This window comes from Gekko japonicus, unplaced genomic scaffold (genome assembly GCF_001447785.1).
Source record: "Gekko japonicus isolate JY-2015 unplaced genomic scaffold, Gekko_japonicus_V1.1 scaffold17, whole genome shotgun sequence".
In the NCBI taxonomy this organism is placed as follows: Eukaryota; Metazoa; Chordata; class Lepidosauria; order Squamata; family Gekkonidae; genus Gekko; species Gekko japonicus.
Window position 1 is genome coordinate 551,101 of NW_015163604.1, and position 72,089 is coordinate 623,189.

Consider the following 72,089-nt stretch of genomic DNA (forward strand, 5'->3'; position numbering starts at 1 on the left):
ATTTTGGCTCCAAAACCTCTCAGGGGCTTCTGGGAGTTGTAGGCCCAGCGTCACCTACTGCTAGCCAGGCTCCCTGGGCCTAGTAGGCCTCTGGGGGCACAGCCCAGATCATGACATGCCCTAAGTGCATTTGTGAGAAAGGCAGACTATAAATATGAAGAAATTTTAAAAATAAAAGAACTTTCTGGGGTAATTTCAATAAACCTTGGGGTTCCACCATTTTATTAAAAACCTTTCTCCTTTCTGTACCTATGTCCACAGTGCAGATTTTTTAATCCTCACTCCAGGGCCCAATTTCATGTGACAAGGTTGTTTTATGGATTACTAACATAAATGTATAATGGGCTCTTTTTGTAGCAGGAACTCCTTTGCATATTAGGCGACACACCTCTAATGTAGCCAATCCTCCAAGAGCTTACAGTAGCCTCTGTAAGAAGAGCTCTGTAAGCTCTTGGAGGATTGGCTATATTAGGGGTGTGTCGCCTAATATGCAAAGGAGTTCCTGAAAGGTGTTTTCACCTTACTCCTGCTCCATGCTACAACTCCATGGCCTCCGTACAGTTCCATAGTCCTAGGAATAATCTTCCTGGTGTTCAAAAGGTATTGAAGAGGAAGGAGAGGAGCTTAGAGGGAAATCCCCATGCCTTCCCTGTGTGCTTCATAGGATACAAACCAATATTTCTGAAGCAATCTGAATACAGTGAGTGCAGTATTATATAAATGCTAGGTGCTATCACTTGCCACTATCCAGAGACACAACAGTGATCATTAGGAGAGCATGAGAACACCTGGCACCTTTAAGAACAACAAAGTTTAATTCTGGGTATAAGCTTTCGTGTGCATACACACTTCTTCGGATACATTGAGACAGACTTCACCAGAAAGAGGAGGGGGCATTAAGAGGGCATGCGAGGGATAGATTCTCTTCCAGCTTTTCCACAACTGCTTAGGGTTGCCAGACTTCCCAATATGTGTGGAGGTCTTCTTCCCCCCCATCACTCCCTCTTACCGGCAGGAACCCGGAAATCATCAGTATGTCCCTACAAAAACTGAAAGTGACTTTGGCACATTGGGGGTGTCAGGGGACAATGCTCTGGTTTGGGGGCAAAACTCTATAATTTGGATTCTATCATAGAGTTTTGCCCCCAAACCAGAGCATCACCCCCTCAATGCCTACATCACTTCCTGTTTACATATGCATGTTGCAATGCTCCTCCCCACTCCCAGAAAGTCTCTCTCCCTCCCCTGCCAGCACAACAATTGGACCTAGCAACCTTAGAATTGCTTAATGTTCCTTAAACCTGAACAGGACAGTTAGGACCTAGGTAATTAATTAGGCCAGCTACCACCCCTTAAGTCTGAAGTCTCTTTACTGTCAACCTTTCCATATTTCGGCTTGCTTTTGATATATGGCATGAACTTCTACTGGATTTAGGACTGCAGGATACAGCTGAAATCCACATCTTAAATAACAGTCCCAGTAGGCTCCCAGACAATACACCGTGACCAAATAAAATTCAAAGGCCCATTCAGCGGATAATTCATTGAATAAAAATGAAACCCTGAAAAATGGGAAATATGGATTTCTTACCCTTCTTAATACTGCTGCAATTTTCCCTTTTCGGTTGTACCAACGCGGAAAAATGTATCAAATGAACAATTCCTGTAAAAGCTGCTTGAGGTGAGGAGATCCTGTATAAAGGATAAACACTTTCACAGGGCTAGATTCCAGCACCCATTTTTAAATTTAATTTTTAAATAAGGCGAGCCTTGTTATAGTAATTAGCCTTACTGTGATAGCTTTGCTGCTGTTCATAAGGGTCCCAAGGTAATAAAACTCATCTTGAATAAAAAGGTAATTCTGGACCCAGCTATGTTTCTCAAGGGCCCTCTTTTTGGTACACGCTTATTGCCCAAATTCATAATTGTTGAGCTAATGCAATGTTTTAATTGCATTCGCTGCTCAGTATGCAGTGCAAGCCATAACACTGATGAGTTTTACCCTTTGATTAAGCTGTATGAAAATATACTCATTTTATATGATCGCATAGTCCTTGAGTCCAAAATACAATGGCTTGGATCCAGACTAGCATTCCCACAAGAGCAAGGCTTTTGATCCATGGAGTGCAATTCTGTTGCCTCCTCGTTTCCCAGGCAGCCCCAAATACCCCCCAATCCTTCTTGGAAGTCTCCTTTTCCTGGGGATTTTGGGGGGCATTTTGGGTTGCTGCAGGAAGGGGGAGGAGGGAAAGTGGTTCTCCGTGGGTAGAAATTCTTGTGCTTGTGGAAGAACTAGTCTTCATCCAAGACAGTATTAGGGGACTCAGTAAGACATTACCAATATGCAAGTACAAAGGAGCTGCGGTGGCTCAAGTGGTTAAGACGCTGAACTGCAGGCTGTGGAAGGTCGGTAGTTCAGCAGTTCAAGACCTGAGTGTGCCACATGACGGAGTGAGCTCCCTTCTCTAGTTCCAGTTCCTGCCAAACTAGCAGTTCAAAAGCAAGAAATTGCAAGTAGATAAATAGGTACCACTTCAGTGGGAAGGTAACAGCGTTCCATGCGCCTTGGTGTTTAGTCATGCCGGCCACATGACCACGGAAATGTCTTCGGACAGCGCTGACTCTTCGGCTTTGAAACGGAGATGAGCACCGCAACCCTAGAGTCGGATCCGACTGGCTTTCGAGCAAGGGAACCTTTACCTTTACCTTTTTAATGCAAGTACAAGAGGTTTTATGCCTATTCTTGTATGGTCTGGATCTTAAAGAATCCTTAGTGGAGTAGCATTCAGAGAACAGATTGTTGCCATCATCACACCCCTCCCCACCCAAAATGCCACTGCTGAGAATCAGTGGGGTTCTTGGGGACAGTATGGAAAGTGATATAGGGGATGACAGTGAGAGGGGGGAATTGGCACGAATCATCCACCCTGTCTGCGCAACTTGAAATGCCCTTCTTCTCACTCAATGGAGATTTGGATCTGTGCCTATGTGTTTTAATGCCTTGAAAACAGAAGCTTAATGACAATATGGACAAGTACAAAACACTGTGTATCCTCATCCTGTGCCTCAGAGGTTCCTGCTGGTTTTGGTGGAGATTACTCCCAAGTAAACTTGCATAGGACTGCATCCCTAGAGACAGAATATTCAGAGCATGATCCTGCAGCCTCTAACTCCTGTGCCAAGTGGTGCTGACTAACCCTAAGAGGGCATAGAAAAGCATCCGCAGTGGGGAACGGGCAGTCTAACGTCACATGGATCATTAAAATTACATATGCTCTACTAATAAATAATCCTCAAAGGAAATAAGAAGAGATTGCTAAGGTTCAACTGGTGTTCTAAATTAGATCTACATAAACAGATCAAGCAATTAACTTTGCCCACCACTTCAACTGTGTTGCTGTTTTCTTGCTTGCATCTTAAAATTTTGTTTAATTTTGTCTCATTATGTTAGAACCATGGGGGAAAGTAAACCAATTCCTGGCTTTTAGTGAGTAATTGTCTTGTTCAAAGGGCAATGACACTACCATTGAATCAGGACACAGGAAGCTGAAGACGATTTTGTGAAACTTTTTAAAGTATGATGTCCCGATATGTGTTAGAGACCACAGAAAAATTACCAAACTTCTTTCCTGAATCCATCCAAAGCTTTGTCCACTGAATGGTATTGTTTCCAGTATAGGCCATATCAGATGGTAGCTTTTCTTTTTCCTGTATTGTAAAGGTTGTACAAATACTTTTTCCATGCTGCTATAGTCTCATCAAACTGATCCTGCATATTTTCCTTCTAGTTCAGTCTATAGTGCGAAAAAGTTTTTTTAAAGGATCCTGTGCTTAGCATTGATGAGAAAGAATTATGTACTCTTTAATGTGACTTTTGCAGGTAGCTGTTAGGTAACTTCTGAACATGAATACCATGTTCTCAGTGCCCTTTTGGAAGTGTTTTTAATTTTTAAAAAAATTCTGTTATTTATTTTGTGTGTGTAAAATGCCTGTTTTGTAAACTTTAGAACAGAAAACAAAGTACAGGTTGGGGAGAAATTAACTAGACGACCAGATGTCTCTTATATGGTCTAGGCCACAAGATGCTCGCTATCTCATATTTTTAATTTTGTTTCCTTGCAAGCATTGAGATTCAGTATAAAATGATGCATCATGAGTCAAAATCCTATCTTGACACATCCATTTATAGGCTCTGAACTGGCTAGGATAACATTTGAATTGTTCCACCAAGAGATTTAAAAGTTTTTGAAATATTTGCATAAATTACTGTTATTTTCCAGAGAAGGGGGGGGGGGAGGGGGGGGGCTACAAATGATACCTGAGTCAACAAGTAATATCACTAGGATCCAAAGATACCCTTGCACATCCATGGGTAGGATGCTAATTGAGTTCTCTTCTGGTTGCAGCTCCTTATGTCACATGAAATGCCTTGCACAATATCACCCAACATTCAGGAGTGGATATTTGAGGCATACAAGGGGTTGCAATAGGAAAGGAGGCCTGGAATACAGCTCTTGGCGCTTTGATTCACATCCCAAGAGACCACATCCTGTGTTCATACAGATAATTCCCATGGACAACACTGTCATTCGAAATGTGGCGAGGAGAGTTTTATGGATACTGTGGACTACCAAAAAGACAAATCAGCGGGTTCTAGATCAAATCAGCCTGAACTCTGCTGCGAAGCTAAAATGACTACACTGAGGCTATCATATTTTGGTCACATTATGACTAGGGTTGCCAAGTGGCACTTACCTCCTCTGCGGGGGACTCCTGTGTGGCTCCCGGTGCGTGCACACGCACCGCATGCACGTCACTAGGAAGTGCCGTTATGATGCAGGGCATGCTGGGGGCAGGGCCACGACCATACAAGGGAAAACCATAGAGTTTTCCCTTGTATGGCCGTGGCCCCGCCCCCAGCGTGTCCGGCGTCATAACATCACTTCCTGGTGACGCGCACGCTGGGGTGGGGTTCCCCCTGGGGCCCAATTCCCCGGTGTCGGGGAATGAGCCTCTGGGGCAGGGGTTTCCCCGCCCCCCGAGGCGACTTGGCAGCTCTAATTATGACGCAAAGCGGTTGTACAATTATTAGAAATTATTTTTCTTCTGCACCATTTGCTTCTTCATTTTTATGTTGCCTTGGTATGGCCCCCTTTCTTCTTCACATTATGAGAAGACAAGACTCACTGGAGAAGACCATCATGCCAGGAAAAGCTGAAGGCAGCAGGAAAAGAGGAAGACCCAACAGGAGATGGGTTGACTCCATCAAGGAAGCCACGAGGGCTCTCGGTTTGCCAGACCTGAGCAAGGAAGTACTTCTTCACCCAAAGAGTGATTAACACTTGGAATTCACTGCCACAGGAAGTGGTGGCGGCTACAAGCATGGACGGCTTCAAAAGGGAATTAGATAAGCATATGGAGCAGAGGTCCATCAGTGGCTATTAGCCACAAGGTATAGATAGGGACTCTGGGGCAAGTGATGCTCTGTCATCTTGGTGCTTGGGGGGGTCAACAGTGGGATGGCTTCTAATGTCCTGGCCCCACTGGTGGACTGTCTGGTGGCACCTGGTATTTCTGGCCACTGTGTGACACAGAGTGTTGGACTGGATAGGCCTTGGCCTGATCCAACATTGGCATCTCTTATGTTCTTATGTAAGGCGGTTAATGATAAGATCTTTTGAAGTCATTAGTTTATAGAGTCACCACAAGTCGGAAGACACTTAACTGTGCTTAGCATGCACACATACAAAACACTGTAGCGTGCATTTATTTAAAATACACATATATGGACATTACAGTTTGTTACTGTCAATCTTACACAATGTTATCTGAAGTTAATGTGGCTGGAAAGACACAAATTGTGACGACAGCAGTTCAGATTAAATCCACCGATAGCCCGACATTAAACTTCCAAGCCAATTAGAAGTACAATTCTGTATGTGATCTTTCCAAGGAGCAGTTTATCGTTTGAGCCCAGGGGTAGAAGTTTCAAATGTGTTTGTTTCCTTTTTCCTCATAAAACTGTGGCATTTGGCTCGTATTGTTCATGTAAGGCCATTCTAGCAATTAAGATCACATCTGCTAAAAGCAGATAGTTCTCCTTATCTCAACTTTACCATAAATGAACTAGGGGGGGGGGATTCTATTTGAATTCCAAATCGTCTAGAGGCATTGACCCACAATGTCGGCTTCCACACAAAAGCTTCAGCAGACCTTGTGGGTGGGACTGTGTTTCTAGAAGGTGTGGAGGTGGTTGGTGTTTTAATATAGGGAAGTGGAAGACTTTTAACACACACAACATTCCCTGTGTTGTTCAGCAAAGGCAAATTGTATTTTCAAAAAGAGATGAAAGGATTTACTCATATAACGTTAGTCAACTTCAATGAAGTCACCCAGCTGGGTGCCTCTTAGAAATCAGTCTCTTTTCTTTTTCAAACTGTTCTTTTAAACCCACCTGTAAAAGTCCATAAAGAACCTTTCTCCTGCAGAGTTGTATGTTTGTTTGTGCAGCGGTTGCCAGACCTTGCTCGGTAGGGAGACACAACAATTCCTCATCTAAATAGCCTTTTGCAGTGTTGAAATCGTTTTTGATGTACTCATTAGAGATGCAAGCTTTATATAACTCGAGTTTGAGATTTGTTTCTTGTAATACATTCCCTCCCCTGTCCCTACCTATGGTCCTATTAATTCAGTTGATGCAGGAAAAATTCTAAGTGCATCTCAACGAGCACCAGTGTATCAGCAGGTTCCCCCATCAAATGTCATAACAATTAAGTGGACACTGTTAGCGGGCTCTTCGTAAGAAAAGATAGCCAAATACAATGGTGGAAATTCTTCTTGTGCTGGAATGCTGCTAACCAGAGGTCATTTCGTAGAAAAAGAGCTAAGGGAACTCATTAGCATAACTCATTAGCATATGCCACACCCCCTGACATCAGGGGCCCGGCGGTGGACCTGCAAGGCCAGCGGGAGTGCGAGGAAGCCCCGCCAAGGCCCTCCCTGGCCCCAGGCAGGCAGGGGTGGGGAGAGGCGGGGAGGAAGCAACTTACCCTCCCTCTTCTCCTGCCTCCTCCTGGCTGAATGAGGGCTGGAAGCGGGGCGGCCGGAAGCAGGGGGCGGGGCTTCGTCATGTGCCCCGCCCCCTGCACCTCACCCCCCCCCCGAAATGACCTCTGCTGCTAACAAACAAGGGACACGATAATGAGAAAGACATTTGGAGTAGATTGGGCAACCACTAGGGGTGCCAGCCTCCAGGTGGGACCTGGGGTCCCCTGGAATTACAGCATATCTCCAGACTGCAGAGATCAGTTTCCCTGGAGAAAATAGTAAAAAGCAAAGTAGCACCTTTAAGACTAACAACCTTTATTGTAGCATAAGCTTTTGAGAAACACAGCTGTCTTCATCATCAGATGCATCCAATGAAGACAGCTGTGTTTCCCAAAAGCTTATCCTACAATAAAGTTTGTTAGTCTTAAAGGTGTTACTGGGCTTTTTACTATTTTGCAGCAACCGACTAACACTGCTAACTCCTCTGGACCTGGAGAAAATGCATGTTTTGGAGGGTGGACTCTATGCCACTGAGGTCCCTGTCCTCCCCAGACTCCATCCCCAAATCTCCAGGAGTTTCCCAAATTGGATGTGGCAACCCTAGGCCCCCATCCCGCACTGGTAGCCAGGGGGACCTGGCAACCCTAGCAACCACCATTCCATAGGAGATGGATCCCCTTTAGCATGAGTGAAGCAGCATTCACAGGCTTAGATCCAACAGAGCATTCCAACGGGCAGAAGAATTTCTATCCAGAGAACAGGACTTTTGTGCTTACCCCTCCCACTGCAATTCAACCCCCCCCCCCAAAAAAAAATTCTGCTCCTGCCAGTCTCTGCTAGCCTTTAGGGCTGACCCTCCTTCTAGACTATTATCCTGTTTCCAGCAATGGCCAAGAGATGCCTCCAGGAAGCTAAGTATCAGGGATCAAAGGCTACAGTGCTGTTGTAGAATCTTAATATCTGGAAGGGGTTTTATAGGCCATCTGTCTAATTCCCTGCTCTTTGCCTCCTAACAACTGGTATTCAGAAGTATATCATTTCTGTCAGGGCTTTTTTTGTAGAAAAAGCCCAGCAGGAACTCATTAGCATAATAGGCCACACCCAACAGCAGAAACTCATTAGCATATTAGGCCACACCCCTGACAGCACAGCTCATTGGCACATTAGGCTGCACCCCCATGTTACCAGAAGTGTGGTTATCCAGCCACACCCACCTTTTGCTTGTTATTCTGTTTACCTTGTTTGTTGTCAAAACCCAGGGCTTTTTTGTAGCAGGAACTCATTTGCATGTTAGGCCACACACCCCTAATGTAGCCAATCCTAATGAGTTTCTGCTATTGGGTGTGGCCTATTATGCTAATGAGTTCCTGATGGGTGTGGCCAACTTGGGAGCCATCCAGTACCCCGTTCCTGTGCCTTCCTGCCCTGGTTTCTGTACCTGGGAATTCCATTTGCCTGTCATGGCCAGTAGCTGTGGCGGGACCGATCCCCTATGATGGACCTTTAGATCTCACAAGATTGCTACACAAATCAAAATCCAATGAAACTTGCCATTTGATCACTTCTATATCCTTCATTTTTCCTATCTCACAGCCTTGGCTACAATCTCATTTTATATTACCCTCAGTTATTTTAATCCAGACTTTAATCAAGTTTCAACTAAATTAGTGATGCAAAGCTGCTGAATGCCACGTAGGCCATATTAAGCACTCTACAGATCAGCTCCTTATTTATCTCCTAAGATTATTTTTGTAAATTGCAAATGACAGTCAGGCAGAGGCACCATTTGCATACTGTTTTTTTGTAGGCTCCACCAATGGCTGGCTCTGTGGCTTCATGCATCGTAAAATATTTGGCCTGTGTTCAGTCATATGTGCGTCTTCGTTCTCCGTTGTAGCGTTGGATTAGCGGGGCTGCCTACCCGTCCTAGCATCCCACCCTCGTCGCCATTTGTCAAGTATTGACTCAACGCCGTAGTAAGAAGTGATTTCAGCTTTATTAAACAACAGGAACCTCAGAAGAACACACAACAACAAACAGTGGAGCCTAGCTCCCTTTTAAACAATCCCGGGCTGGTGTAGCCACGCCCAGGAATAGTTAAGGACCAATAGTATTCTTACAATAAAGTCCAATCAGGTTTGTTCCCTCCAGCACAGTTCTTAAGCTTTTGATTGGTTACATTTTACCTTCAACCAATAGGATTGTTCCAGCTTAGAATCCTGGCTGAAACTCAAGCTTAACATTGCATTTAATACAGTGAATACATAACATGCATACAGAATGGCTGGGAGATCCTGATATTCTGCCCTTTGAGGCTGACAGGGTGTTTTCCTTCTCTACCATCATCTTCTGCATAACCATAGCAATTAAGCTTTTGTGTTGTCCTCTCAAGAAAATCTGATGCAGAGTCAAACCTATTATGACCATTTGGGAGAGAGGAAATTCTCAAACCTATTTTTACAACTTGAATTTGATTGTGGGGGATTGAGCTTTATATTATTCTAAGTACCGAATCATGAGGCTGAGACAGAGATGAATTTATTGAATGGCCTAAAAAAAAATGCCATTATAGCTTCTGCTCTCCATTAAAAGTAACGTGAGCTTAAAATAGTGTCCCTACCTAAAAGGGGCTGTTAGAACTCGGGTTCAGATCCTCACTGCCGTGGAAACCTGCTAGGTGACCTGGAGCCAGTTGCATGCTCTTGGCCTAACCTACCTAACTATAAATACACGTTGATGGGGTCTGAGCTGACAGAGACTGACCAAGAAAGAGATCTTGGAGTCGTAGTAGATAACTCACTGAAAATGTCGAGACAGTGTGTGACTGCAATAAAAAAGGCCAATGCTATGCTGGGGATTATTAGGAAGGGTATTGAAAACCGATCAGCCAGTATCATAATGCCCCTGTATAAATCAATGGTGCGACCTCATTTGGAGTACTGTGTACAGTTCTGGTCACCACACCTCAAAAAGGATATTATAGCATTGGGGAAAGTGCAGAAAAGGGCAAGTAGAATGATAAAAGGGTTGGAACATTTTCCCAATGAAAACAGGTTAAAGCACTTGGGGCTCTTTAGCTTAGAGACAGAATGGCTGAGGGGTGACATGATTGAGGTTTATAAGATTATGCATGGGATAGAGCAGGTAGAGAAAGAAGTACTTTTCTCCCTTTCTCACAATACAAGAACTCGTGGGCACTCAATGAAATTGCTGAGCAGTCAGGTTAGAACAGATAAAAGGAAGTACTTCTTCACCCAAAGAGTGATTAACACATGGAATTCACTGCCACAGGAGGTGGTGGCAGCTACAAGCATGGACGGCTTCAAGAGGGAATTTGATAAACATATGGAGCAGAAGTCCATCAGTGGCTATTAGCCACAATCTATAGATAGGAACTCTCAGTCTGGGGCAAGTGATGCTCTGTATTCTTGGTGCTTGGAGGGGCAACAGTGGGAGGGCTTCTAGTGTCCTGGCCCCACTGCTGGACCTCCTGATGGCACCTGGTATTTTTGGCCACTGTGTGACAGAGTGTTGGACTGGATCGGCCATTGGCCTGATCCAACATTGGCTTCTCTTATGTTCTTACCTCACAGGGTGGGTTATAAGCATAAAATGGAGGAGGAGAGAACAGAGTAAGCTGCTTTGGGTCCACATTGGAAAGAAAGGTGGGATATACATGAATAAATGAGGATATAGTGAACTTTGAGCACTTCTTAAAAAACCTTTATAACTAATATCAGAAAGCATTTTTCTTTGGTATCCTGGCACATATTGGCAGAATACAGGTTCCGAAAGATTCGGGGGCGGGAAGGGTGAGATTCCTTCCTATCACAGTCTCTCCTCCTCAGCAAGAAGGTCAGCAGCTGGAACTAATTACCTGCTTCCAAGACAGATGAGCATGGCTGGCTCTGTGTGACAGAGAAGTGGAAAAATGGCTTTTAGCCGGGCAAGCTAGGGCTTCGGTAGCCACTGGGGAGCAATCGGGTTTCCACTTGAGCTCTAATTTAAGTTTCTAAAGCAGTCAAGCGAGGGACAGAAGCAACAGCATTCTACTCTTGGTGTCCTTCTGTATGTTGCTTCAGTGGTTAGTGCAACAAGGGGGCATGGGTCTCTTGCCATGATAACCTGGCCTTGCTTTATCCCATTTGCAATAGCAGACAGAGCCAAAGGCAAACCAGCTACTATAGATCACCTTTTCAGGTCAAGCTATTGCCCTGTTCACATGATACTGTGAACATAAATACATCCTGTGCATAAGTGCATACATCTGCAAGAAAGAGCCAACGTCCATTCATTTTACAAATGAAACTGTGAACTGGTACTGGATAAAATGTGAGGTTTCAAGCACATGTTCAGCTATACATGAGCTGGCTGTAACATGAGAATTACTCAATGCACATATTTTAAAAAATCAAGCGTACACTGCACATAGCTTGTGTGTGTGTTCACTGTAACTTGCAAGCTTTAGTCATTCCTTCTTTTCTGCTATTGGATTCAGAATATACAACCCTATTTCTTTGCTATGGAATCTGGAAGGACCACATGGAAAGCCAAACCAACTAGAGCCAGGGCAGGATTGAGGACAGCTATACCAAAGTCTGGTCTCTGAGGGTGTGTCCCCTGAAGTCAGCAGATTGAACTGGAAGCAGCAGTGAGACAAGCGGAAAATACTGTGCTGCTGACCAAGCAAAGGCAGAAGGTCAGGAGTGGCTTTAGCGATTCTGGGGCCCCAGTAGAGTTGCCGGCTCTCGGTTGGGAAATACTTGAAGATTTGGGGGGGTGGAGGCTTGGAGCCCAGGGAGGGGAGGGACCTCAGGAGGGTATAGTACTATTGAGTCCATCCTTCAAAGTGGCCATTTTCTCCAGAGGAAGTGATCTCTGCAGTCTGGAGATCAATTGTAATAGCGAGACGTCACCTTGCCACATGAAGGCTGACAACCCTAGGCCGCTAGTTAGAACTCACAGAGTGCCCCCAGAATCACTGTGGAAGACCCCACACTTCTAAGACCCCATCACTTCAGCCAGCCATGCAAGGCTTGGCTGCATAGGGTGTTTCCTCCCTGCTTGTATACCAAGGGCCTTCCCTCAGACACACCGTTACTTCTTCGCTCCCTATGTAGTGAAGGGCTTCACTGGACACCTCCTTCCTGCAGAGCTGAAGCTGCTGGCTTGTGTTTCCCTTTATTGTACGGCTGATCATCTTACCCTCCCCCACATACCCCCCACACTCAGGCAGCCAGCTTCCAACTCACTGAAACCATTGCCCCTGAGATGCCACAACTGTGAAGGCTTCAGGGAAGAAGTAAGGTGGGGGCAGCTGGCTGTAGGGAAGTGGGGGTCCCATCTAGCGCAGGGTCTGGGGCAGTTGCCCCAAATGGCCCATGCCTAAGGCCACTCCTGCAGACATTAGAATCTTAATATTTATACCAGGCCTAGCCAATCCAGAGGCTTCACACTGTCTACCAATAGCAGCAGTTAATATTATTCCTTTGTGCCCTTGAAGAAGGTTTTGGGATCTGAATGCAAAAGACTGCAGTACATCACTTAGTTGGGTTCCAGGTTTGGAGACTGAAATTTTATTTATGTATATTTTATTTAGACATTCATGCCCTGCCATTTCTTTTGTTACTGTCCATGGCGTGATGTGGTCCATGAGGTCGCAAAGAGTCGGACTCTACTGTGCGACTGAACAACAACAACAACAAACCCTGCGTTTCTCCCAAATGGGGACCCATTACAACATTCTCCACTCCTCCATTTCAATCCTCACAGCAAGACTATGAGGTAGACAGTGTGCATGCACACGAAAGCTTACACTCAGAATTAAACTCTCTTGGTCTTAAAGGTGCCACTGGACTCAAACTTTGTTCTGTGACATCAGGCCAGGGGTCATTTCGTAGAAAAAGAGCTAGGGGAACTCATTAGCATAACTCATTAGCATATGCCACACCCCCTGACATCAGGGGCCCGGCGGTGGACCTGCAAGGCCAGCAGGAGTGCGAGGAAGCCCCGCCAAGGCCCTCCCTGGCCCCAGGCAGGCAGGGGTGGGGATAGGCGGGGAGGAAGCAACTTACCCTCCCTCTTCTCCTGCCTCCTCCTGGCTGAATGAGGGCTGGAAGCGGGGTGGCCGGAAGCAGGGGGTGGGGATTTGTCATGTGCCCCACCCCCCTGCACCTCACCCGGGGGAACTGTGTTCCCCCGCGTTCCCCCCCCGAAATGACCTCTGCTTCAGACCAACATGGCTACCCAACTGAATCTGACTGCCCCAAGGTCATCCAATGAGCTTCTATGGCAGAGTGGGAATTTGGATTTGGGCATTTAGTCTTGCCAGCTTCTGTTTGGGAAATACATTGAGATTTTGGTGGGGTGGAGCCTGAGGAGGGCAGGGTTTGGGGAGAGGAGGGACTTTAATGGAGTATAATGCCACAGAGTCCAAATGCCAAAGGGGCCATTTTCTCCAGGTGAACTGATCTCTGTTCACTTGGCTCTCAGTTCCTACAGGGAGGTTCTCACAGGGATGACTCCAAAACTGTTTTCCACGCTTCCTTCTGCTACCCTGCATATCTGAACCAGAAAATAGCATAGCCTCATGAATCATAGCAAATTCATTTTCAAAAGCCATCCATGTGTGAGTTTCAGGCACAAATTGGAAGAGCTTGCTGATGGTTTTTAACTAGTGCATGCCTCCCTTGCAGACTTCTCCAACCAACCAACCCAGCAAGCAGAAGTGAGTGCAGCGAACTAGGAGGGATAAGGATTTCCCGCTGTAGATATCCTACTGAGCTGCCATAGCTAGTTGGCTGGAAACAATAACTATCAGTCTCACCCCTTTGCTCCCCACAATGAATTATTCTGCAGCATTCCTCTTCAGCTTGTAGATCAGGACCTCAGAATGGGTCATAACCCAACCTAAAGTGTTTCGCAGCAACAGTAGCAGCATTTTTATAAAAAGAAAGACCAGCTGCAAAGGAGCTTTAAAAAAAGGTCTGTTAGCCAGATAAGGTTTTTTTTCCCACCTCTGCATGACAAGCACACTTGTCCAGATTCCCTGTTCTGCAATGCAGCTATTAAAAGTACAAGCCCTTCTCCTTGCAAACTTTGAGTGAAAGGCAGGGTATAAATCCAACTCTTCTTCTTCCTCCTCCTCCTCTTCCTTCTCTTCCTCTTCTTCTAGTGTGTGCTATCCTGGGCTAATCAAAACATGCAATTGTGAAGACTCTTGAGTGTGAAAGAGGGCTAGGGAGAGGGCAAAATGGTCCCAGAGCTTCCCTTTGGCTCCTGTTTGGGGCAATTCACAGCCCAAACTGGCTATTCATTCATCCAAGCTGCTCTCTTGATCTCCAGGATACAAGACTTTCATATATAGCCATTGAGATTTGCCTAGGTGATGATATCACGGTGGACTAGAAAGGCAACAGTATTAACAAGGCAAGGAAGTCCTACAGCCACCTGAGAGGCTATGGTTTCTGCTGCCATAAGTCAGATGGTACTGGGAGAACTGATGGTGAGAAGTGCAGCTGGATGAATGTTACTCTTCCCTGCATGAATGACTTTATGTACCAGTGTAGTGCAGGCAAGCGAGTGCCCACATCTTCTGAGTTTAGGCACGTAACTACCCAGAAGGGGGCCTTCTTGGTTATGGCACCAAAGCTCTGGAACTCTCCTCAGGGTGATTCGTCTGTCCCCTCCTGTTGTCATATTCTGCCAGTGGGTGAAGACTTTTTTTGTTTCATTCAGCATTCTCTCAGTGATCCCGCCTTCCTAACCAATATTTTTATTTTTTGTATGTACTATTTTTATGTACTCTGTTTTTTTAACTGTTAAACATTGTTTTAATGATTGGTTTTAATGGTATTATAATGCAGTTTTATCATGTGTGTTCTAAATGGTTGGCCACCTTGGCAGCCATGTAAGGTCAGAAAGGAAGGATACAAATTTTGTGAATAAATAAATAAAAGTGGAACAGGAGCCCAAGAAGTCGGAAGATTACTGTGCTAGAATCACACCCTGATTCTGGAAACCCCATAATTTCTGAGAAACTTCCCTTAACATCTGGATGGGGTACTTTATTAGTAGCAGCAAACATCACTAGCATTTTGAGTTGTACCAAATAGCTGAATAGGTAGGTCACATGCATGGGCATCACCGCTATGTGTGTATAATATCTGCATCCATAGAATCACAGAGTTGGGAGGGGCCATTCAGGCCATCTAGTCCAACCCCCTGCTCAAAGCAGGGTCAGCCTGGAGCATCCCTGACAAGTGTTTGTCCAGCCGCTGCCTAAAGACTGCCAATGAGGGGGAGCTCACCACCTCCCTAGGCAGCTTGGATCTATGTTATGATATCTCCAGTGGTGAAAGGCTTGTTTTGACAGTGGCTTCATGATCTTTGTAATCATCAAAGGCCTGATTGCGTTGGATACAATTAAGACATTAATTGTCAACTGTTATTACTCACAAAAGAAACGTAGTAGAGCTGCAGTCCTATGTGGGGTGGGGAGAGATGACTGTTTCTGAGCAAACATTTATAGGATTGGTCACTGGACGTTCTATTCAGCATATAAAATATAATTTCTGCTGATAATCCACAGTTGTCCTGACATGGAAATCTGTGTCAGAAAGTCTTCTGCATAGTACAACCCCCCTCCCCTGGCAATCCCACCTGTGGAGTTATTGATAACTCAATTGCTTGGAAATGGAAAAGAATTGTCATGCCTACAAACTGGTTTTCACCCAAATGGCTGGCATGTAGGATTCCCAGCCCCCTGGTCCAGCCAGGGGATACCCCAATTTGGGGGGTTTCTGCCTGCCGCCAGCCAGCTAGCTAGTAGGGAAAACCCCACCCTGGACATTGCACACTGATGTCCCCAACATGATGATGTCACACGGAAGTGACATCATCACATCAGTGATATCATGTGGTGATGCTCTGCTTTTGGGGCAAAACTCTATGGCTTGAGCCCACTTTTAACCATAGAGTTTGCCCAAAAAGCAGAGTGTCGCTTGACATCGCTGACTCAAAGATGTCACTTTTGTGTGATGTCATCGCATCAAGGATGTCACTGTCCACCCATATCCCCCTACCAGCGTGATAATCATGCCTGGCAACCCTTTGGGCAAGAAATGATACTTCATCTAGGGATGCCAGCATCCAGGTGAGGCCTGGGGACTCCAAGATTTACTGCTCATTTCCAGATTACAGAGATCTGTTCCCCTAGGAAAAATGGTTGCTTTGGAGGGTAGACTCTATGGCATTGTACCCCGCAGATGTTCCTGTCCTCCCCAAGCTCCACACTCAAATCTTCAGGAATGTCTCAGCCTGGAACTGACAACCCTACCCTGCCCCCTGCCGGTAGCCAGGGGGGACCTGGCAACCCTATCTTCAACACAGTTAAATCAACAGAAATGCTACTTCATCCAGATGGCTGTTTTTACAGGGCTGCTTCTCACAAAAGAATTTAAGAGTATATGAATCTGCCCTCAGTTGCAGTTTATGGTCTGTAAAATGGAATAATGATGTTCTGCATCATAAGGTTGCTTGGAAAAGGATCAAGAATTATAGTTAATTTCTGCATTGAAGCATGCTATGAAAAGCTTTCAGATCTTCCTTGTTGCTATTGTGGCTTTTTAAAAAATGTGATTCATTTTAAAGTGAGATTTCCTGAAACACTGGGTTTGGGAAAATCGCATCCCATAGTATAGGTGTGTTTGTCTCCATCTACAACAATTACCATCTAACATCACGTATGTTCTTCAGCTCATGATAGAAATGCCAGTTTTAATTTCTGGATGCTTTTGTTACATCAGACAGTACACTTTGCTTTGTAATTTAAACTGAATATAATGCGTCCCAATTTAACTTGCTTAGAATGCAAATGAAACTTAGAGCACTAAAGAGATCAGGTAGTGTCAAAGGTTAATTTAATGCTCACTGATTGCTTTTGCACATGACTGTGAATTTGTTTCTGGAATATCTGCATTTCTTAAGTATTGCTTGTTCTTAGAGACTTGTAGAAAATGCCTGTGTTTTTAATTGTGGCAGGAAGCTCTTTAAGGATCTTAGCGGTATCTGGAAATAAGTTTCAATACTTATATTTCCTGATATATTAACCATAAAATTAATATGCTCCATGAATTGCCAAAATCCAGAACATCCAAATGAATTCACTATCTATTGTCTCCTGTGGAAGAAGCTTGAATACAGATTGAAGGGATGCCAACGACAGTCTGTAGGCTTGTACCCCGATAAGGTTCCTAGGCAGGAATAAACCCATCGGGGGGGGGGGGGGATGTTCTGCTTAGGATTGCCAGGCTCCTCCTGGCAACTGAAAGGGGATGGGAGGGGACTTAGGGTTGCCAGATCCCCTGGTCCAGGCAGGGGTCTCTCACTTCTGAGTGCTCCCCCCCCCAATTACCCTCTCTTACCTCTGAGAAGCTGGAAATAACCATGACATGCATACATAATCCAGAAGTGACATAGGCATATCAGGGTTGTTGGGCGGTGACACTCTGGTTTTTGAGCAAAACTCTATGATTTGTAGCTAATTCTACCATAGAGTTTTGCTCAAAAACCAGACTGTTGCTGCCTGACATCCCCGACAAGCCCATGTCATTTTCTGGTGACATAGGCACATCACGGCACTTCTTCCCACTCCCAGAAAGTTCCCTTCCACCCCCCAATGGTGCATTGTTGGGATCTGACAATCCTCAGGGGACTTACCAGGAGAAAGAGAAAAGCCCAGGCCTTGCCACCAGGATCACACAGGAAATGACGTCGCTAGTGTGATGAAGTAACTTCCTGTGTGAGCAGGCAACGATGCCTGGGCCTTTCTCTTTCTCCAGGTAAGTCCCCCCACCAGCCAGCTGATCAGCAGCTGGCAGCAGGGCCTGTCAGTGGGGGACCCCCACTTCCACCAGTATGTCTGACAACCAGTGTTCCCTCTAAGCTGAGTTAGTGTGAGCTGGATCACAGTTTGTTAGCCTCCGGCTCACACATTTTTGTCTCAGCTCAGGAAGGAAGGTTCCAGAGCAAACTGACTTGTGCAGCAGCCAAATCGCTCACTCACAACTTTAATGCCAGCAGCTCACAAACCAGAATTTTTGCTCACAAGACTCCACAGCTTAGAGGGAACATTGCTGACAACCCTAGTTCTGCTCCGTTCACAGAGGCTTAATGATCTGTTATTTACCAGGTTCTAGTGATGTTATTTACCTCTGTGCCATGAAATGTTACAGCCGCCCATTTGCACACATTAAAGGGGCAAGACATTTTTTTCCTGCAGGTTGCTGGCAGCCCTCATACCTACAGGTGTCCCTGGGCTTAAGATCTTTCATAAGCCTGGGGGATGGTTATGCAGTTTGTTTTCCTACATTTCCCTCTTCTTCCTCTGTAGTAAATAATTCCTCAAGGACCATAAAATGTGAAGAATGTCTGGTAGATGCACGTTCTGTGCATGGATTCTTTCTTTTCTGTCATTTATTGGATGTGTATGGAATAGATACCATGTTTCCCTTTTTTGTGTAGATACCCTTGTCTTCTCACCCGTGTTTTGTTTCTTTTGTGGTGATATCATACAGAGTGTTCTTATGCATCACTTTCTCTCCATTTCCAATTTTTTCTTTTCATAGAAATGCCTTTTCTCAGATTTTAATTTCCCCTGTCCAATACAGCTGAAATAAAGGAGTGTCAAACAGACCACATTTTCATTACCAGTTCACAGTCTGACCCAAACTATAATACTGGTGAAAAGCAATGGAGTAAAGTTTTCTCTGTTCTCTGATAAAACAAAAACAACTCCTAGTATATTTAAAAAAACAAAAACAAAATAAGGTAGTGTCGATATGTATAAATATTACTCAAGTAAATATTAGGAAACTGCTGATTTGGGTGTTCTTTGCATTCGAATGGTAATTTTCTCACTGAAATTACAGGGGTGTGTCAGTCTTCTTATTCCAGCTCTATATTCTGGTTTAAAACTAAGAAGCAGGAGGCTGGGGGGGGGGGGGGGGGGGGGGTGCATGGGGATGCAGTTGGTGACAACAAGGTCTCACTTCTAGAGAAACTTATTCTAAGAATAGCTGGGAATTCTGTGGTAAAACCATGGTGATTGACATCACTTCTGCAAGGGTCGTTTCGTAGAAAAAGAGCTAAGGGCCCGGCAGTGGACCTGCAAGGCCGGCGGGAGTGCGAGGAAGCCCCGCGAAGGCCCTCCCTGGCCCCAGGCAGGCAGGGGTGGGGAGAGGCAGGGAGGAAGCAACTTACCCTCCCTCTTCTCCTGCCTCCTCCTGGCTGAATGAGGGCCGGAAGCAGGGTGGCCGGAAGCAGGGTGGCCGGAAGCAGGGGGCGGGGCTTCGTCATGTTCCCCGCCCCCCGTACCTCACCCGGGGGAACTGCGATCCCCCACGATCCCCTCCGAAATTACCTCTGCACTTCTGGCTTTTCCCCAGAAGTGACATCATACCATCAGCCCAATGGCCATTTTTTGTTTATTTCCCCCCCCCCAAGAGGTGGCAGGAAGTGAAAGCCAGGAGCAGGGTCCACAACTTGTTACTGTGGCCTGATCACAAGGTCTGCCTGCAGAGTACTCAGAGGGTACAGTTGCCAACTCCAGATTGGAAAATTTATCGAGGTTTGGGGAGTGGCTAGAGAGGGTGGGGTTTGAGGAGAGGAGGGACCTCAGTGGGCTATGATGCCATAGAAACCAAAGCAGCCATTTTCTTCAGGGGAACTGATCTTTGCCATCTAGAGTTCTGTTGTAATTCTGGGAGATCTTCAGGTCCTGCCTGGAGGTTGCCAACCCTACACCAGCATGACCTTTTTATACTCCAATTGCCTGATAAAGCTTTCCTCATATATGACGGAGGGAACTGGGGAAGGTGCAGTTATTGATTGTGTGTGTTAAGTGCTGTCAAGTCATTTCCAGTTTGTGGTGACTGAATGAATTCATTATCTCCAAAATGTCCTATCATTCAAAGCCTCATTCAGGGCTTGTAAACTGAGGGCCAGGGCTTCCTTTATGCGACCTTCAGCTTTTCCTATCATTATTATCTGTTGATTGTTTAGAGCCTTTTAATTCTTCCACCGACTTCTAGACTGCACCCATGGCCTGCCTGTAGAGAGTGATTAGATTTGTAGTTCCAGTTATTTCACTAAGGACCAGGGCCGGCTCGCTCACTAGGCAAACTAGGCATTCGCCTAGAGCGCGCAGGCCCTTAGGGGCGCCAAACAGCACCCGCCCCCCGCCAAAAGCCCCCCTACCCAGCGCGGCCCATTACTGCGACCTGCCAGCCCGTGGGAGGCTCCGCCGGCAGGAGCCGGGAAAGGCACTGGGCAGCTGGGCGAGGCAGCAGCCGGGCAAAGTGGGTCAGTTGGTGCGGAAATCCTCTGGCCGGCAGCGGCACCCGAGGGAGGGCCAGAAGGGATCCTCGCCTAGGGTGCAAAATAAGCTGGGGCCAGCCCTGCTAAGGACTGGGCCTTACTACAGTCCCAGACTTTTTATTTTTATTTATATTTATTTATCTTTGAATTTATACCCCGCCCTCCCCGAAGGCTCAGGGCGGCTCACAAGGGGCACGAATGCCCAAGTTAAAACATTAAAACAGTACAAAATAATATAAAATACAATAAATACAATTCACTAAATTCACTAAAGACTTCAGTTTGTGGCCCAGCTTCTCCAGGGCATGAGCCCTAGCCAGGCTCCTGGATGGAACCAGGTTATTGGCACCGTACTGTGGGGAGGGGGAGTTGTTGTTGTTCAGTCGCACAGTCGAGTCCGACTCTTCGCGACCCCATGGACAATCTCCCGCCAGGCTCTCCTGTCTTCCGCCGTCCTCCGAAGTTGGCTCAATTTCATGTTCGTTGCATCGCTGACACTGTCTAACCATCTCATCCTTTGCCGTCCCCGTCTTCTTTGACCTTCAATCTTTCCCAGCATCAGGGTCTTTTCCAGTGAGTGCTCCCTTCTCATTTGGTGGCCAAAGTATTTGAGCTTCAGTTCCATTATCTGGCCTTCCAGGGAACAGTCAGGGTTGATTTCTTTGAGGATTGACTGATTTGTTCTTCTTGCAGTCCAAGGGACTCTCAAGAGTCTTCTCCAGCACCATAGTTCAAAAGAATCTATTCTTCGGCGTTCGGCCTTCCTTATAGTCCAATCATGGCTGCAGTCACAGTCTGTGGTGATCTGGGATCCCAGGAACGTGAAGTCTGTCACTACTTCCACGACTTCCCCTTCTATTTGCCAAGGAGTGATGGGGCCGGATGCCATGATCTTAGTTTTTTTGATGTTGAGCTTCAAGCCCACTTTTGCGCTCTCCTCTTTTACCCTGAGCAAGAGGCTCTTGAGGTCCTCTTCACTTTCTGCCATCAGAGTGGTATCGTCTGCATATCTGAGGTTGTTGATCTTTTCCCCAGCAATCTTAATTCCCGCTTGTGATTCATCCAGGCCAGCATTTCGCATGATGTACTCTGCATATATATTAAATAAGCAAGGCGACAATATACATCCTTGTCGTACTCCTTTTCCTATGCTGAACCAATCAGTTGTTCCATATCCGGTTCTAACTGTCGCTTCTTGGCCCTTATACAGGTTTCTCAAGAGACATGTGAGGTGGTCTGGTACTCCCATCTCTTTAAGGACCTGCCATAGTTTGTTGTGATCCACACAGTCAAAAGCTTTAGCATAGTCAATGAAGCAGAAGTAGATATTTTTCTGGTACTCTCTTGCTTTCTCCATAATCCAGCGAATGTTGGCAATTTGATCTCTAGTTCCTCTACCTCTTCGAAACCCAGCTTGTACTTCTGGTAGTTCTCTATCCACGTACTGTTGAAGCCTAGCTTGTAGGATCTTGAGCATGACCTTGCTAGCGTGTGATATGAGTGCAATTGTGCGATAGTTTGAACATTCCTTGGCATTGCCCTTCTTTGGGATTGGAATGTATACTGATCTTTTCCAATCCTGTGGCCACTGTTGCGTTTTCCAAATTTGCTGGCAAATGGAGTGCAGAACTTTAACAGCATCATCTTCTAAGACTTTGAATAGCTCAGCTGGAATACCATCACCTCCACTAGCTTTGTTGTTAGTAATGCTTTCTAAGGCCCATTTAACTTCACATTCCAGGATGTCTGGCTCGAGGTCAGTGATTATACCGTCGTGGTTGTCAAGGACATCGAGGTCTTTCTTGTATAGTTCTTCTGTGTATTCTTGCCATCTTTTCCTAATCTCTTCTGCTTCTGTTAGGTCCCTACCGTTTTTGTCCTTTATCATGGCCAGCTTTGCATGGAACGCTCCCTTGATTTCTCCAACTTTCTTGAAGAGATCTCTAGTCCTTCCCATTCTATTGTTTTCTTCTATTACTTTGCACTGTTCATTCAGGAAGGCCTCCTTATCTCTCCTTGCTGTTCTCTGGAAATCTGCGTTCAGTTGGGTAAATCTTTCCTTTTCGCCTTTGCCTTTCGCTTTCCTTCTTTCCTCTGCTATTTGTAAAGCCTCATCAGAAAGCCACTTTGCTTTCTTACATTTCTTTTTCTTTGGGATGGTGGTGATTGCTGCCTCCTGTACGATGTCACGAACCTCTGTCCATAGTTCTTCAGGCACTCTATCTATCAAATCCAGACCCTTGAATCTATTCTTCACCTCTACTGTATATTCATCAGGGATGCGATCTAGGTCAAACCTGAATGGCCTCGTGGTTTTCCCAATTTTCTTCAGTTTAAGTCTGAATTTTGCAATGAGTAGCTCATGATCTGAACCACAGTCAGCTCCAGGTCTTGTTTTTACTGACTGGATAGAGCTTCTCCATCTTTGACTGCAAATTATATAGTCAATCTGATTTCGGTGTTGCCCATCTGGTGATGTCCATGTGTAGAGTCGCCTCTTAGGTTGTTGGAAAAGGGTGTTCGCTATGACCAGTGTGTTCTCTTGACAAAACTCTGTTAACCTTTGCCCTGCTTCATTTTGCTTTCCAAGGCCAAACTTGTCTGTTATTCCAGTTACCTTTTGACTTCCTACTTTAGCATTCCAGTCCCCTATGATGATGAGGACATCATTTTTTGGTGTTAGTTCTAGGAGGTGTTGTAGGTCTTCATAGAACCGGTCCACTTCAGCCTCTTCTGCATCAGTGGTTGGGGCATACACTTGAATTACTGTGATGTTGAATGGTTTGCCTTGGAATCGGACAGAAATCATTCTGTCATTTTTGAGATTGTATCCCAGTACTGCCTTTTGCACTCTCTTGTTGACTATAAAGGCCACACCATTTTTTCTACGAGATTCCTGGCCACAGTAGTAGATATAATGGTCTTCTGAGTTAAATTCGCCCATTCCTGTCCACTTTAGTTCACTGATTCCTAGGATATCGATGTTCAGTCTTGCCATCTCATTTTTGACCACGTCAAGCTTACCTTGATTCATAGATCTTACATTCCAGGTTCCTATGCAGTATTGTTCTTTGCAGCATCGGACTTTCCTTTCACCATCAGACACATCCACAACTGAGGGTCCTTTCGGCTTTGGCCCAGCCGCTTCACTCTTTCTGGGGTTACTTGTACTTGCCCTCTGCTCTTCCTCAGTAGCATATTGGACACCTTCCGACCTGAGGGGCTCATCTTCCGGCGTCATATCTTTTAGCCTTTTGATACTGTCCATGGGGTTTTCTTGGCAAAAATACTGGAGTGGGTTGCCATTTCCTTCTCCAGGTGGATCACGCTTGGGGAGGGGGAGTACCTTCCTCTATTATCACTCTTATTTTCAGGCTTCCCTTGCCACAGTCCAGGCAACATGAAAGAAGAATCCACTTATAGATGAATTGTTTATTTTATTCTCAAACTCCTTAGTTTTAGGAGCCCTGAAAAATTCCCGTTCCCTCAGGCTTTACTCTGTGTGATTCTATTTTATGACACTATAGAAATAACACCCAAATATTTCATCTGGCTTTAGCTTCAGTACAAACCTTAGACCCCCCGGTGAGGATTTTTATACCCAAAGCACGGCTACCTTGTTACCTTGAATGGCTTTCTCTTCCTAACAAACTGCACACTAAGTCTATCCACAAGAAGGCTGCAAGTGATAGATTTGGGGGTTAATTGTCTATTATTTTCAAAGTATGTATATTGCTTTGCTTGGATAAATTTTTTTAATTTAATTGAAAACTCGCAAATTCCTTTAAGTAGACTGCAGCGCACAAGATAAGCAGACATATTACAGAAGATTTTAATTCCATTAATAGCCCTGAGCTACACCATAAACCAAGAGACTGGAGGTTAAATGGGTAGTTATCAGAACCCGAAGATGGAATTTCCTATGGGTGCTTATTTACTTATATATTACAATTTGGTGAACTATCCTTCCTAGTGCACAAAGTGCATCAGCATTCTAAGCACTTCAAAAACAGGATTGGTTTTGCTTCTGCTTAAAGGAGGGCATGCACAGAGAAACAATGAGTTAGTCGATGCCCGGAGGCAGAGGACAGTTTAAATCCGAATTTCGTCTCAGACAACCAATTGAAAGTTTGAGAAATGGGTGAGGATGGTCATGTATAAATGTCAGGTTTGTAGTTACATCTGCTTGGATTTGCACATATCCAGTTACAAACTGACTTCTAAACCACATAGATTCCTTTATCTTTCAGGGATGTAAGGCAAAAAATTATGTTGGATGCACAGTTAAGGCACAATGAAAATGCCCCAAAGGCTATCCAGGTGCAGTGTTTATTTGTTTAAACATTTATTTAGTACATTTTCATCCCAGGGTGGTATACAAAGATCTCCTCTCCAGTGTACCACCACTACAACCTGGTGAAGTAGGTTAGGCAGAGGCAGAGAGAGAAGGGAGGGGAGAGGGAGAGGGTGGATTGCTAACCTCGAGGTACAGTCTGGTGTTCTCCTGGAATTACAACTGATCTCCAGATGACGGAGGTCAGTTCCCCCGGAGAAAACAGCAGCTTCAAAGGTGGGACACTATGGCATCACATCCCTCCTCTCCCCAAACTCTGCCTGTTGTCCCCTCAAATCTCCAGGAACTTCCCTACCCAGAGTTGTTGAGTGTGTTCACATCCCTCACTGGAGGCTTCTAACTGATGACGGGCATTGTCCCACACTGGAAGTCCAGGGTGTCCTTCTGATGGTTCACTCCCTTATTTCCCCCCTATTTAAGATTATGCCCAGGGCTATTTTGGGGCAGGAACGCACAGGAACGGCATTCCGGCTGGCTTCCAAGTTGGCCACGCCCAGCAGGAACTCATTAGCATAATAGGCCACACCCAACATCAGAAACTCATTAGGATTGGCTACATTAGGGGTGTGTGGCCTAACATGCAAAGGAATTCCTGCTACAAAAAAGCCCTGGGTTTTGACAACAAACAAGGTAAACCGAATAAGAAGCAAAAGCTGGGTGTGGCTGGATGAGCACACTTCTGGTAACACGGGGGTGTGGCCTAATATGATAATGAGTTCCTGCTGTTGGGTGTGGCCTATTATGCTAATGAGTTCCTGCTGGGCTTTTTCTACAAAAAAAGCCCTGATTATGCCCTTTCCCTTTGACATTTTCTTTTCTGCACCTCTTAGTCTTTCCACCGTCCATCATAAAATTGCCCTTCCCTCAAGATATTTCTGCCATATTTTAAACCATAAGCAACTCACAGTAGCAAGAATACAAAACCACCTGAATATATTGACTACTTTGGCAATGCATTTGGGTGTATTTTTAAGTAGAGGGAAACATATCTGAAACAGCATTTGTTATAATGAAAAGTCAACAGTTTTTCTCTTGAAATTGGTCCCAAGCCCTGCAAGGGTGGAAAAGCTAGCAAAACTAATATAATGTTTCTAACATTTTCTGTTTAGGCTTTATGTTTCTACCCAGAATTTCCCATGGGAGAAGGGAACAGGGAGGAAGGATGAAGGAGGCACAGAAGCCAGGCAACAAGCCGAGTTCAAGCACAGGTTGGCTTCAAATGAGGTGTGAATGCAGCCAGAGTCTGTGAACCCATGAGAACAATTCATGGGAAGATCACAAATCTGAAGAGACAGAAAAGAAAGAGTCTGACAATTCCCTTCAGGTGCATTTTTGCCCTATCACACTGACAGCTTCCATAAAGATGTATTCAGGTGGGTAGCCATGTTGGTCTGAAGCAGCAGGACAAAGTTTGAGTCCAGTGGCACCTTTAAGGCCAACAAAGTTCAAGGTATAAGCTTTTGTGTGCACATATACTTCTTCAGATACAATGAAATGGAAATTACCATTCCATACACATAGGTAGAGGGTGAGCAGTAAATTAGCATACAGCATAATTTTAACATATTTAACATATTCAAGGACTAGGGTTGCCAAGTCCATCTTCCACCCCCAGCGGGGGACTTTGGGGGCGTTCCTGGAGGGGGCGTGGCATCCCCGACGTGATGACGTCACGTTGGGGACGTCCGCCGCTGCCCCCCCCACACCTGCCCGCACACCGGATCTCCAGAAACGGCAGTTCCCTGCACTTAAAGGAGCCGGCGTTTCCCCTTTAAGAGCAGCTACATTTCCCTTTTAAATGCACGAAGCTGGCATTTCCTTGCGAGCCTGATCTCAAGCTGAGATCTCGGGCTTGGGAGGAAACACGGGCTTGGGAGGAAACACAGGTTCCACACACTTAAAGGGAGGGGTGGCTGTGGGTGTTGGGGGTGGGGCTTCCCCTGCTGGCCATCTGGCCAGCGGAGGGTAGAAACCCCCCCAAAATGGGGGACCCCTGGCAAACCAGGGGGGTTGGCAACCCTATCAAGGACCAAACAGGAATAACAAGCTTATGGAGCATAATGGCAGGTTAAGGATACACCTGCCCATCTGTCTCCAATTTTGACATACTTATTTCCTTCACTATGTTTTCCCCTGGAAATTAAACCCAAACAAATTGTAACCATATAAACTAAGCTTGTTTGGTCCTTGAATCTGTTAGACATCTTTATTATATGGTATTTTAATTAACTCTCACCCTCTACCTATATGTAAAGGTAAAGGTTCCCTTGCTCGAAAGCCAGTCGAATCCGACTCTAGGGTTGCGGTGCTCATCTCCGTTTCAAAGCCGAAGAGCCAGCGCTGTCCGAAGACGTTTCCGTGGTCATGTGGCCGGCATGACTAAACACCAAGGCGCACGGAACGCTGTTACCTTCCCACTGAAGTGTTACCTATTTATCTACTTGCAATGTCTTGCTTTCGAACTGCTAGGTTGGCAGGAGCTGGAACTAGAGACGGGAGCTCACTCCGTCATGCGGCACACTCGGGTCTTGAACCGCTGAACTACCGACCTTCCACAGCCTGCAGTTCAGCATCTTAACCACTTGAGCCACCTATATGTATGGACTGGTAATTTCCATTTCATTGTATCAAAAGAAGTGTGCATGCAAATGAAAGCTTATACCCAGAATAAAACTTTGTTGGTCTTAAAGGTGCCACTAGACTCAAACTTTATTCAGCTTCCATAAAGTTGTGTTTCCCCCCATGGTTTTATCACAGTCCGGGATTCAGGTATTAACAGATGAAAAGTTTCCATACGACCCTGAGAGGTTTGTCTCAATACAACTCAGCTGTCCTTTTTAACCAATGGAATGCGGAGCACTATCCGGTCGCTGTCCTGACTTTATCGCTATGGCACACAAAGTTAACCTTTCTGGGAGAGAAAATGAGATGAGCTGAAGAAGGTCAAATCCACAGAGAAAGGTTTAGCTTTTCTTCAACCTGAGCCTGAAGAAAAATTACTGAGGCTTTCTTTGTGCTTTTCACCTTTAGGAAATAGCCAGGACAACATTAACTTGGGTACTAAATAATCCCTGCTTATCAAGGCCACTAGAGTCTTCTCTTTTCTTTTCCCTTTATATACTATGTCCTTTTCCCCTGCCTACATTTTGTGAGTCTGCCACTGAGAGCTGGTGTAACGTATGAATAAAGAAATCTCTGTTCTGAATGTTGCCTCTGCCACAACCTCACAGGGTGGCCTTCGGCATGCCACTCACTCCCATTTCAGTCCCCATGAGCAATGTGGGGAAAAGAACATGAATCTACTTTTTAATCTACTTTTCTACTTGAATGTACTTTTCAGGGCTGTAGTAAAATAATGAGTGTGAAATGCTTTAGGACACTGTAAAAACGGTAAATGTCATAACAGTATTTATTTAAAGCATTTCTATGCTACCTCCTACAGAGATCTGCTTGAAGCGGCTCACAAAATAAAACAAGGGGGGAAAACATAAACAAATAATTAAAATAATTAAAATTAGCAATCAACAAAATTCAGAAGCATAAAAGCATATAAAAACCTAAAAGTATAAAAACGCACAAAAGCCCCAAAGAAAATAAAAACCCAAAGCATAAAGCATTTGTCAGCCTAAATGATTCTCATAACACTCTGCAGACTAGAAGCAGATGGTAAAAAGCATTGAAAAGATAAAGCCCCTAGTTAAAATCCTGAAGTAAAAAAAGAATGCTTTGACCTGGTGCTTAAGAGAGTAGGGTAGGCAACAAGTGAACCTCGAGGGGGAGGGCATTCCACAGGTGAGGTGCCAACACTGAAAACGTCCTGTCTCTGGTCTCTGCTCATCTTACTTCTATGTTCAAGGGGCACAAAAAGCAAAGCTTGTTAGTAGCATGCACGCCACGCTGGACAGGATAGGCAGAGGTGGTCCTTTGATGTATCAAAGTTCTAACTTGATATAAGGCAATTTCATATATTCATATGTTTTGTTACATAACAGTAGCGTATGATCAGACGGCTCCTGGAAATTTTGCCACCTCCTGTCCTCTGCGGTGAATGCATAGGATGGATTGAGCTGAAAATATGCTCTGCAGCCTTCTTAACTTCCCCCTCCCACTGCAGCCCAAAATGCCCCCTGAAATGCTGCTTCTGAGGGACAGGGGATCCCCGAGGAACAGCATGAAAGCGGACTTGGAGGACAGGGTCATTTGGGGGGCCATATTAAGGCTGAAATATCTTGGTAGAGGAAGCTTCAGCTTTAGATAAGAGCCAATGTGGCATAGTGACATCAGAACATCTGAATGAATGCTGAAACCGCTGAAGGACTATGGGGAACTCTGGACTGGTCCGTCATCTTTGAGGGTTCTTGGTAAAGAAGATCAATGAGCACTTTAAATTTAATTTTTATTGGGATTGGCTTTTAAACTGTACATGTGTTTTAAACTATATGATATATGTTTTTATTGTTGCAAGATTTCTTGCCTTGTTAGTCGCCCTGAGCCCTACGGGGGAGGGCGGGGTATAAATCTGATTAATAAATAAATAATAAATAAATAAATAGTTGTTACGGTATTGTATAGAATCTGGGAGACCTGGGTCCAGCGCTCCCGTCTGCCATGGACCTCTCTAGGTGATCTTCACTGAGTCACTCTCTTTCTCTCTGCCTAAACTGCCCCAGAGGGTTGCGAGGATGAAATGGGTAAAGGGAACCACAAGTGTTGCCCGGAGTTCCATGGAAGGAGGGCAGGAATAAAAATATACTGGGGAGAAAGGTAGACATGAGCTGTATGAAGTGCTTAAGTGGTTTGTATATTATATTTACTTATGTAGTTTATTCAGGAAAGAGAGAGAGAGAGAGAGGCCCTTCCAAAACAACTTACAGAACGATACGAATGTCAATTGAAACATAACTGAAGGTGCTTGTATACGGAGTTCTCAATGAGATCTAGCTCCATGCCTGATTGTCCTTGGCCAGATCAATGGCAGTTACGTAGTAGCTGGAAAGAGTAGTTCTCAGCTGGAGCCAGATCCAGGCACAATGGAAGAGGGCACTGAACTACTGGCTCTTCTTCCGCTGTGCTGAACTTTGTTTGATGTAATTTGAGCTGGGACACAAGGGAACTGAACCCCAATCCTGTTTTCAGTGGCAGGGTGTGGTCTCGTGTAATCGGAATAATACAAATCTGTATGATAATAGATTTACCTTCCCCTCACTAGTGAGATAATAAAACTGACTTCCAAATACCTGGAATTTGGGCGGGGGGGACAGCTTTCAGGGCAGAAGTTATGACCGGTAGGCAGTTCTGGGCAATTCTGTTTTCGTTTTTTCCAGGAGACCATTTTCCTTCTGCATATAATTCCTCATTACTAGTAACCAAGGAGTTGTTTGTACTTTTGCATTAAGTATGCAAAGCTTCCTTTTCTAGGTCCCCATCAAGGGAACCCTTGCAAACTTTATTTTTGCATAGTGAATGGGAAAGGAGCTGGTCGTATGCATCAAGCAGAAGGTGCTCAGCGGGGGGTCTTGTGATTTCAGAATTTTGTTTTTCCTGAGGAAAAATACAGATGAAGGAGGCTGCCAAATTGGGGAAGAGAAGCTGTTAGGATGTCTGGAGGTGAATTTAGTTGCAGAAGACAAAAAAAAAGTTGAGAGAGGACTGTTTGCTGCATTCAGTGACAATGTCCTACATGGAATATCCTTTTAACAAAGAAAAAAAATACAGATTAAAAACCTAACAAATACTGCCTCCTCTAAAGTAGTACTTTTATCTGCAGATTATGGCCTTGTCTTCCCAGAAAGTAGCCTTGTAATTCCCCTATAACTGGCAGATTCTATGGCTGTAAAGATAAAATGGGAGAGTGAAGAGCCATCTGTGCCATCCTTACCTTCTTATGGGAGTGGAGATGTCAGCTTAGTTGTGAGAGAATCAGCCTAGATTCTCCTATAGTCAGTGATTCCAACTTAAGTGGAGGACTATCAGCACCCATTCAGCCTTAAAAGAAAGAAGGCAGATGTTCATGAGGACAGCCACTGTGGAGCAATGAAGAACGTTTTGGCAACACACAGCCTACTGCGCCAGGCGGAGAAAAGATCTTCCTCGAAACCTTTTATCATTCCCTGAACCAGTTATCTGTTACCTTCCACACACAATTCAAGGTGCTGGTTTTGACCTATACAGAAGGCTTACATAAAACATCCCAGGGGTTAATAAAGTGACCAGGGCAGGGCTCCTCAAGTGACTGTTTAGAAGAGGAAATTTTAGCAGATGCCATCAGTCCTGCCCAGATAAGACAAATTGAAATTCCCTCAAATGTGTAACTCCTAAAGGTACAGGAGCCTGCATTCCTTGGAGACCTACCTATGTGAGGTAGTTTCGAAGAGACCCTGCTTCAAATTGCTTTTTCAAAGATACCTGTCATATCTTGATGTGGTAAGTGTTTTTGAGCCTGAGGAAGCATGAATAAAAAGAAGGCAATGAGTGTGGCATCTCTGTGGTAGCAATTCTAGTCTTTATCTTTTCAGTCTCCCTAAAATATTATATTGGCTCCATTACCCTGGCATAGCTCTTATTCTATATGACCAGTGAAGTATCTGATACAAGTTTCCTCTTCCATTATCACAGGAACCTTTTTAAAAACTATCCTAACAACGTAGTTAGCTGCCATTTTAAAAAAAAACAGTGATCATTTTTTAAGTTTAGCGCTTGTTGATGATGGTCTGAACTTTTGTCTGTGGCATTTGCTGCGGCTTCCGCTGTCAACAAGAAGAATAGAATTGTCTCAGGTCATAGGAAATGTTCCAAGGACTGCCCTTCAGGCTGACAGCTTGAAAACCAATCCCTGTTTCAGTTAGCAACAAGGTGAGCGAGCAGGCAGTTTATGTGTTGTGGATTTGGCCTAATGGCTAATTCAACTCCATCCTACCCAGTGCCTTTTGCACAGGAACATCTGGTCCAAAGTATGTTTCCACTACTAAAAGAGCCTCAACCTGAGGACATCACCTTAAAATCAGCTGCTAATATAGGTAGCAAGCATGTCTGGCTACTAGGAAACTGGGAGTGTATTGCTGGCTTCCACCACTTCACAGGAAGCAAGATCGGTGAGAACAGACTTCAAATGTTATGGCACATATGTCACCTGCTGTGATCTATGGGGTTGTATGCAGTGGCTGGGGACAGCATGTGATGCTTGCATATCAAGGACAGTCTCTATTTTCCAGTCCCTGACCCTGGACAGTCAATGACCTTACTTTTTTGTCTATCCTTTTTGCCAGTGAGGGATGCCTCATTAAAACATAGGGTGTAAGTTTTCACATCATCCTTTATGGTTCACCTCTGTGGCCCGAGGGCTACATTGTGTAGTTAAATTTCCCTAATGTACATGTGTGTAAACACATGTCCATAACCACTGAGGTGCCATGGAGGGCACAAGCTGTCATTTTACATGCCAACGAGGTACATTTTGCGCTTTTATGACACAGCAAGACAAGCTGTAGCAGAGTTATGGTTTACCAAGCTGTGTCAAATGAATGCAGCAGGCATGAGAATAGGACTGTTACAAACATCTCCAATCTTCATATGCTGGGAGGGCAGCAATGCTTCCAGTGTGCTACTCTTGAGGCTTTCTACTTCCACATTTAGCAGCAAACTTCTGAATCCCAGTACTGGGAAGCGACAATAGAGGAGGCCCTTGACCTCTCCACCATGTTGGTTGGCCCTGTTTGCCAACTGGTTGTCCAGTCTGTGAAACAGCATGCTGCAGGGGTCATTTTGTAGAAAAAGAGCTAGGGGAACTCATTAGCATAACTCATTAGCATATGCCACCCCCCCTGACATCACCGGAAGTGTGACATAAGGCCACATCCCCCCGCCCCCAACGGTCCCGGGCGCCGCCGCCGGCCTTGCAGCTCCACTGCCGAGCTCCATGAGGGGCCCGGCGGTGGACCTGCAAGGCCGGCGGGAGTGCAAGGAAGCCTGCAAAGGCCCTCCCTGGCCCCAGGCAGGCAGGGGTGGGGAGAGGCAGGGAGGAAGCAACTTACCCTCCCTCTTCTCCTGCCTCCTCCTGGCTAAATGAGGGCCGGAAGTGGGGCGGCCGGAAGCAGGGGGCGGGGCTTCGTCATATGCCCCCCCGTACCTAACCTGGGGGAACTGCAATCCCCCGCGATCCCCCCCGAAATGACCTCTGGCGTGCTGTACTAAAAGGATCTGTGGTCTGATTTATCAAGGCTCGTCCTTATGTTCTTATGTTTTGCTGCCTCACCCAGACACAGTGCATAGAAAAAAACAGCAGTATATTATGGGGCCTGTTCATTGCAGTTTGTGTTTATTGGTTAAGTCAGTAAGTGAGAAGCCACCTCTGTATTGTGGAAGAAGAACCGTGTGATGGTTGAAGCCTTGGACTAGGATCTGGGAGACCCGGGTTCAAATCCCCACTCTCCCATGGAAAGTGTTTGAGTGATCTTGGGTCAGTCATTATCTCTCTGCCTAACGTACCTCACAGGGTTATTTGTGAGGATAAAATGAAGGACAGGACAATGGAAACCACTTTGAGTCACCACTGGGGAGAAGGGTGGGGTATAAATGAAGTGAATGAATGAATGAGATTGATTTTTATTCTGATTTCTTTCCTTTCAAGGTCACATTCTTACCCCTTAACTAATAGTCAACTACTTACAATGGAAAGCATGCCTTTTTATTTTTCACACTGATAATTAAACATAAGTTGCTGTGACCCATCCAAAAACCCGTTCTTTGCAGGATACAGTTTGACTGAATGCGTCTTGTGCAGGTATGTCAAGAGCTCTCCACTGGAGTTCAGGCATTTTCCTGCTAGACTTCATTCTAATGTAATCTCAGGAGTGTAATAGGCAATCAGGGGTTGATTTATTTCATCCATTACAGAGCAGGGCCCGAGAAAAATGTTTGTTAGTTCATGTAAACTTTGCAAATGGAAAAAGATGAATCTTTGTGGCTCTTTTAAATGTTATCTCCTGGCTGTATTTAAAACTGAAAATTCATTTTTACTTAACTACATTAACTTTTTTTTTTTTTTAGTTTGGCCAGAGAAGAAAGGAGGGTGGGGATAAAATCCTAAACAACAAAGTTCATATTCATGTAATTTGCACTTAATGGAAGAAGAACAGTTGTGCTCATTAAAACAACTGCTTTATTTTTTATTTCTTTAGCCTGTGTTAATCTTTTTATCACTTTAGCAAAGCATGTACACTTTAAGGGCTATCCCTGCATTCAAAGATGGATAATTACCCTCTATAAATTACCCTCAGATTTTCATCTCTCTCCTATATTCTTCCATTTCCCCCCAAGTGACTAGGATTGGAACTGGAGGTCTCTTGGTTTGTGCCATTCTTCACTGCAGTCAGCCACTCACAGCAACAGAAAGTAATTTGGAAATAAATATCTTGTATTATCTGTCCAGATTCTATCCTAATTTCATCCACCAGCGTATCCTACTGGTTCCCCCTGGCCTGGCTATAGTGCTTCTGTCGGGCCTACGTTTTTGCTTGGACACCAAACAATGAGTCCAAGTCATGAGCATTCCCCTCAAATATTTCATAGTACCCCATTTCCTCTGACGGCATTCTGTCACAGTGTAGGATGGTTTTATAGGTTCAAGGTTTTGGTGTTAACATTTAAGGTCCTAAATGGTCTGGGACCAACGTACCTACAGGACTGCCTCTCCTGGTATACCCCACCCCCAAAGAGCATTATGCTCTGCGGAGAAGAACCTTCTGGTGACCTCAGACCCGAAAAACATCCAGCTGTCCTCAACCAGAGCCAGAGCTCTTTTAGCTCTGGCACCGACCTGGGGAAACTCTGCTGAATGACATCTGTGCCCTGTGGGACCTAGTACAGTTCTGCAGGGCCTGTAAGACAGAGATGTTCTGCCAGGCCTATGGTTGAGGACAGCAATGGTCTCCATCGAGCTTGGCCTCCACCTTCTCTCACCTCTCTGCCTATGGAGAAGGATATAAACTGTTCAAGCACCATCAGAAATTGGAATCTGAATCTAAACTATGCATTATTTTAATTGTTCTTAACCTTTAACTGACTTGTAATTATGTATATTGAAATATTGTTAACTAGGTTTGCTAGACCCCCTGGTTCCATGGGGGTCTCCCAATTTGGAGGGGCTCCTTTCACCTGCCAGCCTGCTGGCGGGTGGGGGGAAGCCCTGCCCCCAAGAGCGACCACCCGGCCTCCTCTCTACCTCTTTCCAACAGCGTTTAAAGACATCCTTTAAATATTGCTGGGGAGAGATGGGGACTGCATGCCTACACACTAAGCCCTGAATTTGGGGCTTGGAATGCAGGCACATGTGGCCTCCCCACCTCCCCAGCAGCATTTAAAGGATGTCGTTAAATGCTGCTGGGAAGCGGCAGGGGCCCCACACCTGCACTCTAAGCCCCAAATTCAGGGCTTAGAATGCAGGCACACGTGGCCTCTCCCCACCTCTCCCTAGCAGCATTTAAAGGATGCCTTTAAACGCTGCTGGGGACAGGTGGGGACGCAACTCCCCAACATCATGACATCACTTCTGTGTGACATCATCATGTTAGGGACTCCCCACCCCCTCCAGTAATGCCCTCCAAAGTCCTCCGCTAGGGACTTTGAGGGGACCTGGCAAGTGGCAACCCTATTGTTAACTGCCCGGAGCCCCATGTAGGGGGGACGATGGTCTACAAGTCCAATAAATGAATGAATGAATGAATGAATGAATGAATGAATGAATGAATGAATGAGATGAATTCACATTTCATTCCCTCCATTATATAACGCTTGGGTTGGATCCAGCAAACAGAAAAAGAAATCTACTTAGGGTAGTTGCAGTTGTAGAAGGGATTGCACAAGATTATGCAACATTTCCGGCTCCCTCCCTAGTTTGCTTATAGACACAGTGATGTACACATGAAAGATCTTGTGCAACAATCTAATGCCTCTCTCATATTGCACCCGGGGAAACCATTTTGAAAAAGGTTCTAGGTTCACTTCCTGAAACCTTGAGGTGGGTTGCACAAGCGCTTAGGTACACAGAACCGCTAGTGGGGATACAATAAGATTGGCTTAGTATAAGTGGTTGCTGTGGTCTCTTTTGTTGCATTTCTACTTACACGTAAATGTAAATCTTGCTCTGGACTAACCTGTGGTTTGCAAAATTCTAGTAATAGTCTGTCACCCCTTCATGCCCTCCAATTATTCTTTCTAGAGTTGCCATTGTGAGCAATAACCAAATTCTGTCCTTGATGTCTTTAAAAGCCTTTCATTTCTCATCTTCATGGCTTTCCCCTGACTCTTTGCTACCCAAGTGCCTGCCTCCTCCCCTTCCAAGTCTACCAAGATTCCTTTCCCAGCCTCACTCTCTGAGTTTCAGAAACTCCACCCTCTTCTGGTTTGGATTCCAATGCACCGATACTGAGGCTTTCTGTCTTATTGCTGTGCTATGTTAAACAATTGCTCTATTTTCTTCTATTATGTGATGGCATAGTGATATACTTGGGTCTGTGACTGGGAACTTTAGGAATCAAAGGCACTAAAGTCTGGTTATTGAATGTCACTGTACAAAATGCTTCCTTATCATTTCTTTTGTACCTGGAATAGATTTTTTTTGTTGTAGTAGTAAATATAAATCTGAACAACATATTGATTGCATTGAAGTAATGCAGGATAATCTATTGGTGCAATAAATAATAGATACAGGATATTATCATTATTTGAATTGTGGTACCGTAAGCATTATGACAAGTTGTGCTTGAGGCTGCAGTCTAAGCACATTTACTAGGAAGGGAGTCTCACGGAACTTAGTCGGACTTTCTTCCAAGTAAATATGGTTATTCTAGGATGCCAGCAGAATAAAGAAAACATGGGCATGGCTTGCTGGAGCAGATCAGTGGTCCATCTAGTCCAATATATGGTTTCACACAGCAACTAACCAGTTGCTCTGGAGGGCCAGGCAAACAGTGTGTGAAAGCCAAGAACCTCCCCTGATGCTGCCTCACTGCACTGGTATTCAACAGATTTGCTGCCTCTGTAAATGGAAGCGCCCTTCAGTCACCATGGCTAGTGGCCATTGATGGACCTCCATGAATCTATTAAAATTATCTATGCTCATGGCCATCACTACCTCCACTGGCAGTGAATTCCACACAGAGACAGTGTGGTGTAGTGGTTAAAAACAGAGCACTCTAATCTGGAGATCCAGGTTTGATCTCCACATGAAGTCAGCTGGGTGACCTTGGGCTACTCACAGTCCTCTCGGAGCTTTCTCAGCCCCACCTACCTTGCAGGGTGTCTGTTGTGGGGAGAGAAAGGGAAGAAGACTGTGAGCCACTTTGAGACTCCTTAAGGTAAAGTGGGATATAAAAACCTACTTCTTCTTCTTAATTACTCATTGAGGATTTCATCTTATCAAGCAGGTGCTTTTAAGATGCCAACTCAAGTGGGTTATGTTAACCAAAATACTAATATTAAGAACCTAGTTAATTTTCAATGAAAATAAATATAATGATCCACCTATTCACTACACTTCTCAAGTACTTGAAGGACTGTGGTCCTATGTGGTGTTGTAAATGTTTTGTGGGATTGGACTAATTGTTCATCTAGTCCAGCACCTTGTCTCCAATGACCAACCATATGATTTTAGGAAGGTTATAAGTAGGGCAAGATGGAGACAACCATTGCCTGGTGTTTGTCCCCAGTATCTGGAATGCAGAAGAGTATTGAAAATAGCTGGCACAAAATGCTCTCTTTTTGTGTAACTGGACACCAGGAGGATGGCCTAGACACGCAGGGAAAACGTGTTACATTTAAATGCTATCAAAATACAGTGGTGCTAATTTAGTCACAACTGTAACTGGATTCCAGTTTGGTATATCCGAATGTGAGAAGAGTCGCTTGCTTAAGGCCAGTTGAAATTGGGACTTATTTTTCTTCCTAATAAAAATAATGGTTAGGGAGTACAATCTACATCTCTAAAACTATGGTTACAATCTAGCAAGTGTTAGTTGCAACTAAATCTACAATCCTATATGTGCTTACCTAGGTGTAAGTCCTTTAAAAATTAATGGTACATTTCACAGTAAGCATGTATGGGACTGGAATGCACATCTGTTCTATTATTTTCAATGACAATTTAATTCTCTACAGATGATACCCAGGTGTTCCATTCACAAGGTGGGAGCCCATCAGCTGCACATATTGGGAGTACACTGGTCCCAGCATTGCACCTAATTCATGTAATTTGTGAACTGGGAAATGCATGTATTTTCCATGTGGGTACAGCCAATGGAAAATGTACCAGCATGGAAAAATCCACACATTGTACAATTCACATGTTATTTGATCACATAAATCATGCTGCTGAAATGTGCAGTGGTGAGCTTGCTCCTCTGCTTGAATGGAACACTTGCATATTGTCCGCAGAGGGCTTTTCTTATCAGTCACAGGAACAGAGAAATATGCATTGTCGAGAATTGGCCATTTTTTCTAAGAATCTTCACTCTACTTTTTTTAAAATGGCCATTACCTTTTATCTGTTTTTTTGTTCAGTCGCATAGTCGAGTCCGACTCTTCGCGACCCCATGGACCAGCTCCCGCCAGGCCCTCCTGCCTTCCGCCGTCCTCTGAAGTTGGCTCAATTTCATGTTCGTTGCATCGATGACACTGTCCAACCATCTCATCCTTTGCTGTCCCCGTCTTCTTTGACCTTCAATCTTTCCCAGCATCAGGGTCCTCTCCAGTGAGTGCTCCCCTCTCACTTGGTGGCCAAAGTATTCAAGCTTCAGTTTTATTACATTCTAAATATCTCTGAAGACAGTACTCTGAGTTTTAGCTCTAAACTTATGAAATTTCTTATTAGAGTTACAGAACCATGTGCAAGGGATTATGAAGGAATTACGGATTATCATTTTCAAGTATCAAAGCTTAAATGAGTTCACAATTATTGAAACAAATCAGCATACCATGTTAAGGCCATGCACAGTACCTTAAATTAAAGAGAGGCGGAGAAGAAAAGCCAACGGGCACAAACTCATTTACCTCTTGACACAAATTATTAAATATTATCATTTTTGTGACCTAATCCACATGCTTTCATGGATCAAGGGAGATTATCCATGTTGCTCTGGAAATGAATTAGGCCTTCTTGTTAATAAGAAATGGTATGAAAGCATACCACATAATTTACATGTAATTACCAGTATTAGAAGTGAAAGCGCTTTTCAATTTAAAGGATGTGTGTGGTGAGGAGAAGCCTGCCATTTCAGAAGTGGCAGCTTTTTGCAACAAATAGTTAAGAGGTGCTCATTCTTAATTAGGAAAAGGGAATACCAAAGTATAGGCTGCTGTACCTTACTAATACTACTTAATATGTGCTATTTGCCATGTGCTAGCCGCTCTATGGGACACAAAAGGTCCCAGAGGTCATATTCATGTCATGTTAGCGGCATGAAAATTCCACAAAGAACACATTTGCATATATAAGGCCTCGGCCACATGGGCAGGAAAATGCGGGGGGGGAGGCGTGGCTGTTTGGCCCGGAGCAAACTAACGCGTGACTGCGCGATCAGGCGTCGGGATGAGGTCCCGTCGAGCTCCCGTGGTTGGGGGGAGGTGCCGATCACAGATGCTGCAAAGAAGCGGAGCGGCGCGACAAACGGGGTTGTGTTTTTTAAAAAAACTGAAATGTGCGCATGCTCCGTTGGGTGCTTGTGCGCATCCGTGGAGACTTTGAAAGAAAAAAAAAACCTTTTTGCAAGGGGACATGGGCGGGCACCGGAACTACCACCAGAAACGCGATCAGACGCCCGCCCTTGCCCTGTGGTTTCCAGAAACTAGTACCTCCAAGGTACTAGTTTTTTACCCCGCATCTTTGGCGGGAAGCCTCGGGTGTGCCACGGGAGCTCTACGCTTCCCAGATGTGGCGGTGGGATCACGCCCGGAAAATCTGCCTATCTTCCGTCTCTCTAGCGTGCCTAATGCTCCGTGTGACCGGGGCCTATGTACCTTAAATAAGTAAATAATGTTAGAAAACATAATGTCACGTAGCACACAGACCCTGTAAACTGCTTGAAGAACCTCCACACCACTGCCAAGAATTTTTTTATTTTTTTATTTTTGGGATTTATATCCCGCCCCATCCAATATACAGCTCGGGGCAGCTAACAAACGGCCATGCCGAAGTTAAAATATGCATACAAACAACAGCATAATAAAAACACTATATCTTGACATAAAAATTTGGTGCTTTGATAATTTACATAAAATCCAAGATGGGCGATGTCCCACACTGGCGGCCAAGTTCTTCACAGCAGGAGCGCCAGGAAGAATGTTTTCCCAGCTCTATTGGGCGACATCTATCCCCACTATGTGGGGTAGATGGTTGGAATATCATTGGTGGAATAGTGGCGGCGGCGGCTCCCCCTCAAAGGCCTGGCAGAAGAGCTCCGTCTTGCAGGCCCTGCGGAACTGCACTAGGCCCCGCAGGGCCTGGATCTCCTCCGGGAGCTCATTCCACCAGGTGGGAGCCGCCACCGAGAACGCCCTAGCCCTGGTTTGGGTCAACTTCACTTCCCGGGGGCCTGGAACCTCCAGGCGATGGAGATTCCCCGATCGCAGTGCTCTTGGGGGAATGTGAAATGCTGCCACGTAAAGCTTGCTGGATGCAGGTGAAAGGTTTTTGCAGGCATACATTATGCCCCTTTGCACCAAACTGCCACCATAGGGCTGGGAAGATGGCTAGTGCCACATGTAAATGGAATCTCAGTCCTGCTACTCAAAACTTACAGTTTACATGAGCTGTATAAGATAGGGATAGGTGGGATAGGTTTGGGTGTTGTAGAAGAAATTCAAGTGGCAGTAGACCTGGAAGTAAGTGTGAGTTCTGTCACTGGCATCATGAAAAAAGCTATAAGCCCTATCCTGGATAGCCCAGGCTAGCCCGATTTCATCAGACCTCAGAAGCTAAGCAGGGTCAACCCTGGTTAATATTTGGATGGGAGACCAACCAAGGGAGTCCAGAGGCAGGCAATGGCAAACAACCTCTGAAAGTCTCTTGCTTTGAAAACTCTATGGGTTCACCATAAGTCAGCGCTCACCTGACGGTAAAAAAAGAGAGAGGTAAAAGAAATAAAGGACTGCTTTATCACTTTAGCATATCTCTGTTTTATTCATTAAGCATAATGTAAAACCTCAGTCTCAGGGACAATCTATACATTAAACAATGGTGCGAAGAAAACCCTGATTTTCTGCATCTCTGTTGAAAAGTGAGATTTGGTAATGGTGATTTATAGAGGTGATATGGTGGCAAGATGTGGATATACTTAACCCTATTACCATTTCCTGGTATTGCATGGCAGCACCCCACCTCCTAATCGTGTAGAATTCCAAATATGTGTTTGCAAAGGCAGCACACAATGGCAACCCAACAAACTAGTTGAAAGGAGGGGAAGTTACAGAGAGAAAACAGAGACTTAAGCATTCTCTGCCACCACCATTTCTTCCCTTAAAATCACCCTTTCCAGTGATTTTTTTTTTTTAGGGGGGGACCATCAGGGTTTTCTTAAATACGATTGTTCCTAGTACCTTATTTTACTCAAAGGCTCACAATAGTTTGGAGCAAATAAATAACCAATCTTCATGGCTAATTAATTCACTTAGTGGCCAATCTTGCCTATAGACATGTGCTATGTTGAAAAATTGTTTTGTCTCACAATGAATAGCAAAAAATCTGAAGAGGTTGCTAAAGCTAATGGTGCCTGTTTTTGGTTCTCTGTGTGAATGTGCATGAATGATGTAACCACATTAAGGAAACCTGTGTCTATTGTCATGCTGTCAGCCCCAGGGAGTCAGTAATTTATACCTCCTTTTTATAAAAATGTGACTGGTGAGGAAAAGGTAGCAGCCATCAGGGACACTCTATTTTTAAATCCTTATAACATTTAAATATAGAGTAAGACAGAAATGGCTGTTTTGGAGCAAGAGACTCTTCTCTCAGACAGCCATTACATCTCTGACTTAGTGGTCTAATGAGCATGCCGTTTTTGAACAGAGGTGGAAGAGAATACACCATAGATCCTCTCCTCAACTATGCACATCACTGGCATGGGAAGCAAGGGCTCAACATGGATGTTTGTTTAGAAGGAGACTTGAATGCCACTCCAAAAGGCTGTGTAAATGGACTTCTACCGTATGTCAGCCTCCATGTGGAGTGCCTTACCCACAGATTGCATTCTGTGAGTGGGGATGGGGAAAGTCATATGGCTATTGCTCTTTCCTCAAACACAGGCATCTCCCCCCCCCAGTGTGTATATGAACAGCATCTCTGTATTTCTTTCCCATAGTTTCACAATCTTGTCCATCCTTCTGTTCCAAGGAAGATCCTGTAATTTTAACTATGGATATTCCTTCTAGAGACGTGTGTTGAAACTTGTATGGGGGTTAGTGAATAGACAGAACTAGGTTCCCTGCAATTTTTCTGTCATTTGCTTGAAAAGCAGCCCCTCCAGCCTACACTAAAATGGACAAGAAAGAAAGAAAGAAAGAAAGAAAGAAAGAAAGAAAGAAAGAAAGAAAGAAAGAAAGAAAGAAAGAAAGAGGGAGGGAGGGAGGGAGCCCGCTTCCAGCCCTCATTCAGCCAGGAGGAGGCAGGAGAAGAGGGAGGGTAAGTTGCTTCCTCCCTGCCTCTCCCCACCCCTGCCTGCCTGGGGCCAGGGAGGGCCTTTGTGGGGCTTCCTCGCACTCCCGGTGGCCTTGCAGGTCCACCGCCGGGCCCCTGATGTCAGGGGGTGTGGCATATGCTAATGAGTTATGCTAATGAGTTCCCCTAGCTCTTTTTCTATGAAATGACCCCTGCCAGAATCCAAATATCAAAGCACTACTGGGGGGACCCAAATGACCTGGAATACCAGTATTTATGCCTATCCTGAAATATGAATCAAAACAATACCCTTTTTCTGTGTGTACATCCCTAATTCCTTCCTTTGGCCTGATTTTGGATCACATCTACATTACCACCTCTGGCTTGGGAAGTTCCTAGAGATTCTGAAGAGCCCATTTCCTCAAGAAGAACTGACCTCTGGATTCTGGAGAGCCGTTATGATTCTGATTCCAATGTCTAAATTTGCCAGGAAATACGTGCTCATGGTTTTTGAGATCTTTCCATATAACCTGTTTTAACTAGTGGCCTTGAGGTTGTTATGTGGGCTGGGGCTGCATCATGAAAACCTTGTAATTTATTTACACTTGGGTTGCAGGTGCGACAGTGATCTGGCTTGTATAAACATTTACATTTTAATTTTCTCTTAATTTCTTGAGGCCCATTATGTGTTTACCAAAGCGTGTAACAGCTTTATGTTAACAATGCAACAATGCATCATTAAACGTGCACCAGCTGTTCATATTTTAGTTTTCTGTTCCTGATCGCCCTCCACATACCCTGTCAAGAGGGAAAGAAATGTATGCTCCTCTTTAATAACTAACACTAATGCATGAAAACAAGAGGCATTAGCAGAAAGTCTTCTGACACATTGCTTTGATAAAATACTGCCTTGGAACTCATTAGCGTTAACCAGTTGTACAGGAAGCAGAATATCCAGACCTTGGCTCCAAACATGGGAAGTGTAACAAGAAGGGTTTGCAACAGAAGGCTCGTTCTGTAAATGGATCTGGTGGTGCTTTTTCAAAGGACACGTTGATATATTCCTGTGAATCCCAACTCACAAATAATTACCCTGCCTTTTGATGAACACTTTCAGGAACAAAGTGCTTAACGAACCTGGTGACATTGCTTTCCAGACTGTTCAGACACATGCATTAAAAATGCAGGGAATCAAAGAAGAGCCCATCGTTCTGCTGACAGCTCATGATCTGCTCATGTGGGAAGGAAAGTTTAAGGGTAGGTTGTTGAGAATGAAGAGAGAATCTCTGGAATAATGTTTGCCCCTTGGTGACTCCCTGCCCTTATCTGCATTTGGAGGCTAGCTTGCAAAAGAACCTTTTCACATCTCCCTTTCTTTCTTTGAAACAAAATGGGCAAGTACATTAATATACAGATGGAAAGCACATCCCTCAAGACATAAAAGGATGCAATATTTAGAGTGCTGGTTGTTGCAGTAGTTGATAATAACCTGAGCACTTGTATATGGTACCTCATGTACTTTGCTTCCTCTGGAAACTTGCCTCACAGTGCATTCCTCATTACAGCGACACCCTTTAAAGCCCAGTGATAGGGATATGTATTCAGTGTTCCCTCTAAGCTCCACGGTATTGTGAGCAAAAATTCTACCTCTTGAGCAAAAAAAGCTAGTAGCATTAAAGTTGTGAGTCTACATTTGACTATTACATAAATTAGTTCCTTAGAAGATTATTTCCATAACCTGATTTAAAAGAACTGCAGAAAAAAATCAGCATAAACAGCTGAGAGGCGGGAGCCATGTGCTCCCGCCGCTCAGCTCTGTTTTGCAGCTTGCCACTCTTGGTTTTTTCCCTGGTTTTTTTTCTATCTTGGACCCGAAAAAAATCAGGATTTCTGAAAAACCCTGGATCCAAATACTTTGCCAGTATTGGGATCTGGGATTTTTCAGAAATCCTGGAACTTTTGGGGTCCAGTATACCCAAACTGAAAAGAGGGGGGAGGGATTGCATGCATCCCCCTGTCCAGTGACTTGATTGAACTTAGAAGCGTGTAACTCTGTTTAAGATTACACTCATAGCCTGGACCTCGATATGGCCTTTTAATTTGGTCTGACTTCTGACAGCTAGAGTTTTTTTTTTTTTTTTTTAAAGCTAGAGTTAAGCAGGTGGGGGAGTGGTAATGGCGTAATGCACTGGGTTTGCTATATAAAAATGTTGGCATATATGGTTTTAATGTATTGTTAAATGGCTAGAGCTTTTGGAGAAGCAAGGCTAAAATTCCAAATGGATAATCCTGTTAATTGGGCTGGTTCCATGCGACAAACTTTTTCTGCTCCCCAGTTGTTCTTTTTCTGCATTTGGCTGTAAATGGACTTGAAATGGTGATGCCATACAGCACTTCATGAAGTGCTATATTTCCCAATTTTAAAAAATCTCAAATGAAAAGGTGCTACTGCATATCTACTTGGAAGGAAAGCTCTTTTTGTAAAGGTCCTACTTCTTCCTACAATTTCACTTTTGTTCCTTTGTTTTAGAGGCTAATTAATGACTTTCTGGGAGGTTTCCTGCTTTTCTCTGAACACTCATAAATAAATGTTTGATTATCAGTTCTTGTTGGGAGGAAGGCACCTGTCTTACTGCACAATAAGACTAAGATCACAACTCTTGTTTTGTTTTTATTTGATGGCTTATTGTTATAATAAGATTACAAAATACCAGTCATTAAAAATTGCCTCAAAGTTAAAAATAGGTGTCAAGCCCCCACCCCAATTTATAATCAAGCATTTGAGTGCTGGGGGAGAGCATGTAAGCCCTGAGAAAACAGAATGTCATTAATCAGAATGGAAGGAGAAGAGAGGGGTGGGGGTTTAAAAAAAGAGGGATAATAGCCTTAGGAAACCTAAAGCCAGTTTTGTGTAGTGGTTAAGTGCGCGGGCTGGGTGGCCTTGGGCAAGCCGTAGTTCTGATAAGAGCTGTTCTCGAAAAAGAGCAGTTTCTGTCAAGAGCTCTCTCAGCCCCACCTACCTCACAGGGTGTCTGTTGTGGGGAGGGGAAGGGAAAGGAGTCTGTAAGCCGCTCTGAGAGTGAAGGGCAGGGTATAAATCCAATCTCCTCCTTCTCTTCTTCTTCAAGAGCAGTTCTCTCAGAGCTCTCTCTCAGTCCCACCTACCTCACAGGGTGCCTGTTGTGGGGAGGGGAAGGGAAAGGAGTTTGTAAGCCACTCTGAGACTCCTTTGGGTAGTGAAGGGCAGGGTATAAATCCAATCTCCTCTTCTTATCTTCTAAATTATGCACAAGGGCAGGCTATGGTACAGCATATGATTGCAACACAGAAGGTCCAAGGTTCAATCCCTGGCATCTCCAGTTGAAAAATCAGGTAGTAGATGATGTGAAAGAACTCTGCCTGGGACCCTGGAGAGCTGCTGCCAGTCTGAGAAGACAAGGCTGACCTTGATGGACCAATGGTTTGGCTAGGAAGATCTTACTTCCGTGGGAAACATCCCGGTCTCTCTATTGATTGCATACTGGCCTGCCTAGGGACAGCGGGTGTGTGTGTAAAAAAAACTGCATTGTATCATCGTTTCCATAAAATACTCAGAAGTGATGTCACATCACTGGAGTGATGCAGATATGACACTCTAGGGCTGAGTTCAGACTGGCAATTTGAAGCGCTAGGGAGTCGTGGCAAAGAAGACCCGGAACAGACCTGGAACAGCTTGGTCGTGGTATTCCCATTCACACTGCAGCAAATGAAGCGGAAGGATACTGTGGAGGAAGCGCAAGGGAGCGTTCACACTATTGGCCCGCCCCGGCAGGCTGTTAGCGGCTGTTTCTGCGCTCCGCTGCATGCACCTATGCACATGGGTGCCTGCCGCGGAAACAGCCAGTGCCTATTATCAACGACTGTGGGTTGTTCCTGCCTTAGCAGCGCTTGCGTTCACACTCCGGGAATCAGAATCAACCCACTCTACACACGGTTTGCTATCACTTTCACCTGGTACTTTTTAAACTCGGGAGGGAAGCGGCACAAGACGGCTTGAGTACGGCTGGGGGACAACAGAAAGATGTGCCTGTGTGAACCCGCCCCTTTAATCCGCTACTGAAACGCTCCTGAAATGTGTGGCTGCCGGGCCAAACTGCCAGTCTGAACTCAGCCTAGGATTCAGACAAAACTCTATGGTTTTATCATAGAAGTTTGTCTGAAACTTAAAGCATCACATCAACGTCATGCAACATTATAATGTCACTCCTGGATATTTGCCAGAAATGATATTGCACCATCAGTGTGATGTCATTTCCCCATCCTTACATCCGCTTTCTTATGCTGTTTGCCAGGCAATTGCTGGCAACTTAGCTCTTACTAAGTACAAGGAACCTTCAGGTGTAGCTGTTCATGGGGCTTTCCATACCGAAATGTCTGCTGTGGCAATTGCACTTTTAAGCAGAAAAAAATTAGTACAGATGAGGCCTATAAAAAGATGGCAAAGGAACAAAAAACATGCAGGATTGCTACAGCTTGACCATGAGGTCAACTGGATGGTTCACAGAAAACTGGCTGTATAATTAAATTGTGGCAATGTAAATTTAATGGCTGATGTAGCATCATCCTAGGTCTAAATTACTTTCAGCTTGGACCTTATAAATATTTGAAGGTGCTTTATACACTCTGCTAGGACATTGGTCCATTTGTTTCAATATTTTCTACTCTGACCAGAAACTCAAAGCTCTCAGGCAAAAAATGGTTTCCCCAACATCTGTTTCCTGAGGTCCTTATAACTGGAGATGTCAGACACTGAATCTTAGACCTTCTGTGTACAAAGCAAATGCTCTACTGAACAACAGCTTCCCTTTGTGGTAACTGTCCATGAAGGTGAAACCTTCCATTGTCATAGGCAGCTTATGGTTTTGTCCCCACTGCATTATTAGTCTCCTCAGATACAGTGTTTTAGTTGTTCCACGATGCTGACTGTGTACTTATTTATTTGCTTACTTGCTTCATTTATAGCACACCTTTCACACTGAAACTCAAGGTGGATTGCAAAATATAGACAACAATTCAATTAGGCAGCACAAGACATCCAGTAACAATGCAATGGTGTTGCCATCAAGTCACAGCTGATTTATGGCAACACCTCATAAGGTTTTCAAAGCAACAGATTCACAGAGGTGGTTTCCCATTGCCTGCCTCTATGTTTGTGACCCTGGACTTCCTTGGTAGTCTCCCATCCAGGGGTCTTGTTGTAGAAAAAGAGCTGCCGGAGCTCATTAGCATAACTCATTAGCATAACTTATTTGCATATGCCACGCCCCCTGACATCACCGGAAGTGACAGAAGGCCACACCCCCTGACATCACCGGAAGTGTGTCAGAAGGCCCGGCTACTTACCCTCCTGCTTCATCCTCATTCCCAAACGGAATGAGGATCGAAGCAGAGGGCGAGGTAAAGAAGGGGGCGGGGCTTCACCACGTGACCGCCCCGCCCCCTAGAGGTTCTCTTCCGGAGCTCCGTACCTGAGAGCTCCCCCCGACTAGAGCCCTGCTCCCATCCAAGTATTAACCAGAGCCAACCCTGCTTAGCTTCTGAGATCTGACAAGATCATAGCTATGCAATAGGATTATGATTATGGAAATTAGGAAACAAAGCAAACAGGAGGCATGACATATCATATCAATGAGTGGATTACAAAAGTACAAGACAATGCCATAAAAGCAAGGTGACACCTACAATAAACATTGCAATCAGCTACAATCCTTATAAAAACCCTTCTGGGCATTCTCTGTATAGGATAAAATAAAAAGGACACAGGGACAGTTTATTGATGTAGGTGCTCACAGTGATAAAGTCAGGTGCAGCCTCCCCTACCATATTGTAGACCGGAACCCATTTACTCTGTCCCATACAACCCACTGGATGGTATTCGAGTGAGGTCTGCCTCTGTGTGCAGACCCAGTATGGTTTAGCAGTTAAAGAGTCTCAGTCCAAGATATGGGAGACCTCAGTTTGAAACCCCCTCTGCCCTGGAAGCTTGCTAGGTGATTTTGGGCCAGTTGTTTTCTCTCAACCTAATCTCCCTCACAGGGTTGCTGTGAGGATAAAATGGGTGAGAGAAGAATGATGTAAGACACATTAGGTTACCATTGGGGAGAAAAGCAAAGTATAAATGAAGTAACTAAATAAATAAAATATTCTTTAATTGGGACCTGTTTCTTGTTCATATTAGAGTGCGGCAAAGATATGAAATTCAGGAGCGTCTTTTTCTCTCTGCCTCTCTCTCTCTCTCACACACACATATAAGATTTTATTCTTAAAGTGATTAGTCCAGTGAAACAATCAAAAATATGCTGGGAAACACATCCAATCACCCTCCTTTTCCACCCCTCGTTTAAATGTAGACAGTTCCATCTGTCATCCATTTTGTCTGTCTGTCACAGGGCATGCATGGCTTTCTCTGTACATAAAATAAGGAACTGTATCCAGGATACCAGACGATAAAGTCAAAGTGTTCCCATGCCTGTCTAGTTCGACGTTCTGTTGCTCAGCTAAAGAGAGTCTGCGCTGCATATTTGAGGGAAGATTTGTATTGCTAATAGTCCAGCTTTTGCACTTACTTGTGCAATGTGAGAAAAGCAATGAGTAACCCTGAAGGGAACGCTTCACTGGAGGGTGACCACATTCGAAAACATCCATTACTGTGAGTGTTGTTGCCAGGACAAGCACTGGATGCCATAAGTTTGCTGCATGGGCCAATGACAAAGGCTGATCTTGTCTTGATCACTTCATGGATTACTATTTAAGAGAGTGTCTGCAACCCCTCTTATCTTATGTTAATCTTTAATAAACTCGCTACACTGGCCTACTGCCATTTGCTTTTGAACATATGAATGCTCTTACTGATGGGAAAGAGCAAGAGTTGCTCTGCCTCTTTTCTTGGACTTGGAAATTCAGAGGTAGAAGCAATCCATATTGGATGTGGCAGGCAGCAGGCTAGAATTCTTCTTCATCTTGTGTTGTTAATCCCTTTCCTACTAATTCCTGTTTCCTAAACACTGAACTTTCCTTTTTAAAAAAAAAACCCTTCTGAGATTACTTTTCATTGAATTTTCTGCTACGTGACACTAAGAACCTTTTTACTGGAAAGTCATAGCCAGTTTAGATCCCGTCAGCATATATTTGAAGTCAGAGACTTTTTGCTCCAGTGTGCATCACTTTGCACTTTCACTGAATCATATCTGTCATTCTGTCTTCCAGTCATCCAATTTGGAAAGCGTCTTTTTTTTAACAGATCTCCACAGTCTGCTTAGGGTTTAACCATCCCAAATAACTCGGTGTCATCTGCAACACTGAATAGCGTATGTCAGAACATTCCTCTACATACAGCCAAGTCTCTTTTGTTCTGAGGCTTTGCACTAGCCTGGTTATTTCCAGTAGTTAAAATGCAAGAGTCCAGGCTTATCACACCTTTATGGTGTTGTATAGGTCACTACCACATGGCTATAATCAACTGTTTAGGCGCCGAGGTGTCGCATGGAGGGTGAAAAGGTATGAATGCTGCATCTCAATATTTGTTCACATTTTTCTCATGTTCATTCACCATCTGGTCAGAAAGTTTAACACTGGTTTGCCATATGGCTAATGAATACACACGGCCTTTACATTGCTCAACACTGTTCTACATGATGACGATGATTGATTTCTGTAGCACTTTTCAGTGCGCAGAGTGCATTGTTATTTGTCCTTGGAAGGGTGATCTTAGAGGATGTACCATTGCTCCAGCTAACCTACCTGATACAGTTGTTGTAAGGATATGCAATATAAGCCGATTAAGGTTGGTAACAGCAGGACTCCTATCAGTCTCTTGTGTCCTCTGCTGAGTTAGTAGCTGCAATTCACTGTCTAGATGGAAGGACTCCAGCAGCTCCTTCTTCCTGCAAGAGCCCACTGAATTACTGAAAGTAAGGTGCCGGCAGAGTTGTCAGCTTTGGCTTGGGAAATTCCTGGAGATTTGGGGAGTTGGGGGAGGGAGCTCAGCCAGGATGTGATGCCATGGATTCCATTTTTTTATGTGTGTGAGTGAGTGTGTGTGTGCACCTGGAAGTCATGGCAACCTCTGGTGACTGACCACTACTGGGGGCCTGGAGGATATTCAGGGAGGTGGCTGAATAAAGCCTGCCCCCGCCTCCTGACTGCTGGTATTTCAAGGAGGTCTCCCATCCAAGTACTTGCCAGAGTCAACCCTGCTTAGCTTCTGAGACCTGACTAAATTGGATTTGCCTGGGCTATCCAGGTCAGAGCTAGATTACATGTTTTGAATCTCCCATTTCCTCTAGGATCTCTATATCCCCATGCCTGGTTCCTGCTTCTAGAATTTCTAGTCTGACAAACTCACTACTCTGAGCTTCATAGAATAAGGATGGGATATGTATGTAATAAATGTGACAGAAAAGGACTGACTTCAAATGAGATCTATGGAAAGGTAGGTTTTCCAGTCCAACATTCCATCAGCTATGCAACACTGGTCCATAATTTGGTCAAAACAGTGGCCTACCAGCCTGCTGTTAGATCCCAAATCAGGAGAATAGATCCACGTTCAAAAAGAAGCAAGATTTATTTCCAAAGCATGGTTGATCATGAACATACAGAGATTGTTAGGAATAATTACAATACCCAGGGAAGGTGTATTAAAGGAACTTCAAACAAGGTTTAAACCAATGAGCTCATTTCCCTCGTTAGGTTACAGATTAGAAAAGGCGCGAAGCGGCCTGAGAACAGCAACGGCCAGTTCCATAAACACAAGTTGAGTTCACACGGGAAACCTAAACAAGCCAGAGCGTAAAGACACAATACCCCATCACACCAGCTGGAGAACCTTGGCAGTTACAGATGCCTAACATGAAAAGAATAACAACTACAGGAGTGAGGGATGGGCGGGGATGAGAAAGGGACGAGACTTGTCCCAAGGAAATGGCAGCTCGCTGACACCTGCAAGGTAGGACTGGAAACCAGGTCTAGCCACCTGGAACCCAAATTGTTAGCCCAGGTCTATTGTCCTGCAAGTGAGTCCTGGAAGATAGGTCTATTGATTGGGGAGCCGGGCCTGGAGCTAGGGTTGTGAACCTCTAGGTGGGCCCAGAATTCCAACATATCTCCAGACTATAGAAATGCATTTACTTTAGTTATTTACTTATGTATAGTCCATTCATCTTACTCAAACTCAAGGCAGATTAGACAGTGTAAATCAATATGATGAACAGAACAGGATTGCAGAAATCTGGAATCAAGCAGAAATCTGAACAGAACCGAAACAAAGCAGAAGCATTAATATGACACATTAAACAGTGCAAAAATTACATTGTAGGATCTGACATACAGCAACAGACTTCAGGAGCCTTATACAGTAGTCATTGTCCCTACCCCTTTACTCAAGCATCTTTCTAAACCATTTTGTTCCAGTACAGTTATTATTGCTGCAAAAAAAGCCCTCCTGAACAATTAAGTTTTGCATAGCTTATGGAATGCCATGAGAGTCTTTCTATCCTCATCAGGCAGCCCACTCCATAAGCTGGAGGTCATAACAGAGAATGCACATGATATTGATTTAGCCCATTTGCTGGGTGTCACCTGCAGAAACCCAGATGAGCAAAGATGTTGTGACATAGCAAAGAGAGAAAGATGGTCCCACAGATATGAGGGACCAAGGTCATAAAGGGCTTTGTATGTGACAGCCAGAAACTTAAATTCAGTTCCCCTGGAGAAAATCAGTTCCTTGGGAGAAAACAGCTGCTTTGGAGGGTGGATACCATGGCTGACTGGGGTGGTCCTTAACAATGGCATTAATTCCTGCTTATCCTTTCCCTCCTCAAATGCACCATCCTCAGGTTTGACACCCAGATCTTCAGAATTTTTCCAATCCAGAGCTGACAATCCTAACTGTATCCCAAGAATACTTTCCTGGAAGCCAGGGGTTGGATCCTAAGGGACATGTCTGCTTGCACTGCATTTCTGCTGGACCTCCCTTCCCCACATACATGTCACTCATGCTGTTTTCAACAGTCCATTAACCCTCCCTGAGCAGGGTTTCAGGGAACACCACAGCCTGCAGTGGGGGAATTTTATTTCACATGTGCTGCTTTTGATTAGGGATGGGCACGAGCCACATTTTTGCAATTCAGTTCATAATTCATAGCTGAACAACAAACCCAACCACAAACTGATACGTTGGTTCGTATTGGTTCATGAGCCATTTAAAGTTTAAACCCCTGCTTTCTTCTCCCTGCAAAAAGTGGTGGGGAGCAGAAAGCAGAGGTTTAAATGGTGCAGAGTCATTGAACCCCCTGCTTTCTGCTCTTCATGAACTGCCATGAAATGCATCAAAATTCATGGAAGTTCATGGGTGGTGGTTCTTCAGTTTGTGAATATAACTTTGGAAGCCACAAACCAGCCAAAATTCATGATGAACTTTAGTTCATGAGCCAGTTCATGCCTTTCCATACTGGTGATGCAGTGCTTAGGATCCAACCCATTCCCAATCATTCATTACTATATTATTTGCTTTAAAAAGAAAGTAAATGAGACAATCTGCTACTCTTGTTGGCCTCATGAAGATGATAGCCTTCTGTCTCTTGATTCCTTTGGGGAAAAAATTCTGAAAAACATACAGCTAATGTTGACATACAAAATATTCTGCCAGGAACTGCCAGATTTTAAAAATAAATCATACCCAGCATGTGCAGAATATGCATTGGACTTAAAATGCTGAGTGCTTCACTGCTTCGGCCATGGACTCCCTTACTAGCCTTTGGATTAAGATCACTTGCACAATGGGAAGTTGAAATAACTAGGGATCTGCATTTAGATACCTTATTGGTATTTTCTGGATAAATTCAGGTGTCCAGATGGTGTCCAGGATTTTATGGGATACTGGAAAATGGGTCCCAAAATTCCCAGAAATATTCAAGAATAACTGGGGATACTGGTAGCCAGTGTAAGGCTTCCAGGACTGATTGTTTTCCTTTAATTTTATTGTGTCTTCCCAGGGCTTGTTATTGGCTTGCCATATTGTTTTAGCTTTGATTGTGTCCTTTCAAATTGATTTTGTTGGTCCTGCAACATTGTGTTCTTTGCTCAAGTTGGTTTGTGTCAGGTTTGCAGTGGATTCTGAGGTTTGACATTGTCCTAAATTCTTTGTTTGTACATTGGCTGATTCTCTGATTTTACATTTGCTGCACTTGCAACAGGGTTCCTATTTGATTTGGCTTTGAGGGTTCTCTGGTTTGACATTGGCTTGGATTCTCAGGTTGTACATTTGTTGTGTTAGTCTTGCCACATTACTCTGTGTTTCTTTGGGAATTCCTTGGTTCTGCATTCGTTCTTTGGGCTTGTTGGTTCTGTCTGCTTTGAGAGGCTTTGGACAGTGGTTGCTTTGCTTGCTCTCCTGTCCTTGGCTGTTCTTTGCCCTTGAGAAAGCATGGAATTCCCCCCTCCAAAACAATGGAGGGTGGCTGGGGGCACTTTGTTCAGGAGGTCATAAAATTGTACCTCTTGGTCCAATTCATTTGAACTTGAGGGTTATTTAAAGGACAGACACCAGCAGCTCTACTGCAATTTTGATACCATTTGCTCAAAAAACAGCTCCTCCAGCCCTCTGGAAAGATCCCCATAGGGAATAATGGAGCTAAAGAGTATTGGAATCTTGGGGGGGGGGGGATCTGAATACCAAACCACACACACACACACAAACCTTTATTGGCATTGAAAGCACAACACATTATGGGAATACAGCAAAATACTAAGACACATCGGTCACTTACACTTGGCTATTCAAATCTCGTCTTCTGATTGCATAATATAAAAATTTTGCAACAGCCTCCATTATTTCACAATTAGAATTAGAATTAAACAGCAGAAAGTGAATAATTGAGTCATCAGAATGCCAACTCTTACCATCTAAAAGTGGAATAATAAAACGAGATGGAATATCCCTATAAAAGGGACAATGAAGTATGGTGTGTGTAGTGGATTCTGTATCTTTTAGAGGACAAAGGACAAAGTCTGTCTACATATGGGAATACCAAACCAGTATTTGGTACCCGGACAACCAGGAATACCAATATTTTTTTACTCCCTGATATCCAGATCTCAAAAATGCTGATTTTGTTGCAGGTGCACACGCCAAGAAATAACAATGGAATGCTGTAAGGACAAATTAAACAAAAAATATATATTACCTGGCATGAGCTTTAGGATCTGAGGAGCTGACATATTTGGAGCAAATATAACAAGACCCTGATGCTGGGAAAGATTGAAGGTCAAAGAAGACTGGGACAGCAAAGGATGAGATGGTTAGACAGTGTCATAGATGCAACGAACATGAAATTGAGCAAACTTCAGAGGATGGCGGAAGACAGGAAAGCCTGGCGGGATCAGGTCCATGGGGTCATGAAGAGTTGGACTCGACTGTGCAACTGAACAACAACAACAATAACAATAAGCTCCTTCAGGGAGTGGTGAAGGCCCATTGTTCATGAAAAAGGCCCAGTCACTGGCATCTTCAGTAGAAGAGCTAGATTCAAGTCCAGTAGCATCTTAAGGAGCACCAAGATTTCCAGGGCATAAGCTTTCAAGAATCAAAGCTCCCTTTGTAAGATACAATATGAATTGAGATCTCTGAGCCTTTCTATCCCAGTCAGAAGCTGGGAGGATTGTTGCAAAGAAGAGAGTCAAGATGTAAAGGTACAATGCAGAACTGTAAACATGGAGTTGTTTTCTGTTGCCCCAGAAGGTCAGACCAGAACCAATGGGGTGAAATTCAATCAAAAGCGTTTTCAGCTAAACAGTATGAGGAACTTCCTCGGGAGGTGGTGGGCTCTCCTTCTTTGGAGGTTTTTAAGCAGAGGCTAGATGGCCATCTGACAGCAATGCTGATTCTGTGAACTTAGGCAGATCTGTGTTGCATCAATGCTTTATTCTCGTAGCCCTTTTTTACACACGCAGGGAAATGCTGATCACCACTTTGGGGTCAGGAAGACATTTTCTCCAGGTCAGTGTGGCCAGGGACCCTGGAGGAGGGTTTTTTTTGTTTGTTTGTTTTTTTGCCATCTTCGGGGCATGGAACAGGGGTCACTGGGGGTGTGGGGGGAAGTAGTTGTGAATTTCCTGTATTGTGCAGGGGGTTGGACTAGATGACCCTGGTGGTCCCTTCCCACACTGTGATTCTATGATGCTATGATTCTAAGCTTTGAATCTTGAAAGCTTAAACCCTAGAGATCTTGTTGGCCATTAGGGTACTACTGGACTCCAATCTAACTCTGCTTCAACAAAAAGTATCTTCTGTAGGTTAGGAGAGACCTCTCTTCCTGAGAACTTAGAGTGCTGCTACCAGTCCAATCTGGGCTGTATTTTCTAACAGTCTGGCTCAGTATATTCCAAGTATTTCTGCCCTCTTGGTCCCCCCCCCCCAATTCTTTGGCTGCAACATTTTAGTCATGGAATGATCCACCAACGGATCTCAGAATATCTGCTTTTGCAGCTCTGTTGATGACTAAATAAGCCAAATACGGGAAGCAGAGAATAATGTTGCTGCCATTGTGAGTGAATCCAGAGCCTGGGGCCAAGAAGCAAGCCTTCCTTCTCTCATGTTCCTTTTAAGGTTGTGTGTACTTAAACTAAACACCCCTTATGGAGGTGACCTGATTTTAACTTCTTCAAAAAGAAAGCTTTGGGAAATTTTTGACCAATGATGAACTAGCCAATGATTTGCTCAGAAATGAACATGTGAAGATGCCTTATACTGAATCAGACCCATGGTCAATCAAAGGCAGCATGGTTTTCTCTGACTGGCAGAGGCTCACCAAGGTCTCTGGCAGAGATGTTTCACATCTTCTACTACTAGACCTGGATGGCCCCGCTAGCCTGATCTCATCAAATCTTGGAAGCTAAGCAAGTTTGGCCTTGGTTAGCATTTGGATGGGAGATCAACAAGGAAATCCAAGTCTGCTATGCAGAGTCAGACAATGACAAACCACCTCTGTTCATCTCTTGCCTTGAAAACTGTAAAGTACTGAGTTCGGAGGCATTGAGTAGTGATCAGTTCACATTTTATTTAGCAAGCAAAATGAAAGACAAACTAGCAAGGTCCGAGTCCTGCTTATATCCCTGCAGTACCCCACACCCAACACACACACCCCAACACCAGTGATAGGCTATTTACAGTGGAGGAGTCCATCATAGGTCTACTCTAGAATTCGGGCACTCTGATTGGTCTGCCCTAGGATCTGATTCCTCTACTGTTCTAGCACCCGAAGGTGAGCTAGACCGCATGGCCTTGCTAGCGCTGATGTAATTCTCAGTATATAACACCCCTCCCCACACAGTCCAGGAGCCCTAGCTTACATAGTCTCTGAGATAAGCCGGTCGTCTTCACTCACAAGTTGAGTCGCAAGGCTTCGTCTGTGGCATTGAGGGCCCTCGGCTTGTGTCGGGGGGTTCTGCTGCCCTTTCAGGTGAAAGGGTCGGGGCAGGCCCTGGGACGGCCTCCCCTGGTGTTGCCAGGTCCTGTGCTTGGGTGGCTCTCTCGGGGAATTGCACGCTGGGTACCTGCTGCTCTCTGAGGGCTGGCATGTCACCCTCGGGCTCTTGTTCCCTGGGGGTCTGGAACTCCTTATAACTTTCCTTTGGGTCTGTACCCTCTGCTGGGTCCACAGGAAGTAGATGTCTGCACAGCTGGTCCGCATGCCTCCGGAGCAACTGGCCCTCTTCCGTAGAGACCTTGTACGATAGAGGTCCCGTCACCCTCACAACCCTGGCTGGAATTCACGCTGGACCCCAAGAGAAGTTCTTTGCATACACGGGGTCCTCTGGAAAGAACTTACGTGGGGCGTCCTGGCACTCCAGGGCCGAGGCATGATCAGGGGCCTGATCCGGGTGTAGGCAATTCAGCTGGGTTGTGAGGCACCTACCCATCAATAATTCTGCTGGGCTGCGACTGGTGGAAGTGTGCGGGGTCATCCTTTGGCTGAAGAGACATGCAGCTAACCAGTGGTCCCAGTCCCCTTGTGCGATGTGGCACAGGGACTCTTTGGTTGTCCTCACCATCCTTTCTGCCTGACTGTTTGTTGCTGGGTGGAAGGGAGCTGAGAGGATGTGTCAAATCCAGTAGTAGCACACGAACTCCTGAAACTCGGCCGAAGACATAGAAGCTCTGGCAATCGTGGCAGGGGTCTGGAAATTTCATGACTATCTGTATGGTCGACCTTTTACCATTGTAACAGACCACAAGCCTCTGCTGGGACTTTTTGCCCTGGACAGGCAAACACCACAGATGCTGTCCCCAGAGTGCTCCAGTGGTCCATTTTCCTTGCCAGATACACATATGTGCTTATCCACCAGCCTGGTAAAGCGATAGGCCATGCGGATGCCCTCAGCCACCTCCTGTTACCGTCCTCCGACCCAGACCCCACACACCAGATCCTGCTGCTTGAGGACCTCCCCGACTGGCCCATCGGGGGTGTCCCAGGGCAAGTAGTGTACCTGGTTATGGTGGATGTTGTGAAGCTCCACTGTTTCCTGGTGCATGGTTGGGTGATGCCGGTTCCCTCAGGATCTGCAGACACGGCAGATGTGGTCCTGTTTCCTGCAGGTTCAGCATACCGTGTTGCAGGGGTTGGCAGGTCTGGCGTTCATACACCTCCCTGCAGTTGGCGCAAGCCACTTGTGCACTGGCTGTAGAGGGGGTTGGTTTCAAATCTTTGTGGGCCTGGCGGCATACCTGTAGCACGTCTTCCTCATCCGATGCGTCTGAGGCCGCTGTGGTGGTAGTCTGATGCACGGAGGGAGACTAGCGATCCCGATGCGACTCCTCAAAGGCTTTTGTCAATGTGAGCTCATCAATTCTGATGAGTTTGCAGCGGAGCTTTGAGTCCTGGATGCCCCAGATTAACTGGGTTAGGAGGGTGTCCTCAACCACCAGAAACTAGCAGTCAATGGCCAGCCTGCGGAGTTCGGCCATGAAGATGGCAACCGCTTCTCCGGACCTCTGGGAGCACGCCACAAAGTCCATGCGCTTAGCCATTTTGGTTGGTTTTGGCGTGAAATAATCAGTGAGAGACGTGATTAGCTTGTCATTTGTTACCATGTCCAGCTTCTTGGGAGCGATGAGGCCCTGGACCAGCCATACCATGGAGATGCTGCACATGCTCAGGAACAAAGCCTTTTTCTTGCCGGCATCAGCAACTTCTTGGTGGAGGATGAAGTACGTGAGCTGCTCTACCCATGCTTCCCAGAACTCAGGGTGAATGAGGTCGAATACCGTGATGTTTCCCGGAGCGGCAGCCATGACTCTCAGAGTGATACAAGGCGCGATGTCCTGGGGAGCGGTGTGTGGTGCAATGCTTGAGTCGGAGTCAGGTTCACTCATCGGGATCCCACCTTCGTCGCCAGTGTAAAGTACTGAGTTCAGAGGCATTGTGTAGTGATCAGCTCATGTTTTATTAAGCAAGCAAAACGAAAGACAAACTAGCAAGGTCCGAGCCCCGCTTATATCCCTGCAGTACCCCACACCCAACAGACACCCCAGCACCAGTGATAGGCTATTTACAGTGGAGGAGTCCATCATAGGTCTGCTCTAGAATTCAGGCACTCTGATTGGTCTGCCCTAGGATCCAGTTCCTCTATTGTTCTAGCACCCGAAGTTGAGCTAGACCACATGGCCTCGCTAGCACTGATGTAATTATCTCAGTATATAACAAAAAACTTACGGGGTCACCATAAGTTGGCTGCAACTTGATGGTAATTTCCACCATCACCACTACCACCACCACCACTATTTGGCTATTTAACTGGAGGTTCCAGGAGTTTAAACTGGAACCTTCTTCATGCAAAGCAGATGCTTTACCACTGAGCCACAATCCCACCCCAGCTAAGCCTGGAGGAGGGACGAATTCCAATGCTGGGGATCTACAGCATCTGGCATTTCAGGATCTACAGCATCTGGCAACTTTACTCTAGAACACTCACATGAACTTTTACTCTGAAGAATCATGGTTTCCGGATTGAATCACTCCCTTTCTATGATTTGTTTCCAGCCATGCATGTAATTGAGGCTTGTTAGCCAGCCAGCATTCTTATGCAGTGGGAGTGACAGCATCACAGCTCTGTTTGATTCCAATCTTCACTTGCTGGAAGGGAGGATCAAACCCATTTATCTGGGCTGGCACAGAAGTCTTGGAGAAACAAAATTTAGCAGGTAAGAAAAATTACCCTGATGTCACTGTCTCTCTGGAGACTAACTAGTTTATGTACTTATGGCATGATGAACGAGAACTGTTCTTTTTTGTAGTTTTAATGTACTATGCCCCTTAATTTCTAAAGTGTTTTACCGCCTAGCCCATGAATTAGCCATTAGTGGTCAGTTGATACAGTTCTGGAAAAGGGGAAGGGGAACAATTCCTGTAAATGTGCAATTCTGCTTTGAGACATTTCGAAAATATGAAACTGTGATATCTTTGTCAAGCCACACTGGAGCAATATGCTGCCTGGTGAAGAAGTTATACTCCATTCAGAATTGTTTACTGAAATATGTCACTCTTCTCCATTTAAAGGATTCCAAAGTAGTTTACAAAATACAGCTTAAAACACAGTTCTTTTAAAAAGTCCATAAAAGCAGTAACAAAAAAGACTAATCCAATAGCCATAAAATGATACAACAATAAATACAGCAATCAAAATGAAACAACAATGATCAGCAGACAGCATCCAATAACAATAAACCCAGCAGAAACAGTGAAAGCTAGATTAAAACAGTAGTATTAAGAAATTTAGCCATACACTTAAGCAAAACATTAAGCAAAGGCCTGATCCAATAAATCCAGCACACCAAAATATCATTGAGAGTGGTGGCCAGGAATATGGGGCAAGGAAAGTCATTCCACAGGCAAGGTGCTGCCACTGAAGAGGCCCTGACTTTTGTGGCTTGCCATCTCCTTTCAGAAGATGGGAAGAAACAGATGATGAACTTCAAATGAAGTATCATATCACCTTATTATACCAGTATTTTATCACCTTAGCTATTCTTTATCTTATATTATTTGTGATCATTACAGAAGCTGTGTGTGTGTGTGTGGTGTAGTGGTTAGAGCATCGGGCTAAGATCTGGGAGACCCAGGTTTGGATCCCCACTCTCTCAGCCTCACAGGGTTGTTGTAAGGATAAAATGGAGGGGAAGACAATGTTGTAGGTGGCTTAGATCCCCACTGGGAAGAAAGGCAGGTATAAATAAATAAATATGCCAGAGATTCACTGAGCACATTGGCATTTGTTTTTTTGTTATTCTATTTGTATTCCCACCGTTCTCAATTTCAAAGAACTCAGAGTGAGCATAAATGACAACTTTTCTAGTTGTGAATGATGGTTCCTCTTGCAAAAGCATCACCACCGTTGATCCCTGACCCTTTGCCCAGTGCTACCAGAAGAGGCAGATGGTTGCCGGCCAACATTCGACAAAGTACGATGCCACTTAGACTTTTTTCCCGGCAAAGCTGGATGGCACAATGCTAAAAATAATGCCAGTGGCAGCTGGCACCCCATCTACATTAAGCTTTTTATAATGCAAACCCGAATCTGGGAGAACTAGTGTCAGCAGCAGTAGTGGGAAAGTTTTCAAACAGGTCCCCGGCGCCGATCGTACTATAGAGAACTTGCCAGCTATCATTAACATTGGCTGGAAGCTGCTGCTGAGTTGATGGGCTTCCATTATTCTTGGCATGGAAAACTCTATTACAAAAGATTGAATTTGTGGTTGTAAAAGTGAGATATGTTTGTGGCGTGTCTTTAGGGAATTAGTGCATATTTTGTAGGGCATACTCAGAAAACGTCTGCATACAGGGAAAAGACAAAACTACGACATTAAACTGCCTGCAATGTGTTTCGTCCTGGTATAAAGCACTTTAAGCCCATAGGATGCTGTTGTGTTTCCAAAGGCAGCGAACGGGCTAGATGACTGCACTGAGGTCACCTTAAGGCCTCTAGCTCCATTCCTCTTCTCTCCAGACTTCAGAAGTGAACTTTTTAAAGGACAGGCAGGCAGTTCAAAGGAAATCAGGAAATAAACAAGGAGGAGGAGTTAACTGCAGAAATTTATGGACATATGAAGCTGCCTTAATGCCATATCAAATCAATTGTCCCTCTGTCTTAGCACTGCCTACTGTGACTGACAATGGCTCTCAGGCAACTTTCCCAATTCTTGCTACATGAAATATTTTAGCTGGAGATTCCGGGGACTGGACCTAGGACCTTCTGCCTGCAAAGCAGATGCTCTGCCACTCCGCCACAGCCCTTTCCCTAATGCTATCTTACCAACTGTAATTTCATACACATACCATTTCACACAAAAAGGAACTCTGTCCCCTTTCTAGATGTGCGGTTTTGAGCATACAAATGGCAAGAAGGGGGAAGATTCAGCAAAAACAAAAAACAAACCCATGTTCTCCTGCTCTCAGCTGCAGTCTCTGAGCTTCCTTTAAGTTGATCTAATCATTTGTATCCTACCCTTCATCCAAAGAGCTATGGACGGTGTACATAGTAGTTCCCCATTCCCTTTTCTCCTCACAATAACACCATGAGGTAGCAGAACGAAGTTTGAGTCAAGTGGCACCTTTGAGACCAACAAAGCTTTATTCAAAGTGTAAGCTTTTGTGTGGATATGGGCCCCTTTTCCCCTTTAATTCCCTGGTGCATGCGCAGAATCCTTTCTTTCTTTCTTTCTTTTGGCCCCCCGAAGGGGATTTTTTAAATTGCATTTTCTATATAGACTACGAACTATAATGAAAAAGGGAGGGGTACTACATTTAAGGGATAAAGAAAAGATAACCACTACTACCTAAAAACCCAAGAGAGGAGATCCTCAAATTAGCTTATATACAATGCCAATTCTTCAAATGCTACGTTAGATGAACTTAGACAGACATGCTTTTATAACCTTTAAGTCTTAAATTTAACTGTTGTGAAAAACCCCTCAGCATCCCCATATTAAAAAGAACAAAACAATATTTATCAGAGGCACCATTCAGAGTCCTTCAACCCTTATTTTTTCTTATCGTGTCTCTTCCACAGTTTGTAAGGACTTTTAGGAGCTGCTACCCCCTTCTCAGACAGAGAGTCCTCTCCAGAAGACCCCGAGTCCAGCTCACCACTGGACTTACTGTCCTTTTCTTCTTTATCCATCTCCTCTGGCTCACCCAGCTGGATTCTCAAAAAGTCCGGTGCTTTAGAAAAAGAGTCAATCTTTTCTTTTTTCCCCTGAAGTTTGAAGGTTACGCCTTCTGGGTATAACCACCTGTAACTGATTGTATTTCTTTTTCTTTCTCCGTTGTCTTATTTCAAATGGAATGTCTTTCAGGATCCGAATAGTACTGTCCCCAATTTTCAAAGGTGTCCCCGCCGTCGCTCTTAGGATGCAATCCCTCACGTGTCTCTTCGAGAATCTCATTACAATTTCCCCAGGCAGATTATTCTTCTTTATGTATATGGAGTAGGACCTATAGACCACATCATTTTGCTCATAAGATAGTCCGCCTTCATATCTGTCACTGGGGCCAATGCTTCACTCATCATTTGCTTCAGATTCTCTCCTCTGCTCTCTGGAACACCCTGGAAGCGAAGGACCAGGTTTGCCTTCTCCATTTGTATTTGCAAAAGCTATTCTTCTGTTGAGATTTGCTTTTTTCCCAATTTTTGCACCTTTTTCTTCACCTTTTGAGTAGTGGCATCAACCTCTTTCACCTTCTCAGCTGTTTGGTTCATGATTTTAAGAGTCTCATAGAGTTGTGTTTGCTGAGTGGTGATACATTGATTCATCTTTGACAGCTGCTCCTTGAGGTTAGTCATCTGCTCCAGGAGGGGGCGCAGGGACTCTGCCATCATCTTGGCCAGCTCGGTGGTTCCTTCCAGTTTTGGACTCTCAGCTGGTTTCATTTTTGAAAGTTTCTCCTTCTCCGTCCTCTTCCCCGCCATCTTTATTGATTGTTTACTTTTGCTAAACTTTTTAAAGTCTCTGAATGTGCGCTCATACACTCGTACACGCCTTGGTAAGTCTTTCCAACAGTTTTTACTGCTTTCACTTCCGCTCCCCCCCCCATTCTCACTTGTGAGTTTATGCGCATGGGAGGGGCCCCTCCCCCGCTCGCTTTACTCTCTAGTTCGTGGGGTGGAGGAGCTGTCTTCTTAACTTTAACAAAATCGTTCTAAGCCAACTCACGTTCATACTTGGTCATCCGACCTCGGTTTACTTTCGTTTTTAACCACTCGATCTCCTGCGCTTGTCCCAGTCAGCATCACTAGTTCCTTGTGGACACTCAGCAGAAAGACCATGGGGATGGAGAAGCGCCTCAATTCCCCAGCATCGCGCTGGTGAAGAGGTGACCTCTCAAGAGTCCCTTGGCCAGGAGTCTTTCACCAGACCCCTGGGGGGGTGCGATGCATCGCCCCCCCTTTCTGCCTGTGCGCTGCTTCACCCCCAGGAGGTCTGGGAGGTGCGACTGCTTAGCACGCCACCATAGACCAGATGTCTCATGCGCAGAATCCTTGTCAGAGGAAGACTCGCTTGACCCTGAGATGCTGCTGGCAGTCCCTCACTCCCTAGCTGCCCAAGACTTGCATCACCTGGTGTAGTTCTTCTTGCATGGGGGACGTCTCTAGACTTCATCTTCCCTGGAATTACTGAAGATGGACTGTGCAGGGGAAAGTGGCCTCTTGTCTCTGCTCTTGAATGCAGGTGCTGACTGCACTGTTGATGCAGACTGCCCTCCCATTGGATCAAAGTGCTCTGAAAGGTGCTCGAGTGTCTGTGCAATCCCAGCAGGTTGGCTGAATTATCAATTGCTGGGGTTGGAGCAGAGGGATTGCTGAAGCTGGGGGCTTTTTAAGTAGCAGGAGCCCTGGGAACTGCAGGAGAGCCAGCTTGCCCGGCAAGGTGGGATATAAATTGAAAGTAATAAATAAATTATAAATAATAAGATAAAAGATCAGGAGAGCAGCTCCAGCCTGCTAAGAAAAGACCCCGATGAAACCCAAGGGGAAGGCAATCGGGCCCTTTATCCAATTGTTGAGGAGCTTAGCCGTGACTACTTCAGTTGGATTTTGACGAGCCAAGTCACAGGGATCTGAGGAGAGCCACAAAGAGCTGAGGAGCAGAGCCGATGAGCTGAAGACACGATCGTGGGCCTCCAGGCAGCATGGTTTAAATAGAGCTGGGTGGGCTCTACGTCACCCCTGCGTACAGCCTGCCCAAACTTCTTGCGCTTCACTGGGCTGGCCCCTAGATGACGTGGGGCTGGCCAGTGCAGTGGCCTGAGATGCCTGCCTTTGCCAGCCACTGGGCCCTCCAGACCCCTCCTAAGCCCACGCTGCAATGCAACCAGTGTTCCCTCTAAGCTGAGTCGGTGTGAGCTAACTCACAGTTTTTTAGCCTCTGGCTCACACATTTTTGTCACAGCTCAGGAAGGGTGGCTCCAGAGCAAACTAATTTATGCAGGAGCCAAATTGCTTGCTCACAACTTTAATGCCAGTAGCTCACAAAGTAGAATTTTTGCTCACGAGACTCCACAGCTTAGAGGGAACATTGAATGCAACCCTTTCAAGTAAGTCTCGGATGTGTTTTCTGTAACAATTCTAACATACTGAAATGTTTTCCCTAAACCTTACATGCTTTATTGCCTGACAACCTCTCTCATGCTCTGTATTTATATTTATTTTGAAGTGCTTTCAGCCATACCTTTATTGCTGTTGAAGAGTAAAATATCTCTTAAATGTGGTACAATAAATCTTTGCTATAACCTTCCGGCTACATCTTTATGTGTATATATCACTCAGGCAATTGTTGAAAGTCCAACTGATATCCCTGGAGGTGTCAGGTGTAAGAATAAGTTTTAGAACTAGTACCAATTATGGTTAATTATTTCCAAAAACACAGGTAATTTTAGAGACAGGACAAAAAAAAGTGGCAATAAGTCTGAATAACAGGGCACTAGGTGAAGCCAGAAATATAAAACCTTCTTTTAAAAAAAGAATTGTAATTAATAGTATTAATGGCAAAAATGATTTTTTTTTCCATTTGGCTTTTCCTTTCTGTGAAAGTCAACAGCGAAATTGTCTTTCATTTATACTGCCAGTCAACTATTTTCCAGGAAGTTCATACAATATTGATAAAATGCAATATGATTGATCCACAACGAAGTCAACAATCAATTTCACACACTCTCCTTCCAGGACTGCTTCTGGTGCTTACGAGTATGGGCAGGGATTCTCCCCCACCCATTACCAGAGTTCCTCAAAACATGCACTACCAAAGATTAGTGGTCAGTTTTCCCCGGGTTACTTTGGACCAAGCAAAGAGACTGGAGCAACTTTGGGAGCAACCAGTATTCCTCTTAGTAACCGTCTTACCATCCACCACCACTGAAAAATTAGTGCCTTTATTTATTTACATTCCACTTCTCTCCCCAGTTGGGACTCAGAGCAGCTTAGAACATTGCTCTCCCCTTTTCCGTTCCCCTACACTCTATCCATTATGCCATGGTCACTCAGCCTTCCCCAGGTTGCCCTGTACCAAGTAAAATAGACACAGGAACAACCTTTGGAATAGTAACTTTGGGGATTAAGTGAATTGTGCCCTCCTTTCTGGGCACAGCTAACTGTTTCCTGGTCTTCTCTGATCTATATTCAGCTTACATATTACCCGAAAAATACAGATAAGGTATTTTTAATGTATTTATCCAGTTTGGTTTATGCCAAACGCACACCCCTAGCTACTACTGTTCACATTCCAATAAAATGTGTTCTAAGAACTCAAGTTGACTAGATCCGCATTTACAAACTCTATCTGAATATGCAATGCCTACGAATCGGCATTCCAGTATGGCTGAGGGAAAAGAGTTGAACTGAGGGATTGTTAAGTTGTTAGGTCTTTTAAGCAGCTTGGAATAGCATGAGAGAAGGGAACTCCAAAGAATGCTGGCGAGTGTACACACTGTGCCCTCAGTAAGGTACTTGTCCTATCCAAATTCAGTAATGAGGGCTTTATTTGTTTTATGATATTCATATCTTTGTCATCAAGTCCTTACCACTGGAGTCTATTCTTAACAATTACCTTCCATGGCCCCATATAAGGGTGTATCTCAATAAGATTCAAAGGCTCCGATCACACGCACAATTAACCGCGTGAGAGGAACAAATGCTGGGTGGATTTAACGGGTGCGATCACATGGACACATCTGGTAAGCATCGGCCCCCCCGCCCCCAACCCGTACCGCCCGGCCAAAGCTGCAGAGTAAAAAAGTACCTCGGAAAGTCCAGTAGCAAATTGTTTGCAATGGGCCACAGACGGACGGTCTCTGTCTGATTGCTCCAGTGCGCTCCTACTGCCTCCTGATTGAAGCGCGCCGAAACGCACCGACAGAAAAAAACCCGGGTTCACCGCCGTCACATCTGATCACTGTAGTGGCAAATCAAATTGCGATGGCGTGAATAGCGTCGCCTTGCCTTCCCCCCGCGTTATCTGGTACATGTGACCGCAGCCAAAATCTCTTTTGTTGTATTGGAGATTCCCCCCCTTTAATTCAAATGCCAAGATCCATGCACAAACTTCCAATGAATTCTGGGCCAATTCATCTGTAAGAGCAATGCCCGAAACACAGCTTGGTACACAGCAAATCTTGTGGGTAAACTGTAACAGAGGCTGATTGAATGATTCATCCACCACCTCTATCAAGTGCCCAATTCCATACAATAATTGGGATACTACCTTAGCATCGAATAACTGAAAGCAACTGGTGTTTAATTGCCATCTCTGGTGAAGAAGAATTGAATAATTGTGTTACTGGTGAATCAGGCTTTTTCCATAGCACTAGTCAGATGAGCCTTCCAGCTCAAATTTGATTGAAAGATGACCCCCATATACCTAAATTGCTTTACCTGTTCAATTGGTTGTCCATTTATAACCCACTTATATATGGGCTGTCAATGACTGGCTGGAGCCCACCCTTTCCTGAACAAGTCCCCCCACTGTCCAAACTTCTACAGTACTTCTTAATAAACTTTCATGTATCTTCCAGGTTCACCCTCTTAATCTAAGAATAACCACTCCAGGGAAGCTTAAAAGTGAATCAGAATTCTGTCAAATAATTACATTTTTATCATGTTTTATTTTGTAAACCATCTCCAGAAGGTTTTTTGGACAGGCAGCACATATGGACAGAATTAATTTAAAAAATTAACAAAATGGAATCTCAAGACCCAGAGTGGTGTAGTAGGACCTGGGAGACCAAGATTCAAATCCCCGCTGTGCCATGGAAGCTTGCAGGGTTGCCTAGAGCCAGTCACACTCAGCATAACCTACTTCACAGGGTTGTTGTAAGGATAAAGTGGAGGAAAGGAGAATGATGTAAGCTGCTTTGGGTTCCCACTGAGGAGAAAGACAGGCTACAAATGCAGTACATGCCTAAAGAAATAAATCTGAAGGGAATTAGTATTTTAAAGACATGTGTTAATGGAACTCTCTTTTTCTCCATCTGTGTGGGTGGATGAATAGACAGATCGATAGAGACATATAGGTAAATATTCTTTTCCAGAATCACTCACCACCATATCAGTGCATCACATCTGTATGGGCGTATGTCCCTTCCACAGTTCATGCTTGACTGCCTGTGGTATTTAACAGCTGCTTAGCTAGCATGAAAATTTTTTAAAAAATCAGAGAATGGTAATCTTCTTAACATCCATCCTTTTAGTCCTTCAAATGAAATCTCCTAACTCGCAAAAGCTATTTTAATGGCCTCTGCTGGCTTAGGTGTTGATATCACCTTTGGGCCTGATCACGGAAGGAAGTTAATGAAAGTAAAATGAGGTGGTTTCAAAGCCGGGATTACACACAGTGCGATAATTGTGATTGCCCTTTTTTGGCTTTATGTATGTGTGTGTGTTTATTGGGCTGTTTTCTTTGCCCTGGAGTAACAGAGTTCTGTTTTGTTGCTGGACTGAAAATGAACCAACAAAAAAATGAGATGATGTGATGCTGAAATGGTTGATTTATTACAGACATGCTTGGTTTAATCTCAAATTAAGCAATTAAAAAAACAGCAACGAAGGGCTGAACTAGCAAAATAAGTTTGTGCGCTTAAAATTGTCCACAAATAAACTTGTGGAGATCCTCGTATTTAAATTAGTTTTAAGTGTAGAATCTGAAGGACAGTTCATTAAAAAACAAACATTTTGCATGACAAATAACACAAGTGGACCGTCATGGTACTTATGTGGAAGTAACCTTTTCAAGCTTCCTGAAGTCAATGGGTTTAGAAGGATGTAACTGCTTAGGATGGGACTGCTAATCACCAAAACCATAGAGATCTGTGGGATTCATAGAGCATCCCTGTGTCACTTCAGGTGTTTCAGCCAGAACTGATGTCTGGCAGTGATGGGCAACAGGCTGTGGTGGCAGGCAATTGCCTGCCATCAGCAAGTGCTTGGCAAGCCTATGCAGCTGTTATATTTGGTGATGGAAAGTGCCATTAAGTTGCAGCTGACTTATACTATGTAGGTATACCAGCATCCAGGTGGGGCCTGGGGATTCCCCAGATTTATACCTCATCTCCAGACTACAGAGATCAGATCCCCTGGAGAAAATAGATGATTTGGAGGGTGGACTCTATGGCATTGTCCCCCACTGAAGTCCTGGTCCTCCCAAGCCCCATTCCCAAATCTGGCAACTCTGTCCCCCTCCATCCCCTGCCAGTGGTCAGGGGGGACCTGGCAACCCTATGTAGGGTAGGGGTCCCCAGTGTGGTACCCTTGGGTGCCTTGGTTGTCCACTGATACTTTTTCTGGTGCTTGCTGAATGTTTTTAGGAAGTGGGTGGGACCAGGTAGGGCTTTTGCCCAACAAGGCTTCTGATTGGCTGTGCAGATTTCTTAAAAATGTTACTATGGCAGCAGCTGCCACCACAACACAATGATCTCCACTGTGTTACTGAAGTTCAGCTGTGGCAATCATTTTGTAGCTGGCTTCACCTCCTGCAGTAGTTGGGGAACCCTGCCATTGGGTTTTCAAGGCAAGAGAGGAACAGAGGGACTTTGTCATTGCCAGCCTCTGCATAGCAACCCTGGACTTCCTTGGTGGTTTCCCATGTGAGTAACAATCAGGGCAGACCATACTTAGCTTCCAAGGTTTGAAGATTGGGCTAGCCTGGGCCATCCAGGTCAGAGGCTGTTATACTTACAAGGGGAGAAAAAACAAGCCAAGAGAATCATATTAATCTTCTAACATTGAAGCTACATTTCTGTGCACAAAGACATGAAAACATGGGAGAAGCCACTAATTGTAGAATATGAGCAAAGAATTGTAATTAATTCATTCAGTGGCCCTGTCAGAGCAAATGGCTCAACTAATTATTCCATAACACCCAGTTGTACTCACTTGGGTGTAAATGAAGCACACAATCTTCTCAGGCTCTGACTCCTGAGCCCTCTTTCTGCAGCCTAGTGCCAGCTGTTTGCCTGTGAAGGCATTGGATAGCATCGGCCTTCCTCCTGGCTGTTCCTACACCAGCCTAATAAAGGATTGTCTGGGGACAAGCTCAGGGGTGGGCTCACAGTGATTGAAGGGAATCTGGGCCAATGACCTCCTTGGTGGGCTCTCCTCTCTCCTGCCCCATCCTCCCCTGAGGGTTTAAGAGACTGTTTGGCTAGACTGCACGGGCTTCAGGAGGCCCAAGCTACTGCGAGCCTCCTCCTCTGGCCTGTTATCAGGTGCAGAAAAAACCAAGAAAGGATCACAGGTATAGGAAATGCAACAAACAAATACTGTGATATAGATGACAACACATGTTAAGTAATAATCATATTATATTGTAAAACTTGGCAGTATTACAGGTCCATCATTGTCAATGAGCATCCGGATATAAACTCATTTCGTCCCAATCTTCCTCAGGAGTAGTCCTATAGTAATGAAGGTGTCAGCCTCTTGTTACAGGTCAATGTTCTGTTCAAGAGCAACCCAATGTTTAATTTCTTTATATTTTTCAAATAATCTTCTGGTTCCATGTTCAAGTGTTTATAAAGGAGCAAGCCAGTGTTGTCCTCTTTTACATAGGTGCAAAAGCCTCCTGTATTATGCTGGTTTAAGAGCTCTCCGTGAACACTATATATTTATTGAACTGTAGCAAGAGGCGAGGCACCTTCATTACTATAGGATTACTCCTGAGGCCAAGTTTTACAATATAATATGATTCTTACTTAACAGTGTTTGTTTGTTCTCAGGTGCAGTCTGCTGCCTGAGCCCTGCCTCCCTTCTGAGGTGCACCTCAGGCCTTCCAGGTTATGAGTCCACTGCTGGCACCTTCCTGAGCATGGCCTTACCCTTGCTCCTTTCTCCACAGCCCCTGGTCGGGCTGCCTGACTCAGTGGTGCCTGGGCAAGGCTGTCCTCTGCCAGAGTCCCATCTGAAGCAGGTGAGTGCAGGGCTGGGCCTGCCACCCCCAGACAAAGCCATTGTGTCTGTGGTAAAAGTACCCCCATATTTTGGTGCCCTTATGAATCAGTGAATAAGGCCCAAGTGTCTGTATATGTGATCTCTTAAATAGGGTTGCCAGCTCTGGGTTGGGAAATACCTGGAGATTTTGGGGGTGGTGCCTGAGGAGGGTGGGGTCTGGGGATGGGAGGGGCTTTAATGGGGTATAATGCCACAGAGTCACCTTCCAAAGCAGCCTTTTTTCCCCAGGTGAACTGGCCTCTCTGTCTCCTGGAGATCTGTTGTAATCAGAGGTCATTTCGGGGGGGATTGCGGGGGATTGCAGTTCCCCCGGGTGAGGTACGGGGGGCGGGGCACATGACGAGGAGAAGAGGGAGGGTAAGTTGCTTCCTCTCTGCCTCTCCCCACCCCTGCCTGCCTGGGGCCAGGGAGGGCCTTTGTGGGGCTTCCTTGCACTCCCGCCAGCCTTGCAGGTCCACCGCCGGGCCCCTCATGGGGCTTGGCAGTGGAGCTGCAAGGCCGGCGGCGGCCGGGACCGTTGGGGTGTGGGGCCTTATGACACACTTCCGGTGATGTCAGGGGGTGTGGCCTTATGACACACTTCTGGTGATGTCAGGGGGTGTGGCATATGCTAATGAGTTATGCTAATGAGTTCCCCTAGCACTTTTTCTACGAAACGACCCCTGGTTGTAATCCCAGGAGATCTCCAGCCACCACCTAAAGGTTGGCAACCATAATCTTAAGTCTGCTTTGCAAAGAATCAGTTTGTTGAGACAATACAGTTTAATATTTCTGGGGAATTGACCAAGAGGGATGATAGAAATCCCCTTGTTTCTCGGCATTAACAGACATCCAGACTTTAAAACTGACAATGCTTCTGCTTAGAAATGGGTGTGAACTGCATTTCTGCAGTTCGGTTCGTGGCTTGTGGCCGAACCACAAACCAAACCATCAACCGATATGCCGGTTTGCAAACCAAACTGCAGTGCGGTAGTATATGTGCTGCCGAAGCGAGCACGCAAACCAAACCAGGTCATATCAGTTTGTGAGCCACTGAAAGTTTAAAGCCCTGCTTTCTGCTGCCTGTGGCTTTTTGTGGGGAGCAGAAAGCAGCAGTTTAAATGGCTATGAGCCACTTAAACAAAACACCTGAGCAGTGAGCCC